We start from the raw sequence: 68,057 nt of genomic DNA, 5'->3' as shown, positions 1-68,057 counted from the left end.
CGGCTGCACTGTAAGCGGTATGCGTATACATGGAGTGCTATGGGAAAATTAAGTCTGAAAAGACCGTACTATATCCGGTCCTGCACTATAAACGGTTACGTTATAAGTGGTGTATACTGTAGCTAGCCTTCTCGCATAGCATTCACCACAAGCGTTTCCCGATAAAGATTACGGTTGCATAAGCTGCAGTTGCAGAGAGGCGGCAAATGTGTGGCCGGTTTATATAGTATAACGCCACACATCGCAGCACTGCCAGTCGGTGCGATGCCTCAATATATGGCAAAATGAAAACATGTATAGAGCTGCGCTCAAATTTCGCATTAAAGAGTATTGTAATCGTCCATGAATTTTTTTTTTTACCTGACAGCTCGCACCCCTGCAGTAGTGGTGCAAAACGGTGCCACATAAGTTCATCAAAATGGTACTGCAAAAATAGACTTCTTTCTTTTACACTAACGACGTCCATGGAGGTGTAACACATATATCTGCCACGTGAGGTCATAAATGGAGGTGCAAGCAAATGCCCTAAAATAATGTTAGAATATGCCATGCTGATTCAATCACGTTTCTTTTTTCAACCCAGGTCGAGCGTGTGCACTGACTTTGTGTCAGGTTCATTCTCTGTGTACATGCTTGGTTCTTGCTTGATGGAAGGTGTAGCACGCCACTTTTTCATATCACATGTGTGATGTGACGCAGTGGAAGAAAATGCGGCTAGAAAACAATGTTTTGAATGCAATCTGCAATCTCCATTCAACACGCTTTACATCACAATGGACGCCATTGTTGCAACTTTTTGTCAGCCACCCTTGTCGACTGGCTGGCCCACGACGAAGTAATCGTGAGTTATGCTTGCTTTTGATGAAATCTCACTTGACATGCCGTAGCAACAATTGTGCTTTGGAGGAAGTGGTAAGGACTGCTTAAATTTAAGCATTAGGACCGCGACCACTCAACATCACATACTGGCATGATGACGAGTGCAAGCAGAAGGGAGCGAACGCTTCATGGTGCCTCTCCCTTTAACGCCTCTAGGAAACTTGAGCTTATGCGACCTCCTAGGTGCAGGAAGACAGCGCACATGAAGCGACCAGCCTTTGCAACCGCCGCAGATTTCTTCCAAGATAGGCGTGTGGGCCACGTATGCGCTCAGCCGCACACAGCCACAGATGGGGAAGGAGACTCGCACTCACCTGCACCAGCACCCTTCTAGCGTGCACTTCATCACGGTACCACATGCTCAACTCCACTTGCGCTCACTTGTTCACCTGACCTTCCACCAGGTGCTTAGCCAGGGGAGGGGGGTGGGGCTGATGGTGCTTCAGCCCCCCCCCCCCCCCCCAAACTTTTTTCGTGCTGGCATGCACCGCTGACCAAAACAACCACCGGCACCGGGAATCATTCTGGATTTTGTCTACAATGTCCTTTTCACGCTCGAAAAGACATTGTGGCAAGAACACTGCGAACTCGGTCTGGATTTCGTGGCAGCGCCCTTGCACCTGGAGTCACATAACACAAGGTGCCTCATCCGAGCACAAACTTTCAAGGGCTTTATGATAGCGAGTGGGCGCGTTGCGGCATCTCGCAGTGGCCGCGGAATCTACGGAGCGCATGGATTTCACTTCCGAAATTTTATGGGTATAAAGTTCTCATAAACTTCTGAAGCGAAAGGTGCACTGACATTTTCAAAGGCGTGCTTTAGATTGGCGTGCTTAGCTGATTGAAGCCTTGATTGTAGGGTTGTAGATAGCGTGTTTAATTTCTAAGGCAGCAATTTAGTTGCCCACTCTTGCAGCATGGTTGACTTCTCGGTGTTGCAGTGCCGGACGATTCAACAGAGCCCTTTCTGAGCTTTCGTGCATACCTCAAAACGAAGTGGCAGCAAGATGCTAGGCCGTTAAAGTCACTGAAAACGGAAATGGCGATCATAAGAGTCGAGCAAGCAATGCACACAGGGCTCGTAGCATGCTGACTTGATATTGCATCGGTCATAATACCCTGGTGCAGAGATATGCAAATCGCATATGCGTACATGGCAGAAGCACCGATTGAGGAGACAAGTATATAAGCAGTTGGAGTTCCACGTATTATAATAGACCAGTGATAAATCATCGTTCTGCGATTGTTCTGCTGAAATTGGCAAGATGCACTCCCTGTGACGAATGCTGTCAACAGTTATTGTGTCTGTTATCGTGGCAAAAGTGCATATGAAAGATCATGCAGACTGAATAACCAATATGAAAGCATCAGGTTGCTCACTCGCTAAAAACCTTTGCTACCCTGCGCACCAGACTGAGATGTACTGTACTTTCTGGTGTATAAGACGCAGTTTTTTTACGAATTTTTTGTCGGTGCATGCTATTAAACGGTGCGACTTATGTACGTTTTTTTTTTTTTTTAGGAAAAACTGCCGTCAAAATCAGATTCGATGTTATGGCCACGCGAAGCGCGCTGATTGACTTAATTGCTACGGGTTCTGTGCGCGCTATCGAGGTACTGGGCATCGAGGTACCAGGCAACGCAAGCGGCGGCAGGCCGACCGCAAGTCGGCCGACCCCGAATTCGTCGCATCTGCAGATCGCTGTCAAGATACGGCATGCGCCGCTGAGCAAGCTACGCAGTTGCTACCAGAGTAGCAACTACCTTCCCGCTTTCCTCCCTTGTGCACGATTCGGCTCACCGTCGGACCCTTTCACTCGCACATACGGCGTGCAGGGACGCTGTTATCGCCCTTGGACTTGATACGGAACATCGCGGCAACCACGACGACAGAAATGCGCCTGGAGTGGAAATATACGGCACCCATACGCTTGCGCGTGACCTGTGTTCACGGAGTGTGTTTTTTTTTAATCGCTTACCGAACAAACAGGTGCGTCTTATGTACCGGTGCAACTTATATACATTTTTTTTTTTTCTGAAAAACTGCCGTTTTGAGGGGGGTGCGTCTTATACAAAGGTGCGACTTATAGGCCGGAAAATACGGTACACAGTTGGTTGTTTTGCAGCGAAGGCGCCACACACACAATGCTTGAGACATGAAAACACTCGGAATTAACCGTGGCTGAACCGCCAGAGATGCCAATCACTTCGTAGCCGCGGTATCACGTGATGTCACTTTCTACGTCACGGACAGATTCCAGCAGATGGCGCCACGGCATGTCCAAAGTATAGCCTCGAGGCCACAGTATGCCTCAAGACTAGCTTCGAAGCATAGCGAGCACGGGTTTCTTCCATCGGCTACGGTATCATGAGAGTAGCAGTGGTGTTCTCTTGTCTTGCACAGTGAAGTGGTATGAACCACGTCATATTGAGATAACTTGTGTTCCAGTAGGACGGGGTGTAGCATACCAATTGCTCAAACCGTACTGAATCGAGCAAAGCCTTTTGCGCTGTGCCATGCACTGTGTCAGTAGTGCGCCGGCGACTGCAATGGCTTCTCCAAATGGGCCGCGACTGGCTGGCACCAAAAGGAGCCAGGCAGTTTTGTCTACGCATAAGCGAATTGTAGAATTCGTTATACATAAAATATGTGTGCATGTAGAAATGTATGCATTCGCATCGCGGGAATCGGACAGCGCAGCTGCTGCTAATGACGGTTAGTGATAGCTGGCGCTCTGTTAACAGTCACAAGCATACCTGCAGGGCACAATTCTTAATTGTCACAATTCTTGGCAACAATTCTTAATTGTCCGATTGCAGCAGCCAAAATTCACGCACGCATTTTCTAGCACAACTTATTCGATCGTGTCGGATATGATGTCACGGAACACGACACAATTGTCCTGACTCCGTGCGTGAAGTTTTTTTTAAAGCTCTTCAAAACAAATATTCTGTGCCTTCCAGCCATGAAAAGCTTTGTGTGCATGCTAGATAAAATATTCCGCCATAGCTACCATTGCAACTTACCACGCAGAGCATGCAAAATTTTGAGCTGTTTGAGCGTATTTTGCCTCACTTTATAAGTGTGCGTTCTAAGGCATCCTGATGTCGCTTCGAAAAGTAATGAGTTTCTGTTTGTTTCATTCCTGATTTCATTTTTTCCTCTTGGGTAGTTGCTCATAGGAGGTTCCTTTTCCATTGCCGCCACCCATGAGATTGTCTCAGCCTCTCTGACTTTTGAGTTTGACATTCTTTGTTGCCATGTCGCTTATTATACTGGTCGCATACTTGCTGATAAGCTTCCAAGTTCTTTTCCTCCACTGTGAGTCAATGTCTGTACAAATATCTGAGCTCTCGCTACCCATTTACTTTCTTTCATATTCCTGAGTGGTTTTTCAAAATTAATTTTACTCTGAGCTTCCCTCACTTCAAAACTTGTCCTGCCCATATCACCCTGCACAGCTTCATTTCTAGTCTTCCCATGAGTGCCCAATGCAAGGTGTCCCACTGACCTTTGGTTGCCATCGAGTCCTGATTGTACCCCTGACTTTAAGATAACAAATGCATTTCCAAATGTAATTGCTGGAACTATTACACCTTTCCACATACCCCGGAGCACCTCATGCCTATTGTATCCCCATAGCACTCTGTTTCATAATGGCCGCATTTCTTTTCCCCGTTGCTATTATTGTTTTTTTCCTGTGTTTCCATTTATCTATTGCCTTACTTTATCCATATACCAAGGTATTTGTATTGTTTTACTCGAGGTATTTCCTGGCCCTGTTGACACTGTCTGTTCACTGTTTTCATTTAATACTATAAAACCTGATTTTTTAACACTAAATTTTAATCCTAAGTTCTAACCTTCCTGTCCACAGATATTAGCCAGACGTGTATCACTTTGCTTCTATAGTGAGCAACACAATGTCATCCGCATAAGGCAAACCTAGAAGCTGCTGCCCTAGTATACAGTGGAATCTCGATGATACGAACCTCACGGGGTTACGAAAAATATTCGTATTAGCCGAAATTCGTATCATCGAAACAATTAAAACTAGCTAAATTAAAGAGTCAGAGGTGAACTCACTCAGGCACACGCACGTAAAGAGCATTTACAGTATAGACCACTTATAACGTAACCGTTTATAGTGCAGAACTGGCTACAACGCGGCCTTTTCCGACTCCCGTTCACCCTCCAATAGAACTCCATGTATACGCATACCTCTTGAGAGTGCAGCCGCATGATGCGAAATACCGGTTATAATCCGGCTTCCACGGGAAAATCTCGCCGACAAGGGCGGTAGCGAGCACGCTTCTCAACGAGGTGCGCCCTACGATGGGAGAGGAGATCAACGAGGGGGATGCGGAGACATGGAGCATGAGTCCAAGGGCGATAAAATCGTCGCCGCGCGCCGTATATGCGAGTGAAAGCGCGCGGGAGACGCGCGCCTCAACGCACAGCCGAGAGCGAATGCGACTTCCGCGCGAAAGGCCGTGGGGGTATGGGAAGGAAGGGGAGGCGACGCTGTGCTGCGGCACCAAATGCATATCTTGCAACCGGGCGCAAGGGTAACTGGCGACGCAATCTCCTACGCGAAAGGAGCAAAGCGGGAAGGCAGCGCGTGAGGGAGGGAGGGAGGGGGGGGGGCGTGGCTTCTAATCTGCCAACAAATGCGTTCTTGTACTTTGCGCCTGTGCCGACTGTCGGTGTTATCGCACGCACCCTATCTTGACAGCGATCTCCACACGGCTCTGACCTTTGTATGCGCTGTCCTACGCCGCTCAGTTTCCTTTAAAGCGATAGACCGCACGAACCTTCGCTCGCTGCGGCGGCCGTGCTTCCCAACGCCTGCGTGGGGAAAAGCACAAAAGGAAAATCAACAAAAGCGCCACCGCTTCAAACTCTTCGCGCCCAGGCGCGGCGTCGGCGCCTCCGTAACAAGAGATTAGCTCCGCGACACCCGACCGAAGCAGACATGTTGCGGATGGGCTCCTGCTCCACCCCGATAAGCTGCGAGTCGTCCTTCTCCGCCAACGCCGGTTGCTATCGCACCTCCGGCTGCCTTGGTCGCCTCATGCCGAACGGCCCGACGGGTTCGCCGCCGCCTGCGTGTAGATACTCCTACGCTTTCTGGCCCGCCGCTCCTGAGCCCAGCCGCTAAACCGGTTTCGAGTCGGACTCTGCCTGCGCGGCCCTGCCGCGCCAGGCTCTCCGACTGTCAACCGCCGCCCCGACTGCTGAAATGGCCGCCGGAGATTCGCCCGATGATGCGGGCCCTTCCAGCGGTCACCAACTCACACCATCGATGGTCAACCTCCCTGACGAAGACTCCGATATGGATTCGCGTGAATATTTCTCCCAAGATCCAAGCCTCCTGACATCGTCGTCCGATCCTGCTGCGAGCTCCCCTTCCCACGGTCCTGCGTGGGAATACTCTCTCAGCAAGCATCGGGCGAAGAAGCTCCGCTGGGCCGCCCGGGAAGCTCAGATCTCCTCATCATTGGGAACAGCCAATTCCGTGAGTGGCACTCCGTCCAATGTCAACGTCCCGTCCCCAGACATAACCCGAAAGCCCGGTCCTCGTCGCCCTAGACTGCCACCCCTTCCAAAAGGAGACAAGAGGCCTAGCCCTCAAGCAATACCCCAACCACGCTATCTCGGCAGCAATTGTCATGTCCTGCCAGACACCCGCCCGTGTGGAGGGGAAATACGTCGTGCGCCACCACAAGGGCTCAAACATCCTGATAGTCAGCACCCCGCACGAGGAAACTGCTGACGAGATCTGCCAACTTACCCACCTGAAGCTGGCCAACCAAGCCCACCCGGTTAGAGCGTACGTGCCGTTCTGACCGCAAACCATCAGAGGTGTCATTCACGGACTCGACCCCAACAACACAAGAGAAACCCTCATGAAAGGACTGTGGGTGCGGGACACCCGCATCAAGATCCTGGACGCCCGCATCTTGGGCACATCTACAACAGCACTACTCACCACAGACGGGCCCCACCTGCCCAGGCTGGTCTATCACGGCGGGTATGAATACCCATGCCACCAGTTTAGGCCGGCCCGGCAGTTCTGCCAGATGTGTATGCAGTCGGGACATCGTCCGGACGTGTGCCCAAACCCCAACACACCGGTTTTCCGCCAGTGCGGCATGCGGAACCCACCCCCCACCCATGTGTGAGCCGAAATGCGGACTCTGCGGTGGTTAGCACGAAACCGGCACCAAGGAATGCCCCAAGAGACTGAAACCAGCAAGGATGCTTCAGCCGCCACCCGCCCGCAACAACGTAGAGAAGAGGCCATCTTGATTGGACGGCCTCCCCAAGATCTACAATAATCGCTGGTTCTACTCCGAGGACAGTGACTCAGCAAGCCGCAGCCAGTCCAGGAGCCGGTCTGGGTCCGGAACCCGAGCCCGGCAGCAACAGACACAACCACCACAAATGCGGACACCGCCCACACCGATGCCGAAGAAGAAGAAGCAGCAGCAACCCGCCCAAGACACAACGAAGCAGGTGAGCTGGGAAGGGAAGGGCAAGGACTCCCCTGCTCCTCAAACAGACCCCCGAATCCCTAAATTACAAGCTATTATAAAAGCGCAAAATGCTAAGATATAGCAGAACAAGACGCGAAGCTCACAGCGCTTATGACCAAACTTGAACAAGTAATTAAACACAACACCGCGCCGCCACCAGCCACACCCCCACAGCAACCCAATGAAGTAGTGACTCACCAAACGCTACAGCGAACACTACAGGACATGGAGAAGACACTAGTCGGCTCTCTCACCGAAAATGTCACCCAACTATCCAGCGTGCTTCAAGCCAAAATCGAGAGCATAGCTGCCAACCTCGCGCAGGTAACTGCTACACAGAACCAACACTCCACCTCCATACAGGCGCTCCAGACTCAACGCCGAAAACGCGCCTCGTCATGCGAACAAGGCCCCTCCCGCAATCGCAGCCGTGCCAGTTCCATCGGGAGCGATTCAAGCCCGCCAGCCCACCTAGTTCCCCAATATGGCCCCAAACCATAAGCCAAACACTACTGAACGCACGAAGTATGGCAGTGGAACTGCAGAGGTTTCAGAAGAAAACAGGTTCTCCTGAAGCAATACCTCTGCACCACCCCCGTAAGACCTGACATTATCTGCCTGCAAGAGATAGGAGCCGACAGAACCCCTACGCTAGCAGGCTACTACACGATCCACCAACCCCACATGGCGAAGGTTGCAATCCTCGTCGCAAAAGACATCACTGTTATCGAGCACTCGTTGTCAGAGCCGGAGGTTGAGCACTTAACCATAGAGATTGTGCCCAACAAACGGGGCCGAAAGAGCACGTTCGTGGTAAACACGTACAAGCCACCAAGGCCGGCGAAGGCCGATTTCACCAACCTCCTTTCCGAAGCCAGTCGACTGGCGCAAGCAAACCAGCTTATTGTAGTCGGGGACTTCAATTCCCCTCACCGGGACTGGGGGTATCAGTCAAACTCAGCAAGAGGAGTGACAGTCGCGCGAGCAATAGAAGCCCTACGACTGGAACTCCTTACCGACCCTCTATATCCGACCAGGGAATGCAACAGTGTCACCCGTGACTCCTGCCCCGACCTCACCCTGATCAAGAACGTCGCCGAGGCCACGTGGACGAACCTATAGGAGAAACCCTGGGCAGCGACCACTGTATACTCAGCACGTCCATATCATCTAGCAAAATTAGAAGACATCTGGGTGCCGCCCATATCACCGACTGGCCCAATTTCCGCAATGCACCCGTCCCGTCAGGTCCAATCCAGTCGATACACGTCTGGAGCGAAGACATCAGACAGGCATACAAGACAGCCACAGAAACAATACACCGCACACCGGAAGCCCCAGAGGTAGACCGCCACCTTCTCAAGCTATGGGAGAAGCGCAGCCGGCTCGTGGGAAGATGGAAAAGGCAACGCCTAAACAGATCCCCCCGCCTGCGGATTGCACAGCTCACAGAGGGCGCTCAGACATACGCCACCAACCTAGCATAGCAAAACTGGCAACAGTTTTTTGAGTCACTGCGGGGAACGCTGGGAACCTCCCGTACGTGGGCAATCCTGCGGAACCTCATCGACCCCTCTAAATCAAAATCTGAATTTACACGCACCCTAAAACGTATTGCTCACCTCTTTCCGGGAGACAACGTAGCCCTACTTCTGGCTCTAAGGGACAAATAGATCGGCACCAGCACCGCGCCACGCTGCTCTGCGACCTACCAGGGTGAGGAAAATCCGGCACTCGACGCTCCCATCTCCGAAGCCGAGGTGTACGCCGCAGTACGATCGTGCACCCGAAATACTACGGCTGGAGCGGACAAAATTAACAACGCCATGATCCGCAACCTGAGCAAGGCACAGATCAGGGACATCACCAAGTACGTGAACGACTCGCTCTGGGAGAAGAATGAAATTCCCTCCGAGTGGAAACACTCGGAGATCATAGTAATCCCGAAACCGGGCAAGAAGCCGGCAGTGGAAGCTCTACGACCTATATCTCTCACATCGTGCCTGGGCAAGCTCTACGAGCGAGTCGTCCAGACGCGCCTTCAACACTACATAGAAGATAACGACCTTTTTCATCCATCCATGATTGGCTTCCGGTCGGGCCTGTCGACACAAGACGCCTTCCTTCTCCTGAAGGAGGAAGTACTCTCTAACATCCCGAGGGGTGGCGAACACCTCATTATGGCGCTGGATCTCAAAAGCGCGTTTGATAACGTGTCTCACGAGGCAATACTCTCCGAGCTCAGCAATCTGAACTGCGGCGAGCGCACCTTCCAATATGTCAAGACTTTTCTGTCCAACCGAACGGCAACAATAGGAATGGGTGACACGAGATCGGACCCTCAAGACATGCCCAACAAGGGCACACCACAGGGATCGATCATCTCCCCTCTCCTATTCAACGTCGCCATGATCGGCGTCGCAAGGGCCCTGCAACAGGTTCCGAACATCGGATACACCCTGTATGCGGACGACATTACGATCTGGACAAACACCGGCTCTCTAGCCGAGAAGGAAGACACACTCCAAGCGGCAGCAATCTGCGTCGAAACAGAGGCCATTCGATGCGGACTCCTTCTCCCCCGACAAATCCGAAGTGATCCGCATACAGGGACACCACTACAAATCGCCAGGCAACCTAAACATCCTCCTACATGGGGTACCAATCCGGGAGGTACCACTCATCCGGATCCTGGGTCTCTGGCTGCAGAGCGACGGAAAGGCCAACCACACACTCCAACTGCTCAAGACTACAACACAGCAGATCTCTAAGATGATCCGCCGGGTGGCCAGAAACAGAAAAGGCATGCGGGAGGAGGACACGATCCGTTTGGTGCAGGCACTGGTCATCAGCCGCCTTTCCTACGCGCTCCCTTACCTCACCCTGCTCCGAGCAGACTTCAACAAAGCCAATGCGATGATACGCGTAGCCTACAAGAACGCCGTCGGTCTCCCACCGTACACATCCAACGTCAGCTTGGAAGCTTTGGGACTAAATAACACGTTCGAGGAAATTCAGGAGGTGGTCCTCCTGACCCAGAGAGAACGCATCCTGTCCACAGCGACAGGCCGACACATTCTAAAGCGCATCGGCTACCCGGCGGACCTTGACGCCATCCAGTCTACCACAAACATTCCGACATCGTACCGGGCCAGAGTACACGTGGCCCCGCTCCCAAAAACATGTCTCAATCCCACAACGAAGACAGAAGAAACGCCCGAGTGGACTACCTCAAACGCACAGTGGGACGGAGCCCGAGGACGGCGTACGTGGACGCCGCCCTATATAAGGATACATCGAACGCAGCAGCAGCCGTGGTGATGGACTCTTCTTACGAAGAAGTCTCCAGCATCTCCATCCCGCACTGCACCGTCACAGAAGCGGAAGCTGCGGCGATCGTGCTGGCCGTTCAGTATACGGGGACGCGACCAACCGAGAACTTCAAGTAATAACCGACTCCCAAGCGGCGTGTCGGCTCCTTCTTGCAGGCAGAATACCTCAAAAATTAGCTAGATTCACGACTAATCCATTGGCTACAAATTCATCGCTCAAACATCAGATCACGTGGGCTCCGGGGCAGTCGGGGCTGGAAGGTAACGAGGCCGCGGACAGGCTAGCTCGAGGTCACACAACCCGAGCGGCCACAATCCTCGTTCCCACTACCACCCTCCCCGTACCCGCGGCTTACGGCGCGCGACTTCAACACCTGCGCAAACAACGTCAGCTTTACCCCCCACCACACAAGGGGCTAAATGCACAGGAAGCACGGGACTGGAGACAGCTCCAGACCAACACCTTTCCCAACTTACACAAATACAGCATTATCTTCTCAGAACACTACAAAGACGCATGCCCATGGTGCAACGAACGACCCACCGTCTACCACGTCACGTGGGGGTGTACAGGCCCCAAACCCCCAGACATACAAACACAACAACCGGAGGAGCAGTGGGAGGCCACTCTGTCCAGCCCTGACCTAGCGACCCAGCGCGGACTGGTAATCCAGGCGAGAGCGGCAGCCAAGGCCACTGGGGTCTTGCAATGAATACTCCACTCGATGTACATTTTCCTCCGTATTTATTTTCTCTCTGTGAATAAACGTTTTCTACTACTACCGTGATGGAGTCCCAGCAGAATATTCAACGTACTGAGGACAACCACATTAATTTTTATGCAACGTACAAATTGTCGCAGCAAGAACGCTCATGACCAGGCCAGAAGATTTTAAAAAGTATGCAGCATAAGGGGCTGCTTTGATACGAGCAATAGGAAAGACACCTTACCTCGTAGACAACACTGTTCTTTGTCGGAACAAAGTTAGGTCGGCCAATGTTGTGCAGCCACTGCTTCTTGCGCAAGCCGTCACGTTTTTCTTGTATCATAAAAAGTGCATAACCATCTTCAGGATTTTTGCTGCAGTTATATGCGCTGCAGCACGGCATAGCGCAAGAAACAGCGTGCAACGTTTGCTGAGCCGAGCCAGCCGAGTTAATGACAAAAATGGCGCCAACGTGAAACAAAAACAAGCTAAACGCAACATCCGCGCGTTTCCAAGGGCAACGGTAAGGAGACCAGTCGCCGTGCAGAGAAACAAGGACGCGAAACCGGTTCCCGGGGAGGGGACGCGCAAGGGGCGAGGAGGTCGCGTGGCGGCGGCAGAGTTCAAAGAGTGGCGATACGATCAAATTATCAAGGGACATTAAGTAGCGGCACGCGGGAGTACGCAGCGTGCTAAAATTCGCCAATGCGTGCGCGCCCAACCTCGTGGCACCGAATGCGGTTGCTTCTCCGTTAGAAATTTTTTTTCTCCAAATTGTGGGCTCCCAAGTTGTGGGTGCGGCCCTTACAAGAGTATATACAGTATTACTGACGTAGTGGTCAACGGTCTGTATGAGTTAATTCTATCTTTTTCCCCTTTACCTTTATACATTAAATTCCTTCTACTTTGTCGCCAACTGTCTGATATTCGCCTATCTTGTAAGCTTTTATTGCGATAGCAATTATATGGACACTCAAAAGCAGATTTCTGCCGTCGGCGTCGCCGTAGCCGTCGCCGTAGCCGTCGCCGTCGCCGTGAGGTTCCGTATGACGTCATTTGGAGAAGAAATCGTCGCCGCGCGCCGAACGCTGTATGTGCGAGTGAAAGGGCGCGAGGGGCGCGTCTTTCACGGGGAGTGAACGCACGGCGTAGAACAAACGCGCGTTCCGCGCCGTGCTCGCTAAAGGGCTGCAGAAGTAGGCGTCTCTTTTCTCCTTTACAATCACCATATATGTAAGCAAACGCACCTTCTTCCGACGCGCGAGAAGCCGTGTGGGAGGGGGAGGGAAGGGAGGCGACGTTTAGCTGCGGCACCAAGTGCCTATTTATATCAAAGGCTCCGGCAACAGTCACCAACGCCGCACGCATTTTGAGCGAACGCGGGCAAAACGCCGATGGCGTCGACAACAGTTCTGCGTGTTGCCGATGCTGCTGCATGTCCAAGTTTATACAGCTGATAAAGCTAATATCATTACTCCGTATAGCTCTCTACAAGTTTGCTATCGCAATTGATGCTTCGCCTTTCAGGTGAAACTGCGACCACTTTTTTGCTACTGCTTTCAACTGAGCTTCCTTATACTTTTTGGTCCTAGTTCATTAATGAGCCTAATGGGAACCTCGTCTAACCCTGTGTCTGTGTGCTTAGGAATTTTCTCTTCGGCTTTCTTCCAGTTGAAATTTCTCAGCACCAGCTCCTTTTCCACCTCGTTCAGGTGTTTCTTTTGTAGCGTTAGCTACACTGGCCTAGCCAAGCCCGTTTCGCGCGGCACATCAAGAGCCGTGCTGCGCTTGCGCAAGGATCAGTGATGTCACACGGCTTGCGCACCGGAGCCACCGAAGCCGGCACCTCTCGCGCATCCGCCGCCGCCGCGCGCGACTCACCGCCGCCGGTCTGCGCATTCCAGAGGAGTGACGTCGTAGCCGTGGTAGACGCACTGGCGCCGGCGCGCGCTCGCTGTGCAGTCACCGCCTGACACTGCGCTGGAGCCGCTGCGCTTCTGACTGGCGTTTGCCAGTGTGGTATAGCCATGGAGAAGGAGAGCGCAAATGCTGCTCAACAGCGCAGAAGAACGGAGAAGCTTGACTCATCGGATCCCGAAGTAGTTGCCTGGCAATTAGCGGTTGAGCGTAGGAGACAACCAGGAAAGCTAAGAATAATCAGCTGAACCTTTGCTAACGCTACGTATATCCTGGCATAGCCGAGCTAAGCCACTGCAACATTTTTTTTTCTTCCTCAAAAACCTCCTCATCATTGCCTTGAAATGATTCGGCTGTTATTGCGGCTAAAACCCCTATATATAAAAAGTAGCGCCAACCACTTCCCTCCTCCTCCGTTCCAATGTCGAGCTCGACGCGGCCAGCGCGATCGAGGCGCGATATCGACAGTGGCGCCGCCTACGTCGGGCCTTCCGCGGCCAGCGCGATCGAGGCGCGATATCGACAGTGGCGCCGCCTACGTCGGGCCTTCCGTGGCAGACGACAGCTAACGCGCACCTGAGGAAATCCGCGGAAAACTTCGATCGCGCCCTGCGGAGAAGCTTTTGAGGCGCGATTTTGCTTCGTCAGTCAGTAACTGGCCTTAATAATGCCGTTTGTAGTAGCAACGCGACGATGCGACGCGGCGCAAATACCAAGTGTGCAACAAGCGTTTGCGCTTGCCGGATGGTAAACAAAAAAAAGCCTTTTGCCCTCGCCTTGTCAGTTGCGGCAGCGTAAGGCGCAGCAGCATGCCATCACAACGAAGTTCTTGTCCCTAACACGTTTGATCGGTTTGTGCGTACAGCACTTTCGTCGCACAGGCCCGAGAATGGCTGTCGGAGCCCGCTGGAAAGAAAAAAATATACAAAAGCGCAACGTGCGCTTCCACGTGACACGGATTGGCCAATGGGGGAGCGGAGGAGGCTGGGGCGACAGGAGGCGGCGTGGAGGAAACGCCGGGGTGAGCGCGGTGGCGGCAAGATCTAAGAATGGCGCTACTTTTTATATATAGGGGTTTTAGTTGCGGCAACTGCGCTTTTTTTTTGCCTGCCTATGCTCTCGTGATGCTTCTGTCGTTCATCGATCGCTTCCCATATCTCCCTGTTCCACCAGCTTCTCGGTTCCCTTTTTTCCTTTCCAATATGTTGCTTGTCTTTTCTTCTCTCTTCATTACACTTATATATATATATATATAAAAAAAACTCCATCTCACAAGCTGTTGTCAGCACTGTGGAAGCTACACGAATTCTTAACCAATAGGAAGGCCGAATGCCCCTCGAGATGTGCTCATCCGCGCCGCGTCGTCTGCTCAGCGTCTGCTTGCCTTCCTGTTACATGCTTCGTGGTTGGTGGATTGATGCAAAAAGTATTTTGACGCCGTAACCATAAGCTGCGTTTACATGCATGCGACAGCAGGGCTTCGCTTTACCTGTACGCTTTCCCTGCAGTTACCTTGCAGCCTCCTTAGCAGGTAATAAGGACGAACGCCCTCATAAATGTTCAGCTGCGGCACAGCGTCTATATATACTTGGCGTTTGCTCGTGAGTCGCTATACCGTCATCCAGTGCCATGCTAGAGCGGGGTAGTAAATTAATTATGCAGTGAGCAATTAGGCCTTTATAGCGTTCCGCATCGCCAAAACATACCTAATGCTTTGGCCTCAGCTTGAGAGGAGACTTAGCGATGACGGATTTTGCCGCTTGTTTCTTGCCGACAGGGCGGAGAGCCAGTGACAAGCGCGAATTCGGATCGAAGCGGGTGGTCGGCGCTGTACGGGTGCTGCCATGTTGCTATAGGTGATCACGGTAAGGGTAGCCATTACGGTTACTGGTGGCAACTACCACAGCAATTCTCGGTATACGACGTGCATGCGCAGAGGTCTTAACATGTCAAGTGTCGCTGTGCCGTATCATGTAGCGAGCAAAAATAAAACTTTCTAATGTAGCCAATAATCAGCCAGGTACGCCCAGAACTATATACCGCTGCGCAAGGATATTGCCTGTGTACGCCTCGTATCTTCGGCAGTGCTGGCAACAGCTTGTGAGATGGAGTATAGAAACTCACTATACTCGTATTACCACGTACTCTTTGCCAAGTTCTCTCTCGACTTTTGTGACTATATTTGTTATTTGTTCAGCGTTCAAATTTGGACTGGCCATTCTTCGATCCTTGCTTTCTTTCATAACTACATATTCCATTTTCAACATGATGCGCTTGTGGTCACTCCCTATGTTGCTATACCCTTTCTCGTCAATGACTATTTCTCTCAACTTATCATAAATTCCTTCTGTCATCAGACAGTAATCAATGGTCGATTACCTATTTCCAACTTCCCACGTGATCTGGCCATCACGCTATAAAGAGGCTGTGTTGCTCACAATTCACATAGATCTAGCATGAACTCCCCGTTGTTGTCGGTGTAACCGTCTAGATTCTGTATGTGGGCATTCATGTCACCTTACAGGATAATTTCGGAATCATTCCAGAAACTCTTAATATCAGCACTTAGGCATTCTACTAACTCTTAATTCTTCTCTTTGCAATTTTTTTCCCGTCCACAAATACGTTACGCCCAGCCAAGTTTTCTTTCCACTCATTATGCCTGATTACCAAAGATGCTCTGGACACTATGAATTTACTGTTTCCCATTTGGCTCCCTGATGTATGGCTCCTTCCCTTTCGTTGATTGCGCGTCTCGTCTGGATCGCAACTCGTCGTAAGCGCCTGCGCAGAGTAGCAACATGGCGGTGCTCTTGCGGTTGCCGATCTCACTGCATGGGCGCTTTTCTTGTAGATCTAGTCGTTTATATGAACTCAACTCCATGTTCTGCTCTTACGCGGTCCGCGCGTAGCAGACAAGAGAAGAACGAAGCCAAGTAGTTGCGCTAAAGCATGCTGTGTTTTGCTCGGTTCTTTGATAAGTGTTGCAAGCTTAAATAGATCGCTTCCATCTGATACCGCCTTGACTTTAGTGCCTGCTACGCTATGCAGTTGTCGTGATGTATGCTGTTGTGTTTCAGTCGTGGTTTGAGACTTCCGCGCAAGCGCATCGGTTTTGCTATATGTTTTGTTGAACTTACACGTAACTTCTTATCACGTATGTGATAGTGGTTATGCTAGTTTGATGGTGGATCAGTGGAGCGGTGAAATGTCTTGTTCTCATATGCGGTCTGGTTATGGCAAAGGGAACAAGAAGTGTTCTATCTTCTTGCCACCTGCGAGCTAAGAATGATTCAACGAATGCAGCGCGAATTAAGAGGGAGAGAGACCTTTATCAAGGAAGGGCAGATTTCTAACCGTTTTTTTTTTTTTTTTTACAGGTGGCCTACCCTTTATTTCAGGTATTTTTAATATTAAGGTCATATTACTATTCCTGTCTGTGCAAGGCTGACTACCTTATTATACACTATTTCACTTGTTATCGGTTCCTTTCTCATCTTCGATTATTCATTTATTTTTTTTTAATGCGTAAACATGTCTATGTCTGCCCAACGAGGAAAAACGTCCGTCCGTCACGTTAGACGAATTGCTGTAAAGAAATAATGTATAAAACAAAATAAATTCCGAAGGAAGAACGTTGGCGATGATGAGTTTTGAACCTATGACCCCAGGCTCAGAGGCCGAGTGTCTTACCCACTGGGCTAAGCACAGATGCTGCTAGAAGGTGAATATATCAGAACCATATGAATGTGTTGTACCGGTGGTAAAAATTTCAGAGAGCAGTGTCTGAGAAGGCTTTGTTGAAAGATTTGGTGAAGGCAGAATAACGGTCATCTCTAGAACCACACGTAGGGTTCGAGCATTTTAGACATCAGGAAAATTCCGATTTGGCGAAAATTTAACGCCAAACGCGCCACATCCCGGATGCGTTTCGGTGGTCGCGGGATTATACGCGAGCTTATACTGGTCGGATCAAGCAACACTGAATGAAACCGGGCTGCGTGGAGATGAGCAAGGGGCACAATGCTTACGCTTACTTAGACAACTCCCCGAGGAGTTTCTGCGTGAATTATAAAATTCTCATATTACCACCTGGTTCGTGGCCTATCCCCCATAGTCGGTTCGTGCCATTAAATAAGGCATCATCGTCATCATCATCACCACTACTAGTGACCCTTTATTACCCCAACACATTCTTCTTCTTTCTGGGGTTTAACGTGTCAAAACCAGTTCTGATTACGAGGCACGCCGTAGTGGAGGGCTCCCAACGCATTCAAGAGACCACGAATTTAGGGAACAGCACACTTTAATTTAAATGCCTTTTTTTTTCAGTACATGGTGATGAAAGCATAAGGAAACACTGGAAATTGCTTGAGAGCGATGATGATGAGCAAGGTCACAAGGGATGGGACCATGAATACTGTGGGAAGAGAGTCAGTTGCTTTCCCTGCAAAAGATAGAAATGGCAAAGAGGGTTTAAGCGCGAAGAAAGTGAAGGACATGTCACATTCATTTTGTATTCATTTACTGTTTCAATGCAATCGCTACCTTCCGTATTTTTTTCTTTCGCTTATTCTGAGGCAGCTGAGCCATATTGAAGTAAGATTGAATTCTCTGAAATTAAATGAACGCTTGCTAGCACAAGCTCGCGGTTCCATCCAAGGCCGCATTTCGATAGGAGCGGAGTGCAAGAACACTCAATCGGCTCTCAAAATTTAGGTGCACCTAAAAGAACTCAAGAAACACTATAGCACGGTAGAGAAGGGCAGGCGCGCGTGCAAGCACGGACAAAGGTGCAACGAAAATGACAACACAAATGCTCTTTTCGTAGTACGTGTTTGCGCGCCTGCACGCCTGCATGTCCTTGCGCATTTAGAATCCCCACCAATTTGCTCAACTTTCAATCGTTCTAAAACCATATCCCTCCACCGGCGGTATCTCTGTAAGTTCCAGCGTTGCTCGGGAACGTTAAACCCAATCAATTTTATACGCATAGGCGTATTTACCGTGCACTTGCAAAAGTGGAGGGGCAAAGTATGTCATTCCCCCCCCCCCCCCCCCCCCCACACACACACACACACATACTTTTCAAAGCGGGCACTGTCGGCTGCACGGGGTGGGAAATTTAGGAAAACAACAGCTGAGGCCAAAGTTTATTTCTGAATATATTGCCAACGCAAGTAATGCTTTTCTTTATTACGTATCTCCTGCTTGGGCAACGAGGATTGTCTTTCGTGCTTCGACGCGCGGGATGCCCCATACCAGAAGTTCTCTTATCAAATTTCAACATGCGCTTCTTGCATGATGCCTAGATTTCCCGGACCGCCTAATCATACTTGAAAGCACAAAAACAGACTGCTACATTTAACCTAAGAGCGAGTGCCCTAATCAGCCCAATCGTGACTTAATCATGACCCAACCTAATCAGCCGCGCCCAACGATTGCGTGAATTGCGGCATGAAATCGCTAAATTATAAAATACCAGAACTATTGAATCTCTGTCCAGAGATTGTCCACATAGCGTTGCAGTCTGTCTCTTTTCACCATCAAACAACAACAAAAAAAAAAGCATATTACAGTTCTGACTGTAGAATTTCATTCTGTAGTCATGAGTTATCCTAGATATGTTAGTAAAAACGACCTGGTCTCATGTGCAGAACCATTGTAATACAATTACAGCATTGACCTGAATTTTTTCTATCGGTATGTGTTCTGAGGTTGTCAGTCCATTTCATTTTCAGGCTGTTTCTACATAAGAGTTACGCTAGTGCATGTTCCCTGGCAGGAGAAACAAGAGCAGATATTTCATATTTTGAGAAAAATGGGGGCCGTTTTCTGGGTGATGCATAGCGAAAGTTAGAATTGTGTAAGTTACTTATGTGCTTTGAAAATAATGACTAAATACTCACTCTCTCCCAGTTTTTGTGCGTTATACAAGTCATTTGGTTGATTTTCTCGGTTTTCTCGGTAAATCATATGCGAAGCATGGTGCTTATAGTTCGTTGAAGTAGAAAGAGTGTTCTGTGTGACGAGTGATAAATGTTTAATCGGTGTAGGTTCATTACAACCTTAGCAGAAAATTGCTTATTCAAGCGTTCCAGGGTGTCATACTACCGTTATTCAAAATGTTTCCCAGACTGCTAAAACGCTTGCACGAGATACAAACTTCAAATTCGTTGCGAAACTTTGAATTTCCTGCTTTAAATGAAACCGGTGCAAATTATTACTGAACCCTCACTTTCCCTAGTTCCGTGCGTCATACGAGGCTCTTAGATTATTTCTCCTGTGCCTTTGGCGAACTATAAACAAGGACCCGCGTTCATATTTGAGACAAATTAGGGGCAGGGTATCGGTAATGTGTGGGCAACGTCTAAATAGGTGGGTTAAACACATTTTTTGCAGTATACGTATGCAAATGGAACGGAGCATGATTAGTATGTTTTACAGAGGCGTAAAACTTAGAACGCTGCCTTGGTATAATTACAACGACAACCGAGGTCAAATGTTTCGAACATAGAGGAAACGCTACGCCAAGTTTCTGTGCGATGTTAAATGTGTTGATCAAATACAGGCTTTTCAAAAAAGTCGCAGTTTCGCCCGAAAGGCGAAGCATCAATTGCGGTAGCAAATTAGTAGAGAGCTATACGGATTAAGGATAGTAGTTTTATCGGCTGTATAAACTTAGACACATTCGCTTACTAACTGAATTAACAAGCATGGTGTCAGCGCGCACAAGCAAACACTCGACGATCCCACTCGACGACCGTAGACAACCGCTGCCAAAAAGCTGGCGTGAGCAAGCGCAGCAGCAGCAGCGAGCGAAGGTTCGTGGGGTCTATCGCTTCAACGAGCGGCGAAAGCAAAGCGCATACAAAGCTATGAGCCGACTGCAGATCGCCTTCAAAATACGGTGCGGGTGACCGCCCGCCCGCAGCCACTCAAAATACAAGTGCGCAGTTGCGGGCAGAGTAGAAGACAGCCCCTCCCTCTCGCGTTGCCTACCCACTTTCCTCCTTTCGCGTGCGAGACTGAGTCGCCAGTTCCCCTTGCGCCGTTGGTGCCGCAGCACGACGTCCCCCACCCTCCCTGCTATTCCACCACGGCCTTTCGCGGGACGGTCGCGTTTACTCTCCGCCGTGCATTCGCTCTCCGTGAAAGCGCGCATCCCTCGCGCGCTTTCATTCCCACATACTGCACACGGCGACGATTTTATCGCCCTTGGACTTCATACGGAACCCCACGGCGACGATGACGACGACGGCAGAAATCCGCTTGGAGTGTCCATATAATTGCTATCGCAATAAAAAAATAAAAGTCTTAAGCAAGTGTTCGAAAGGGTCGCGTTGCCGTTATCAGTTATGTCTCCCAAATTCCTAAGAGATCTCTGCGTTTCAGAAACTTTACAAATAGAAGAAATGTGCGCACCTTAAATGCAATGTGTCATGCCTGATATATTGCGTTCGCCAGGAGTCCTCAATGAACTAAACTATGCAGTATCCTTAGGTTTGGTGACGTGAAAGACCAAGTAATGGGCGATATGTGTATGAAAGTTATAAAATGGATGGGTAATTTGGTCTTTGGCCATTAATTATGCATGCAAGTGCTTTAGAGCGTTATGAGTGTCCGACGAGAGGGGCAGAATTTAGCCCGCTACCCTGGCGGAGCTACAAAGGTCACCGAGATCAAATTTAGCGAAAATTAGTGGAACACTATGAACGCGAAGTAAGAAGTATTGATGTATCACTGGCTTTTTAAAAATTTGTAACAACTGCTCGAAAGCGTTACATGCGGGCAAGGTTTCAAACAAAGCAGTCATACACGGGAAACTTTTTAAACGATGCAATTTAATTACAGGAAACTGAAACTCTTATTGCAACCACCCGTAAGAAACAGCTTCGCTAGAAATTGGGTTGTAATCCTGCAAGATCGCACACATCTGCGGTCGTTTTTTCTTTAGAATATTACAAGTATTTTACGTTGATTGTGCTTTGTTGTGTATAACCTCGTCAGTACTTATGTCTTAACTAGCGATAAATTTGTGCTATAGATATAAGCATCAACTACTGTTTTTTGTTTACCTAATAAAATTGTTTGTCACAAATATGTATCTTTATATGCGCCGTACTGCTACTGTGCGGAGTCAGATGCGCCTATCAGGCACTCATTGCTTTTTGTCCCTTCATAATCTTGAGTTTGTACACAATATCAAGCAATAAATTCAAATAATTGTTTGGTCTCCCAAAGATGACCATGTGTGATTGATAATCAGGTTTGGTAATTATAAAAACTGACAAACTGACAGACGCACTATAATAATATATGTATATACACAGGGTGTCCCAACTATCACGCAGCACGACTTAAAAAAAGAGGAATGACGTCACACGAATCAAACCTAGCGCGTATTGTTTCCAGTACAGTGAAGTAGCCGCCAGTAATTATTTCGTTACTGAGATTTAATTAGGTAATTGTAATTAATTATCTAACTCGATAAGTACTGTGCTAATTATCAAAGTGTCAATGAGAAAAGTGTAGAGCACCATGAAAAACTACCGATACAGCACTCTGTTACTCAATACGTGCTACATAAATGTATTTTTCTGAGTGTGAAAGAAGCCCGCGAATACACGCAGAATGGCCGCTCGAGGCACTTTGCGTGTATTCGCGGGCTTCTTTCACGCTCGGAAAAATATAGGAAGATGGTCACTACTTGTGCCCGAGTTTATAACAGACCATGTGGAGATAGGTCTATCGCTGAAAGTGACTGACTACAAACAAATGTGGGTGTTCTTGGGTTCTAGTGCATGATAAAAAAATGGTTAGCAGCCCAATCTCACAACCGTTTACCATTGGAGTCGGTCTTAAAACTCCACGGTACGATGGGAGTTGAAGCCCACGGCAAAAAATGATATCTTTTCTACAGGACGTAATTACTGAATCAAGAACTCTAGTATTCTGAATACCTGCGGGGAAATAAACATCAACTAACGTTAGTGGGATGCAGCCTGGAATAGAAATGCCTATAGTGTGACCTAGACAACGGTTAGGTCGCAAGTATCTTTATTGTCCCGAGCCAAAGCCCCACAACGATGGTCTCAAGTCGTGATGATGAGTATGAAGCGTAACTATAATGCTCACGATATCTAGAATTTCACTTTCTGAAGTCATCAGGTGGCAAGCCATTTTATCCCGGTGCGTAATTTTTGAAGAAAATAAATATAGCTAGCTAAGCCGACACTGTGAGAGGGATGGTCTCAACAAAATGTACGGCTTACCCTTCGGCAGAAATTTACGGCCAGCTTCTCTTTTCTTTTATGAGCGACGTCATTATATGACTACTCCGATTCTTGTATGTGTGCAAAATTCGCTCTATCATGACGGCTCATTTTGTGACGTCATGGGACACAGGGAATTTTGCACACAACATGTAAGAATTGGAGCTAGTCATATAATAACGTCGCTCGTAAAAGAAAAGAGAAATGAGCCGTAATGTCCAGCATTTCGAAAGCAACTTTAGTATCTTATCCCTTCCAACCTTCATACTATAATATACTGTGCGATAAACGTGTTGTAGAGTTTTTAAAATTTCAAGAAATATATGTCGGAACTGCACCCCGACTGAAATCATGCGTGTTTCAGAACTGCTAATTTGTCGATACAGACTTGCTTTTTAATACAGGAGAAAGCCCTCTGATCCCTGAAAAGCAGTGTTGGTAACTTTCCTGTTTTTTTTTTACAATGTAGCCCAATTAAGTCGCGGCCCAATGTGGTCTATTTTTGAGCAAAAAAAAAAAAAAAAAGTCGCCAAGTACGTGAAGACTTTCTCGGAATCATGTATTATTTATGTTTATTTGACCATATTGTTCCCAGTCTTCTATTATTTTCAGAACTATATGCTTTGAATTACGAGTTAACAGTCGGAATCTGGAAAGGCAACGTCGCGAAAAAAGCGTCGAAAAAAAAAAAAGAAAAAGAGCATCGTCTGTTCAGTGTGCACTAGCTGACAATCTCGCGATTTAGCGGCGTCTACTTATTCGGTGATCTGAGGAGCATGATCTGAGATGATCTGAGATGATCTGACGAAGCGGTCGGAAGCGTTGATTGGCCAGCAGTAAGTGACTAAAAATGTCGGAAAGGCAAAGTTGTCGGTGACTAAGAATCACCGCATTCCACGCATATGTGGAAATCAGTGATAAGCGAAACTTTCTTTGATGTTTACTTAAGTGTCTTCACCTCTTCTGTACAGCTCAACGCTCCTCGCTCAATGTACGCTCTAGTCCTACTTTGTTCCGTTCACTTCTTTTTCCACACTCGGTTGCATTTGTTGCCGGCTTCTTTCACTTAATTATTGCCACTTGTTCTGCTCATCTATTCGGGCACCAACCGAGTGGCACATACCCGTCCGGAGGAATTGGCCAATAATGTTCAGGTATCCAGAGCCACATGCAGTGACCAAAGTTGTCTATACGGGCACATAACCAGCGGCCCAAGTTGTATGCTCGGCAAGACAGCAGCAGCCAGCAGCTAGCACCCGAAACGTGGAAGGGGCAAACATCCCTTTAATAACTCATTGAATTTAAGCCTTTTCGCGAAGTTACCAACACTGCCGTAAAAGGGGTTTCTCCTTAGAGTGACATAGACGAGGCCACTTCTGCTATACTTACTGCGCAAAGCTGAGTTCGGGCTGGAGCCATGGGGTGCGGATGGAGGCGCGTCAGGTGCACCATTAGGTGGTTGAGGTGCTTGAGGTGATTCAGGGTTAGCTGGACCAACTGGTGCAGGTCCGCCAGCTGGTTTTTTGACCGTGAACACCGCAGACATAATCGGCGCCGAACACGGTGTCTTCGCCGGTGTACCCGTGGCCTTCAGGCACACGATTCCACTGAAAGATAACCGTTCATATATAGCAGGCAACGCTAACGAAGGCTGGAGAGACTTCTTCCACTGCTCGCATTCACGACCAAGGAAGTGCGTCACACGTGACTTAAATATATGCATATGCGTCTTGTAATGCGATGTAACGTTAGATCTCACACGTCTGTCACAAAGTATTATTACCTAGAACGTGTCGCACATCACGTACTGTTTGCCGAAATCACCGAAAGAGCGGCCACAGCGCATCGCTTGTGCTCGCTACCGAAACATAGCACATTGGATACTGGTAGCACAAACGTGCACAAGTACTTTATTTCACGAAACTTTACGTCCACAAGTTGTAGTTGTAATACCGACAAGTTGTAGTACATAGGAATTTTTTTTACACAATACAGAATTTTTTTTAATCGCTCATGGCAGAGAGCACAATTCTAATCCTTGAACTGGATTACTAGAACAGGCGAACATTACTTCCACGAGAAATAAAAATGAATAATCGACTAATTAACGAGTTTTTCGCTAACTCAGTCTTTACTAATTACGTTCCGGCACATTACAATTAACGAATTGAAGCCACTCGGTTTGCAAGACATTCCAGTTAAAAAAAAAGAAATTATGAAACTGACACCTGTTTCGAGATGTGCGCCATCAAATTTGCGGTAACCTTGCAGTGTTGTTTCACTTACTTCTTTGTCAATAGGTCATTTTAGGTATCGAAGCACAAAAGTATGGCTGGAATGCCAATATTCGCACATTTAGGAAATTAATATCTCGCAACTGGTGTCATCATGAGAATCTGAGAATGTAATGCGCCTTGCGAACTCACCCAGTTACAATTCGCCAATTTCAATACGTGCCCAAAGATAATCAGTTCAGAACTTAATTAGCGCAATTTCGTTAATTTGTCGATCACGCATTTTGAATTCTCGCGCAAGTAACGTCGACCTAATGGAGTAATCCACTTCAAGGAATAGAATTGTGTTATCTGCCACAGGCGAGTTCTTAAAATTCTCCGGAGTTCAAAAAAATAAACAAAAAAAAACAAATACAAGAATTAACTGGTAGAAAGTAATTACTTCTAAGAAAGCGTCGCCAACTGCAACAAAATTTGAATCTTCCTCCCTGAACTATCCCGTACTCGCAGCTCTCACAGCACAAAACGCTTAACCGTTTGAACTATAGAACCGACATGTACAAATACAGTATTTCTTTCCTAATGCATCGCCTTGAGATGTTCGTTCATTGCCATTCATCGATTTTTTTTTACTGCAATTGAAATGTAATGATATCCCCGCTCCTACAATGCCCTAACTGGGCTGCAGTTATGTGAAATTACGTAAATAACTAAAATAAATAAATTTCGCTTTGGCTACCCCACCCTATCTGCACTGCGAAAAAATCTGCCTCTCTGGGCTACAGAGCTCTCTGTCGTTGCGTTGAACGGCTGGATTCGTCCAAGATCGACTCCGGCCTAGCTAACGGCAAGTCATATACGACAGCTTGCTGCCTATACCAGTTCAGGAGCGAATTAATCGAATATATCCAGGCACATCACCATAAACACCAGTTGTTGCCTTTTATTTATTTTTAATAAACGTTTATCTCTCTCTTAGTTTTGCTAAACTGGCTATAAATGAGTGGCATACACTATTGAATCAATCTTGGCAGGCTGCAGGGCTGGCAACCGTCTAATGTCGTTTATTAACAGCCTTTAAATAGCACCTTAGCAATCGGCGCATGCACCTGGTGGTTAACGGATATCGCCTCCGAGATCTTCAGCCTGCTTAGGGCGCCGCCGAATCCCGGAGGTCTTGCCGAGGAGCCATGCTGGTTCTCAACATGTCCAGTGTTGCGTTATTTCTGACGAGCGGTATAGTGCTGGCGGGCCTTTCTTCAGTTTAGGTATCAAAGACGACGTTCTTCGCGAGCTTTTAGTAATGCACTATGGTATGTAAAACGTACGAATTTGCGTGGACGTTGCTATATATACAGGGTGTCCCAACTATCATGCACCAAGATTTAAAAATATCACGTGGCTGGACAGAACCAAGGCAATGTTGTTTGCCGTCGCTTGGAGATACTCAGATTATTTTAGGGGCGAAGCAGCTTAGAGCCGAGCCTTGTCCCCCCCCCCCCCCCTCGTCGTCCGTAGCTCTGGTTTGCATGGAGTCCACTAGGGGCGCTGCGGTGCACAAGGGCTGCGTTTCACAAAGAAATGAAATGGTGGGAATTCACCAAGGATTGAAACAAGGATGCCCTCTGACACCATTGTTGTTCAGGCTTTACGTCAAGGGTATAGAAAAACGACTGGAAAACAGCGAATTAGGTTTTGATTTATCCTACATGCGTAATGGACAAATGGTACAACAGAAGGTCCCTGGACTGATGTATGCAGACGACATTGTGCTACTAGCGGACAATAAAAAAGATTTACAGATACTTGCGAATATTTGTGGGAATGCAGCGACAAATCTAGGCCTTAGGTTTAGCACAGAGAAATCAGGAATTATGATCTTTAATGAAGAGACGAGTAATTTCGTGATGTGAATTCAACAGCAAGTAATACCCATAGTGAAGCAATATAAGTACCTCGGCGTACACATAAACGAAGAAAAGAATTACTCAAGCAACCACCAAGATAATCTGAAAATAAAGGGGAAGCGGAATGCAGCAATAATGAAACAGAGCACTGTGGGGCTACAATAAGTATAAGGTGGTGCGTGTAATCTGGAAAGGAGTAATGGTACCAGCGCTAACATTCGCAAATACCATTATATGCTTAAAATCGGATATCTTGTCGGGTTTGGAAGTTAACCAAAGATCAGTAGGCCGGTTGGCTTTGGGAGCCCACGGTAATACCACAAATGAGGCAGTGCAGGGTGACAAGGGTTGGGCCTCTTTTGAAGTCAGAGAAGCACAGAGCAAAATTAGTTTTGAAGAAAGGCTCAGGAACATAGATGAATATAATTGGGCGGCTAAAGTGCACAAGTATCTCTACATGAAGAGCGTGGACACAGAATGGAGGAAGAGGTCAAGGAAGTTGGCAACCAAGTATAGGATAATCGAAACTGTAAATAGACAACCAGGAGTCATCAGAAAGAAAGTGAGAGAAATAGAGACCGTGAATTGGATGCAAAGAATGGAAACAAAAAGGACGATGGAGATTTACAAGAATGAGAAGAAAGAAATTAGAAGGGAAAATCTGTACGATAACACAAAGGGCAGTGCCTTGCTATTTGAGCCTCGAGCCGGTTGCCTAAGGACCATAACATACGGGAACAAATATTTGGAACTAGATGAGGCATGTGTATGCTGCAGTAAAGATCCAGAGACCACTCAGCACACCCTAATGGAATGCGACGGGATCCACCCAGCGAGAACCGTAGGTAACGTGCAACTCCCAGAAGCACCTGGGTTTAAAGTGGAAGGAAACATCAACAAATCAGCCGTAGAGATCAGCAAGAGACGATTAGAGTACTGGTGGAAAAAAAGCAGGGAAAAGATGGATACGACCTGATTTCTTAAAATCATAGGTAGCGGTACAAGGTAAATTTTTGAAAAATAAAAATAATGAGAGGTATACAAAAATGCTAGATAAAGAACAAGTATAGTATACCTGATTAAATCAAGCAGGCTAGGTGACCATTTGTCACCGCCCCGTTTCAAAGGGGATGCCAATAAATCATCATCATCATCAGCTATGTGTGTGTGTGTGCGTGTGTGTGTGTGTGTGTGTGTGTGTGTGTGTGCGTGTGTGCGTGCGTGTGTGTGTGTGTGTGTGTGTGTGTGTGTGTGTGTGTGTGTGTGTGTGTGTGTGTGTGTGTGTGTGTGTGTGTGTGTGTGTGTGTGTGTGTGTGTGTGTGTGTGTGTGTGTGTGTGTGTGTGTGCGCGCGTGCGCGTGTGCGTGTGCGTGTCTGAAAGAAGCCCGCGAATACACGCAAAGTGCCTCGAGCGGCCAGTCACGGACAGAGAGGGCCAAATAAATGGCCAGCTCTGCCACTAACTGCTATGGAGCTTGCTTGAAGAGGCCGCTCTTAGATGCGGGCGGACAGTTGGTCACGTGATATTTTTCATTCTCGCGGGCTTTCTTTATTAGCAGGAAAAAATAAACGGGCAAAAAGTACCTGCCTGAAAACATACCAGCTTTAAGTTTCTTTCAATTTCCTACAAATTCTTCATTGACAGCACGGCATTCAGAGCAGCAATAAAAAAAAAGTAGCAAACTGGAATTCATTATTAAGTTGAATGGTATCAATGAAAAAATTACTGGCGGCTACTCTACTCGACGGTGAACAACATGCACTTGGTTGTCTTCGCGTAGAATGGCCAGTCTTTAAAAATTTGGGATGATCTCTTGCCGATACGTTATAGGTGAGTAAGCACGGGTCCGTCTTCGAAATTCTTTTGGGACACCTTGATCTCCGAAGCTCCTTTGTGTTCGGCTGAGACACCTTCGTTTGCTTTGGAGGAGTAACGCTTCCGCTCCAACGCGCCAACCACTACGCTGGTTGTTTACGATATGCGAATCACCGCGTATGAGGACTCACGACGCCACCTACAAGAAGAACAATGTGGCGTAGTAGCCGAGAGCGCGAGCCAGCGTATTTTGCTTCATGTTTTGTTTCCCACGGGACGTCATCCTTTCACAAAATGTGATAGTTTCGCCCTAAGGGCGAAGCAATGAATGCGATAGCAACACAGCAATGTCATACGAAGTAAGGTGAGCGGCTTTGATAGCAATATGAATTGTAGTAAACATGAGCTGATTAAGTAAGCAGGTGTGCTGCGGCGTAAGTAGACCGACATGAAGAGAGACTCGATGACCACGAGAAGGCGCGTGTGAAACGGTGGTGTTGATGAGAAGCGCTTCCCGTGGGCAGCGCGTGCGAAGGGACACACCTGTAGCGCTGCACTGCCGATCCGGGCAGCATTACATGTGTAGCGTGCGTTCGGAAAATGTGGCCCGACTATTACTAACTGAATGAACAAGCGTGGTGTGAGCGCGCACTAAACAAACATGAATAGATCACACTGAATGACTGCAGACAACGACTGTCAAAACGCTGGCAGCAAGCAGCGGGCGAAGGTACGTGCGGTCTATCGCTTCAACAGAAACTGAGCGGCGAATGCACAGCGCATATAAAGGTCAGAGCCGTGTGGAGATAAGAGAAGGTGTGGGCGAGCGACGAGCGCGGTTGTTGGCAGAGTCAGAAGTGCCCCCCCCCCCCGCTCCCTCCGGCGCTGGCTTCCCGCTTCCTTGCTTGCGCGTGGGAGATTGAGTGCGTTCGCTCTCGTGATAGCGTGCGTCCCCGCACGCTTCCGCTCGGGCATACGGCGCGCGGCGAAGATTTTATCTATACGGAACCTCACGGCGACGGCGACGACGACGCCGACGGCAGAAATCCGGTTGAAGTGTCCATATAATTGCTATCGCAATAAAATGCCATGCATGATAGCTGGAACAGCCTCGTTGGCTCGTTAGCCAAGCTGTACAACGCAAAAAAAATTATTTAAAAATGCGGTGCAAGATACGATTTTAAGAACTACGGTGTTCCGTTATCAGCGTTCTGACAACCGAACACCATAGCTCTTAAAATCGTATCTTGCATCGTTTTTCTTAATTTTTTTTCTTTGAACAGCTTGGCTAACATGCATATACGAGTATATACAGGGTGTTCATTTTTAAATTTTACGAATTTTTAGAAATCGCCTGTGGCAGGTAGCATAATTCTTATAATTGAGCTGTGTTATTCGATGAGGCGGGCATTAGTAGCACGAGAAATCTAAACACATATTCAACTAATAAACAAAAAATCACTAATTAACTTCTTATTTAATTACTTTACGACACATTTTCCAATTTACGAATTGTAGCCGGTGAGCTTGTCAGGCGTATCCACTTGGAATGAATTTCCAGAATTAGACCAGTTTCGAGATATGCGCCATCAAACTCGCCGTAAAAAAGCACTGTTGTTCCACTTACTTTTTTATCAAAATGGTGTTTTATACATTGCAGCACAAAAGTAACCTGGAACGAACATGTATTTCGTCCCACACTTTGGGAAATAATATCTCGAAACTGCTGTCATCCTGGAAATTCATTTCAAGTGGATGCATCTTGCAAACTCGCCGGCTACAATTCGTAAATTGCAATATGTGTCGTAAAATAATTAACCAAGATTAATTAGCAAATTTTTGTTAATTATTTAAATATGTGTTTCGATTTCTCGTGCTACTAATGTCCGCCTCTTCGAATAACCCAGCTCACCGATAATAATTACTAGAGGCCGGATCTTTAGGCATTAAAAAAGCGCGTTTTAGGCGCCAAAAATAGGCAGGCAAAACAACGTTTTAGGCCTCCAATGTCGTAAATATAGGCACAATAATGTTTTACATAAATGCAAGTAATTTCAAACGAAGACGTGCGCGGCGGCCTATATCTACGATAGGAAAACAAGAAATATTATTGTCTATGATGGCACAAAGGCGCCAACAGTTGAACATAGCCGTGCAATTGTCCCATAATACTGCTGGAATAATGACGATCAATTGGCTTCATTGAATAAGCACACTGTTCATATTCATGTTCACTATTTATTAAGAAATTAGCATGTTCTTACATGAGGACTGTTAGGCACAACTCTTCGCAATTTTCTCTTATACACTGACATTATCCGAATTGTACAGGCCAGACGTCCCAACACTGCCAAATACACTTCCGCCCATTTGAAGTGCACGTGTTTGAAGAAATACGTTTTCAGAGCACGCGGAACATTAGTCGAAGAATCATTGTGAAGATTGTGGAAACAACAGCAAACTACCACCATCTCCAGATTTTCGGATTCAAAATTGTGCCTCTTGTCACTGAGAATGATCTCGTACGCTGAGAAGGAACGCCTGACGGCGGTGAACACCTTAAAAAGTAAATTACAAGCAAAACAAAAGCCGCGTGCACATCACATTTTTCCTTCTTCTTTCGCTCTTAACTCTCCTTTCCCCTGACGGCTCTCCGCGGTTTCGCATTCACGAACCGCTCGCGCAATGTCAGCGCGTCGGCGTATGCTGGCTGGCGCGTCTCATTTCAATGCTGCTAGCAGTTGTTTTCCGGGAGTTGGTTGAACTAAATCAAGGACTAGGTTGAACCCCATAGAGTTCCGAACAGTCAATGTTGCCCGGTAACATGAATAACGGTCTCTAACTGCGCTGGAAAGCGAAACTTGAGGCTAAATAGTGTTCATATAGGCGCCGATATTGAAAATAGGCATTTATAGGCATTTAGGCACAAACGCCAAAATAGGCATTAATAGGCACTATAAAAAACACTATAGAAGCCCTTCTTAACCTCTAATTCATGCTCATATATCAAAGTGGGGCGATAGGAGCGCAAGGAACAAAAAAGGCATTTGCCTAAAATCCGGTCTCTAATAATTACGCTACCTGCCACAGGCGATGTTTAAAAATTACGTAAAGCTTAATTTTGAACACCCGGCATCTATATATCCTCTTGAGATCCGAATACTGCTATGGTACATAATCGCTCTTCAAGGTGGTTTTTATTGTGGACTGTTATTGTGTATCGTTAATGTTATGAACGTGAAAAACAATTTCTGAACTTTAAATACCACGGTTAATGCCAAAAGCTGTGTCTCCATGTACGTGAAAAAAATAACGATCTCTATAATGTCCTCATGCTTGCTGTGGCAAAAATTTCATTTCATTGCCTAAACGCGGAGATGAATATAGAACTACGTGAAGTGTATTACCATGATGCTGCAGCGCCCGGTATTTTCACGCAATCTCAGTGATTTCGAAGCACACCTCAAGGTTTCTTTCGGCTGTCTGGGACGACACAGAGGTCTAGATCTATTTAGTGTCAAAATTCTCGAAAGCGGATGGCAAGAATATGAGTAAACCACTTCTTTACGGTTACACATCGTACTTCATACCAAGAATGAATATTTTGCGTAATCACTTCCGAGTGAACTTCGAAAAAAAAAAAAAAAGAGGCGAGGGCAATGTGCAATGTATTGTACAAGGGGTCTTAGGAGGATATATACACAATCGCCCTTCCGTCACAAACTTAGTGCTAAATAAATAGAAGCAATTAAAACGATATTCAGGATTCAAATCACACCATGACCGGGAAATGCGCTAATCTTTCAACATACATACATTTAACACTGTACTGTCTGGTATTAACGAGAACGCAGGGAAGGTGTGTGTTTCAGTGTTATAACGATGACTGTGTGTTGCTCATGACATTTTTCTTTAAATGCGAATCATTTCTTGCCGGCGGCTCTGTCTGTTGTCCCGCGTCCCACACTCCCACAGCGCATGCGCGTCCCCTCCCCCTCTCTCTCCTCTCCTACGCTCCCCCCTTTCTCTCCTCTAGGAATACGGAGCGGCGCACTCGACAGGTGGTGCGAGAGCTGCTTACTCCGTTGGGGGCGCCACGGTAGTTCCGCGGTATGAAAGCGCGCACGCCTCATTCTCTCTCCTGTGCAGCGCCGCGATGAGCGCTCAGGCCGCTGCCGCGAAACCATCTCCCGCTCAAGCTAACCATCTCCCCGCTGCTTCGCATCCACACATGGTTCCCTCTAGCGGGAGATGGAGTAATTTTTAGGGGCGAAGCTCCTTAGGGTGTGGGTCTGTCCCTTCTCTGTAGTATGTAGTAGTAGTAGGTAGCCACGTCTACTTTTATGAAAAAAAAATTCCGAAAGTTGTGTCCGTAGCGCGGAATCGAACCAGGGACCCCTCGCTTCCGAACGCGCGGCGCTAACCGCTATACGCCACGAAGCGCACATGGACACACGCACCACGATGACAAATACTCAACATTAACGAAAGACTGCGCGTTTCTAACGCGTTTGTGCTAGCGCGTTACGGCCCGTGTAAGAAGCTGGTGTAAGACGCTGTGGCCTCTCCGCCTTACCCCCGTATTCATAAACGCTCCTCAACTTGAACTTGACTTGCCACCGCCTTGGGCAGCGCGTTCGAAACGCGTTGAAGGCGGTGGCAAGTCAAGTTCAAGTCGAGGAGCGTTTATGAATACGGGGGTTATACTCTCTCAGCAGTCATGTGATGGCGTCGGCAAACGCGGTGCACGTTCGGCATGTGTAAACGGCTGCGTAAGACGCTGTGGCCTCTCCCCCTTACTAGAGAGTACTGCACGTTTCTAACGCGTTTGTGCTAGCGTCCCCTTAAGCGGGAGATGGTGCAATTATAATGAAGGGCGCTGTTATAAAATAGGAATGACGTCACATATGGCGCGTGTCATTGGTGGAAGTCAATCGTTCGATTTAGTGCGGCGAGACTGGGCGAATTACACGGAAGATTCACGGTTTACCGATGATTCCCTCCGGAGCTTCGCCCACTCATCATCATTCACCCCGTGGAGATGCGGTGATTTTTTTTTTTTTTTTGCTGCCAACGTGCTATCGCACTTATGTACTTACGAAATTCTTGTTACGCAACGTTTGCTATCTCATTGCTGTTAATTCATCTGCGAGCAAGTTTGCCGCATGACTAGTAACTGCTTTTCTCATGTGCGTAGTCCAAGCTTCTTTATCACACTAAGATATACATATTTCACTCTATTGTTATATACTCTCGCATTTGCACCCTCTCGTATGCATGATGTTGCCCACGTGTGGAAGCACATAAAAGCTACGGCGCGCTTGTATCTCGGTGTACTCTGACGAAGGCGGTGTTTACTAATAAACCTTTTAAAGTCAATTACTTTACAGTACATATTGCAATTGATTAATTGTAGCTGGTGAGTTCGCAAGGCGTATTCACTTTATTAAATTAATTTTCAGTATGACCCCAGATTCGAGATACTCAATTCCAAAGTGTGTGAGGAGTTAAGGCGTCCCAGATACTTTTTTTTTTGTGCGTTAATGCATAAAACGGCGGTTTGTTAAAATGTAGGTGGAACTGTATGTACTGCGTTTTTACCGTAAGTTTCATGGCGCATATCTAGAAATCCGTGCGACACTTAGAAGTGTTTTCAAGTGGATGTCCCTTAGAAACTGGCGCTACAAATCGTAAATTGCAATATGTGCTGTAGAAAAGTATTTTTAATAATAATTAATATTTTTTCATTAGTCAATTCGATTTCTCCTGTGAGTAATGACCGATTTGAGTAATCCAGATCAAGGACTATAATTACGCTATCCGCCACAGGCAAGTTCTAAATATTCTGTACGGTCTAAAGAAAAAGAAAAACACCCCGTATATATACATGCACATGCCCGAGAAGTGGAACACGGCATAGGTAATTCTAATAAGACATCTGTCCGTCGTATGTCTCAACATTATAGGTACGAGCGGCCCTGCTCTCGTGATCGTCTTGTAGCATTCCGGTATGCCAGTATGTTGTTTTTTGCTTCATTATAGCATTCCGTGAACGATGTCTTAGGACGCCTGCTGAACTAGTAACAAGATTTTTTTCATCGAATAGTCTTACAAGCCCTAGTTCTGTGCAAAGGCAGGCACACAGGCGTAATCAGCGACAATTTCACAAATGACACTTTATTCTATGACGTTGCTTTATAGAGTGTCGGGCCGCAATCTTATACGCGCGTTCGAAAAGGCGACGTTCGGTTTCGTCTCACGCGATTGTGCAGGCCGGGCAAATATCACGGTCTAGCCCAATCTAGGCCAATCGCGTGAGGCGAAACCGAACGTCGGCTTTTCAAACGCGTATAAGATAGCGGCCCTGGTCGCGTTGACATAACCGTTTACCGTACAGCACTGCTTAGTGGCACGAAAGTCGCGTTCTGTTTTTGTGGCCACATCATTCCCATGTTGTCCCTTGTTCCGCAGTGCTGCAAAATCCGTACTCAAAAGGGTCGCGCGCCCTCGGGGGCCGATCAGTGAGCACATACCTTGCGACGACTTTCTTGTCTGCATCTTTTGCAAGATCCGCGGAGGGTGTAAACTTGAATTTCATTTCTGACAGATCTGTTGTCGAAACGACATATGCAAACTGCGAAGGAAAGGAAGTAGAACAAGCACAATTGTATTAGGTCTCTTTAAGTACAGTTAAACCTTATTCATGAGAGGCTGTATTCACAAAACTTTTCTAAGTACGGTTTGACATTGGCCGGCCGGCTCCGATAATCATAAGTACGCAATCACGAATGACATCGCATATGCTTTCACGAACATGTTCTACCGTACGATCTCTGTGTGTGTGTTTGAATAAGGGCCCAGGCGAGCAGAAACCACATGGTTGATTAAAAAGCAGAGTTGTTCTTTTGGCAATGCTTCTTCCTATGTGCGACGTCATGTCCGGGACATAAGCATCGTTTTAGGAAAGAGAAGCCCACAAATACAAATAGAAGAGTTGCAGCTTCAGCGCCGAGTGCTCCTATGAGCAGAGCAATAAGCGAGCACTAAAGAAAAAAGAGAGAGAGAGAGAAAAAAAAGGAATCAGTGGCCGTATTAAAAAAAGTTCCTACTCTATATATAGCAAAATGGGTCGCCCAATGACATAGAGCCCTCACGAAAAGCTTTGTGGAGTCAGCCTGCGGCGACGTCACTTGAAGGGACACTCATCGCAAATAATTCAAGCTAAAGTGATAAATTAGGGCTCGAGGACGTCTAAGGTATCAATATTATCGCGAACAGAGCTTTAGTAATCGAGAAATTTAGGTAAACGAAGCCCACGATTAGAGTCTCCCCCGGGACATTCGAGTACTAGCCCGATGACGAAGGCACTCCTCACTATAATTCTATCACTAGTACTCAACCACTCGTAATAAAGAGATAATTGTAGCGCAATATGAGACGTAAGAAAGTGTTACTTGTCCAGTTCTATTTTATTTTTAGGAAAATGAAGTAATTGACGTTATCCCTGACAACGACGCGGACGGTCGAACGGATTCGCTTTCTTCACTGTGCGCTGCCCGTGCTTTCGCGTTTCAGTAGTTTCGTTATCGCTTAGTGCTGCGCTCAATTTGCTGGCTAGAGAAACTCTCAAAAACTGCAAGTAGCAGCGAATGCCACGTCCATGTGATTTCGCGGGATTCCTGAACGGTCCACGCCACTTGACCAAGAGCAGCGGCAGTGGCTAATCTAACGCCCTGTCTTGGCTCGGTTTCTCCATGGCCGCGCATTTGCGCTTTGCGCAAAAAAAAAAAAAAAAAAAAAAACCGTAGCGCCGTCTGTCGGGCTCCGTTTTACTCACCGACGGCAGTAAATGGGGGTGGCGTAAGCTACGTCACCAGTTCCCGCTAAGGGGCGGGCGATTTGAATTGCGCTAAAGGTATGCGGACCCTTCAGACGCAATTTTCTCGTAGAGTAAGTACTTTCTTGGCACGAAACAAGCGCTGCGATGCTTCTGGAATGGTATTTTAACAGTCCACGTCGACTTAATAATTGCCTTTAGTGTCAAATTAAGAAACCTGATTTTGCTGCAACAGAAAGATGGCGCCATCTGTCGGTGCTACATTGAAACGGGCCTTTCATCGCATGCCCCCCCGAGTTCGGGCGGCGCGCGGTAAAAGAAAGCGCGCCCCCGTTGTGATGATATTAGACAGTTTTGGATTAGGGGACGCAAGCCACACCCAAGCGTCGGGGGATGCAAACTTCACTGTGCGCCCTTCGCGCTCTTTTGTGCTCGTTCTGGGTTCTTTTGTGCGCCCGGCTGTTTGCGTCCTCCAACGCTTGGTTGCGGCTTGCGTCCGATCTAAAATTATCTATTTATTGGCATCCCCTTCGAAATGGGGCGGCGACAAATAGTCACACAGCCTGGTTGAGCTAATCAGGTGTTATATACATGAGTAGCACTCTAGAATTTTGACTATATCTGCTTGATCTTTCCTCTCTCCATTAAAACGTCTTCTATATCCTACGGTTACCTGTGTCTATAACGACTCCGGTTCTATCAATCTCTTCTCTGCATTTTCTAGCACCAATAATGTAAACGTCTCTTGCAATTATCTCGACTGCTGACCAGTTAATGCTTCCATATATCCGTTTAATCCCTGCAGCGCTTTTGAATGGTGGACGTTCCTTACTATCTAGCTGTCTGAATATCTTGGTATATCATTACGATGTCCTGAGTCGTTTCCGGACTTTTGCTGCAGCAGACACACGATTCATCCTGCTGCGAATATTATTTACCCCGGTATGTGTTTTTCTTCAGGAAGCCAGATCGCGGGCTTCAAATAGCAAGTATCTCCTTTTTTGTGCTATCGTACAAGTTTTCTTCCTTGATTTCATGCTTGCCGTTAAGAGGTGTGCGTAACGAATTACGCGTAATTAATTCATTGTAATCAATTACTTTTTTGGAAGATTTTGAGTTGATCAGCTACTTAATTTATTCAGTAACGCACACTGTAATTCAATAACTTTTTTTTCAGTAACCCATCGCACTGAATCAGTTACGATACTGACAAGTCAAGCTATACCAGACGACACAGCTTTGAGAACTCTAATTTGACAGGGACTACAGTAATAACGCCCGTGATCGTGTCAGGCAGCAGCCTCGCGAGCGCGTCTGTTCAGAAAGGCAAACTCGGGTGCTTAGTATTTGTTTCCTCGTCTTAACACACGACTAGATGTCGACCTACAAATTAAAACAGCGCTGCTATGACCCAATAGGGATAGCGGCTTCGGGCGATGATGCAAGGAAATCATCCGCGGATTTTCCCAACCTTTCACTGGTCCTGCCGGGAGCGCGTTCTCCGAGCCCTTGTCCGAGCCCCAGCAACAATGAAGCGCTGCGGCTCGTAGGGGACACAGACAAGAGCAGCACGTCATTGCATGACAACAATATTGTGGGTAAGGTGTCCGTACGTTACGACACAACCCTCGTCTCCAGCGTCCAGATCGAACGGGTGTTCACTTTCGCTGCAGATGTATTTACAGGAAAACGATGACCGAAGGAAATTTTGAAAAGCAATTGTTAGTATAAGCTTAACAATGTAGGAAGCACTGAATAGGATGAATTGAAAGAGCCAGGCCAGGTCGTTCCATTTACTGTATTCCGTGCAATGTTATTGAAAGTTGGGAGGAAACTAACCCAAATGTAATCGATTACTTTATGGTAATTGCTCACTTACTTTCGTGGGGTAATAATTGGTCACTGTAATCAATTATATTTTTTAAAGGTTTTATAATTGTAATCGGTTACTTTTTTACTGTAACGTGTACAAGTCTGTTCCCGTCTGTCTCAACCTCCATATACCTTTCCACCCCTTGCATCCAAGTTACTGTCTGTTTCTCTGAATTTCTTTTGACGACTCCCGCCTATATACACATTCAATACACTGTACCTGGTAGCCAGCTTTCTTGACATCTTCCTTCATCCCGTGTCGACGCTTTTGAAGTACAAATAGTGGCGCACTTTTGCTGCCCATTTCTTTTCATCCAAGTTCCTGGGTCTTCCAAACTATTCTTGCTTTGCGCTTTTCTGACTTCAAGAGGCCCCGCCCATGTCACCTTGCACTGCCTCCTTTGTGGTTGTACCGTGCGCCCTCAGTACCAAACGGCCCACTGATCTTTGGGTAACTTTGGGCGGACTGCACCTGGTGCAGCCCGTTGAGTGGCTGCTGTGCTGCGGTCGCCATTAGGTAACTGTTTTCGGTTATACGAAATAAAAATTATATTTTGCTACAAGCATTATTTGTGCCGTGCAGGGCATTGATTACTTTATGTCATTTCAGTGCATAATATTTTAGCTGCTAACTGTGGGCTCAGAGTCTGGAGTGTCTAGCGTCACAAATTCTACACGCTTACAAAATGTGACATGTCAAACCTACCATTCTGTCTTTTTTTTATTTTTACAGAAATAAATGCCGAATTACAGGCAGAAATAGGAGCGTTTTCATTTCAATTTATTCAAATGTGCGGTATGAGATAGGAGGAAGTGCAAGAGAAAGTGAACGTGGGAGGAGGAGGAGGGGGGGGGGGGGCGGGGGTGACACGCTGAGCAGCAGTGCCGGGAAGTCGGCTGGCACCATCGTCCTCGTGCTTAAGAATACCGCATAGCGATTCCCTGTCTACATTGGCGTAATATCCTTTAATAACCAGAAATGTCATCCATAAATGTATATTATGAGCTATTGAAACCTCTGTGCACTGTGTTAGTGCAAATGCAGGGTGTCCCAACTATCATGCACCAAGATTTAAAGGCATGCAAATGCGACGTAGCTGGGTAAAACCAAGGCAATACAGCCTTCTGTTGTTCAATACGTGCTATATAAAAGTGCTTTCCCGAGCGTGAAAGATGTCCGCGAATCCACGCAAGGTGCCTTGAGCGGCCAGTCGCGCGGAAATTTTGCTACAGCTGTGCGACAGTACATTGCTCACGCATATAAATATAAACATGCGTGCACACACAAGACCACACACACATGCTTATGCCCGTACGTCCTGACTGTACGCACTTAAACACTGTCGTACGTGACGCCATTGCGACTGCAGAACGACATATGTGTTCTACGTACGTTGGACTCCTTCGCTGCGCTGGTGCACTTCCCTGACATTACGGGAGCAGTTGCAGCTACAGTTGTCCCAGGAATGAACATCTTCCCTTCCAAGTAAACTCCCACGTACGCCTCGACAAACTTGACGGTGGCAGTTTTACCAGTAAGCGTAACTGAAAGGAAGAGAGAGATAGAGAGAACGAGACGTGCAAGAATATAGGGCACTCGTAAAACGGCTCACGATCATGGAAAAAAAAAAAAAAAAAGCGACGAGCTCCGTTTTCCGGCCCGTCCGCGTTCCACCCCCTTCCGGTTTTCATGACAATCTATTTTACTGACCTATCAGGGCTGGGCAAATATACTTTGCAGATGTGTCATGATACAAATACTAGATAACGAAGAAGGTAAGTATTTGAGACACAGGTACAATATACTAGCAAACTAATCGTAACCGATAGGATACTAGCCATTTGTAACTTAAGGTACTTCGATACATTAGTTGATTCCTCATTGCAGCTCCTCTATAGCGACCGCTGCAAGTATGCAGGTGTTTACTAGTAAAGTTCTTATCTTCCGCTCACAGATATCGAATTCCCTTCAAATTTCATTTACAAACATTTTTGGGAGGCATTCTGACCAAGTATTATATCGCTATTCCGCAACACTCTATGGGTTCTGCATCAGATCAACGCAGGTACACTGCGCCATCAGTGATTTTCCCATGCCGCCTTTACATTTAGTACGACGCACTGCTTTGCGGCACATTCAGAAAGCGGGTGAGCGTGTTATTTTGCTAACTGTTCGTTTGTACATGTTCGTAATTGTCGCACACCAAGATTCAGTGCGTAGTCTGCGTATTACGCGCTGGATAGGTTGTGTGTATTCTACAGACGTAACAATGCCTATAAACAATACATCGCGCTATGTAGTTTTCGTTTCTATGCGTCAGTAAACGACAGCAAATGTAGTATTATGGTACCCAAGGTACTTAAAGAGACGAAAACACCAGAAAGTTGAAAGAATGAACTTGGTATGCTACCACCCCGTTTCGAGTGAGACACCCATACTTCATTATCATCATCAGGACAACGGCACAGTGAGCTTGTTCAATGTGCGCATAATTTTGAATTGATATTAAAGTTCGATGTGGAGCGCAGTACGCACCACTGATGACGGCCTCGCAAGACGTGCATCTCGATTTGACTTTCTGCCCGTCGGACTAAAAAAAGTTAGATAATAAAATAGCAGATAATGTTTCATTTAGGAGAACATGCCGACGCCGACTGTCATTAGCCATGCTCAGCTCTTCGGTAGAAACTTCCAGAAAATATGCTTGCAAATCACTGCGGCAGATTTCGGCGGTCGGTCGCACTTGACAACAAACTCGTCTTGCGCATTCTCTTGAGAGGGCGTTGGAAAAACATAATAAAATGTTGGCAACTTTTGAAAAACGTAGACTCACAGTAAAGAAAATGTGCAGGGGTGTCACGTAACTAATTAGTAAATATTACGTTCACGGACGTGTGGACAGATGCAAAGGAAAGGGAGTTAAACCGAGTTAAACCGGAGTTAAACCGAGGTGAGGGAACAACATAGTATACATAGGGGTGATGGAGAGGTAACCAGCTATGGAACTATATATATTGAACAGCAAATAATGAAATCAATGAGAGAAGTCATGATACTTCAATGCGCTGAGCCCTACTGTCGGAACCCATATAAGGGCATCCTATTCTCTGAACGCAGCATCAGAGCAGCAAATTTGCGGATGACAGTCTGTATAGCGTCCGGAAATAGCGCAGGAACTATTCACCGTGCTTTGTTATCTCTTAGTACCCATGTAAGGAGGTATAGTTACACTGTCGAAGGCCGTGAGCTAAATATAGTATGAGAAAGGTAAATGAGCATGCGTTTGGAATAGTAAAATACGGCTGGAGTGACAGAGTAGAGCGAAAGTAGGCTCCGCGTTCCCTTGTATACATGTTCTCACACTGCTCGCTAATAGCGATAACAGCCATGTTGTTCAGTCTCGTGTTATTCAAATCCTTCCTATAGTGGTCAAGTGCTGATCAAATGTCATGTATAGCTGCATAATCTGGCAAATAGTCTTTTAGGTTGACTGAATTGCAGCGTGCCAGCGCGAAGGCAGATGCGCGACAGAGGCTATCAAAATAATTACAATAAAATGGTGCGCTGTTTAGCCCCCGCTTTTGCCACTGCGAATTCTATTACGGAACGTACGTGCGGGTATACGTATAATAGTGACTGGGTCAGCACTCGTAAAGTGTAATCAAAGAGCTCAAAATCACAAGCGACGTGCATTGCTGTTCCAGATGATACCTTTCTGCATTGAGCAAAATGCGTGTAGAACTGTCAGCTGGAAAAGCAATGCATTTTACCGCACGTACGTGTTGACACTGTGTTACTCGAAAATGGTTCTAAGCAGAAAGTTTCTAGCAAAAGGATATGCTATGAGCATTGGTTTGCAGTTGCAACATTCCACCTATTAATTAAAATTAAAAATGTGCACAGCAAGTGCCACGCTGCATAATACCGGTGCCACACTGCTTCCAATGTTCTTAATAGCGTTCGGTTATTTAAGAAAATAAGTTAGCATCAAAGTGTCGTTTCTTAGAATACACTTAACTGCCGTCGATTGCTTGCCTCATTGATTCTGTGTGTCGTCGTGGATATTGCTATAAGTGTATCTTGTGTATTAAAACACATGATACTTCGTATGATGTATCGAAAATACAGACACTGATAACGTCTTCATGAATTTGTATCATGATACAGATATCAGATACGCAAAAAGTATATCGTAAGTACTAAGATACATGTACATTCGATACTGGCCAGACCTGTTCTCTACAAATTCCTACTTGTTCCTACGTGCGCCATAATAAGAGGTCTCTACGCCCACGCCGACAAAAAAAAAAAAAAAAAAAACGAAATGGGAACCTGTCGAAGATTTATGGCGCTCGGCACACTACAGGGTGACCAATTTGTTTCACTCGCATTTAAGAAAGAGAGGCTGGCTAAAGGCGTACAAAGAAGTCAAAAGAAGGCACATTGTGCCCCACGAATATTTTCTACAACTCGAACAGCGTTGTACTCTAGCTAGCTGTTTGGCTAAGAACCAAGCGTGCGTTAAAAAAAATTTAGCTCGAGGGTATTACGTGCCAAAACCACGACATGACAATGAGGCATGTCGTAGTGGGGAACTCCGGATTCTTTTTTGACACCCTGGGGTTATTTAACGTGCACCCAATGCACGGTACACGGGTGTTCTCGCATTTCACCCCCATCGAAATGCGACCGCCGCGGCAAAAAAAAAAAAAAAAAAAAAAAAAAACGCGCCCTCGGGCCTAGCAGAGCAACACCACAGACGCTACGCCACCACAGCAGGTCCAAACGTCCACTGAGCCATGGCACGTGACAAAAAGTCGCAGTTTCGCCCGAAAGGCGAAGCATCGATTGCGATAGCAAATTAGTAGAGAGCTATTCGGAGTAGGGATAGTAAGTAGTTTTATCGGCTGCATAAACTTGGACCAATTCGCTTACTAACTGAATTAACAATCGTGGTGTCAGCGCGCACAAGCAAACATGAATAGATCACACTGAATGACCGCAAACAACGACTGTCAAAACGCTGGCAGCAAGCGCAGCCACCGCAGCGGGCAGGGCGAAGGTTCGCGCGGTTTATCGCTCCAACGGAAACTGAGCGGCGAATGCACAGCGCATACAAAGGTCAGAGCCGTGTGGAGATAAGAGACGGTGCGGGCGACCGCCACCGCCGGGCAAAGTGCAGAGGAGTTGTGCAGAGGAGAAGTTGTTGGCAGAGGGGAAGCTGCCCCCCTCCCCCCTCCTTCCAGCGCTGCCGTCCCGCTTTCTTGCTTTCGCGTGGGAGATTGAGTGGCAAGTTCCCCTTACGCCCGGTTGCAAGATACGCCTTTGGTGCCGGAGCACAGCGTCGCCCCGCCTCCCTCCCTCCCATACCCCCACGGCCTTTCGCGCGACGGTCGCGTTAGCTTTCCGCCGTGCGTTCGGTCTCCGTGATAGCGCGCGGCGACGATTTTATCGCCCTTGGAATCTATACGGAACCTCACGGCGACGGCGTCATGCATGGAGCCGAACTCGTTCATATCCCTCCGCTCTCCATGGTTGTCTAGACTTACCTAGTTTTAGTAACAAGATGACCTAACGGCCGAATCGGGACCGTCACCAGAAATGTTGATTCCGCGGAGCCCCTGAAACAGCTTCTTGGCCGCGGAACACATACAACTGGCATGGTCGATTGCAGAAGTACATGCGTCTCTAACGAGATGGCCATAGTTACCAGCACATACAACATTCTCGCACACAACGCAACTCAAGGGTCAACAATCTGCATGTACGTCGATTGAAGAAGGGGTTATCCGAAGAATCGTGCAAACTGTTGAGCACCCCCTTGTCGCATTATATGATTGAACCGACTCGTGACGAACCGGTAATCATTAGTTTTTTTCAGTTGATTTACAATTAGGATTAAGGCCGGTTCGAAAATTATCGGTTGCAAAAATCTGTAAGTTGGCAGTTAGACTCATTGGTCTGTATACCCCCTTGAAAAGTGAATAAGGGTGTGAATTACTTTACAGTGAATAACGTTTTTTTTTTTTTTTTATGCGATTCAAGTCGGATTAACACCTTTGCTGTAAAACAGCGCAACTGCACCGCGAAACGCGCGGAGTGAGAATTCTATGACTGCACTCATTGCATATGGCTTTCTCACCGTCGCCTGCTAAGCGCATGTGAAATGGAGTACAGCGGCTGTGTCAGTCCATGCCGCTGGTGCGACGCGCCTCTCCCTCCCGTCCTCGTTCCACGGCTGTTTGCGGCCATCAGACAGTTTCTGCCGCGCGCTATCGTAGTGTTTAGCACTTACCGTCGTAGGGCGCGGCCGCGCCTGTGATTGTGATGGTGAACGTAGCTGCATCCGGTGCACCAGTGCCCAACGAATGAGTTGTGCTGGTGCTTAACAGTTCCCCTTTGGCGCAGTCAAACGCAAGGTTGGGGTCCTTGCCTTGGCTCTGTGCTCCTCTGAGGCACATTAGAAGCAGTAGTTTCGGAAAGATGGCTGCCTGCGCCGTTAAGAAAAAAAATAGTAATAATTAAATATCATTGGCACGCGACTCCACCGCCGCGCCCGTTGCGTGCCGATGAACCCGCAAGCGAAATGTCTAGATGATCATTAACTTGCGTTTTTCCCACCTTGGAAAACTGCGGGAACATTGAAAACTTTTTCGTTTCCCACGGCAACAAGCCAGGATATTTAGACGGCCTTCGGGCACACAAACACAGACTCTTGTGGGCGTTCTTTTCTAAATCCCGCGTGGCGTGTGGCAGCTTCACTGCAGACTTCGATGACAGGCTTGTACAATAAAAAAAAAAAAAAAAAAAAAAAAAAATTGGAGACCGCTTAAGCTTCGCCTTTAAGAGTGGAACGCGATAGCACTATCGGACCCCGTTCGCATCACATTTTTCTTTCATTGGAAGCGCTTCACGGCAACAGAGAATGTGGGAAAGCCAGCTACAAAGACCAAGCTTACACCGATCCCCTTCAAGTCGGCATCACCTTTAAACAGAAATGCACTGCTGGGAAGACGTATTTCCAGGGACAATATAAGCATTCTTAAATTAAAATGTGAAGGCCCGAGCGCCTTTTTGGATTATTTTATTAGTTGTTTGCTATTGCCCCGACGCGCGCGCCTGTCCAAAACAGGCAGGCGAAGTCCCAATTAGACCGATGGATGGATGGATGGATTAGGCTGAACCCTTTAAATCGGGCGGTGGAATACGCTACCTAGCCATGACTCTTAACATATTTTGTACTTTGTAGTGGATGAAGTTTCACCCCTGCCTTGATTTTAGCCACCAATCAGATAACCTCCGTTTGGTTATTTCTACCCGCCTAAAGTCTATTTTGCCTCCACCGTCCCTAAACCCCAATGCTTTGAAAAAAAAAAAAAAAAACAGCCCTGTTGCTTTGCACTGTAGGGTTAAGCCCTTTACAGAAAAGTATGAGTTGTTCAGCCGTTTCCTCTTACTCTCCACACGCACCGCACAGCGTGTCTATATCTTGGTACTTAACTCGGTACATCTTGTCCGCAATACTCCCGTCCTGGCTTCAAACAACAACGAGCTTCCCCTAGAATTATCATACATATTTTCTTTGGCAATTTCTTGCTTGAAAGTTCTGTATAATCCCAGTGATGATTTCGTCTGCATCTCTGCTTTCCATAGACTCCTCTCTGTTTCTTTAACCTTTTTCTTAACCGCTGTTTCCTGGTTTGCACCCCTCCTGCAGTCCAAATATTTGATTGACAATTTTCTGGTGAGCTTCCTCCATTTTGTGTCAACATTCATCATGTACAGATAACTGAAAACTCTCCTTGCCCACCGCTTTTCAGCCATTTCTCTCAATCGCTCCTCAAATTCTATCTCGCTGCTAGCTTCCCTGCCCTCGAATGACGTCCATCCCATGTCACCCTGTACCCCCTGATTTGGTGTATTTCCGTGTGCTCCCATGCAAAGCAAGCCTACCTACCCATGGCTGCTTAACTTCCAACCTTGCTCGAAGCTCTGACCTCATGCACAGGACCGCATTGCCGAAAGTCGAACTAGGGACCATCACCCCTTTCCAAATCCCTCTCACCACTTCGTACCTATTGTAATTCCACAGTGCCTTATTTTTCATCACAGCTGCATTCCTGCTACCTTTAGCCGTTAGATGTTTTTCATGTTCCGTTAGGTACTCAGCCCCATTGTTTATCCACACTCCAAGATATTTGTACTTATCCACTACCTCCAGCCCTCCTGTATCCTATGCTCGCTGCCCTAATTATCATTAAAATCATGACTGCCGATTTTTCTTTACTAAACTTCAAACCTAAGCTATCTCCCCTCTTTACCACAGATGTCCATTATTCCCTGCAATTTTTCCTTGCTGTCAGCCATAAGTACAATGTCACCCGCATACATCAGTCCTGGTAATGACTGTTCAATCCATTTTCCTTGCTTGAAAAAGGATAGGTTGAAGCCAAGTCCGCTCCTCTCCAATTTTTTCTCTAAGCCTTGTAAATTCAGCATGAACAACAAAGGTGACAGAGGGCACCCCTGCCTAAGCCCCTGCTGTATCTCGATAGGCTCAGATACCTTGTTTTCCCATTTTATAAGCACCTTGTTACTTTTATAGATATCTTTTAAAAGATTACTTACTCTATCTTCCACATCTAGAGTGCCCAGTATGTCCCACAAGTCCTTTTGGATTACACTGTCATAGGCTCCCTTGATATACAGCCGAGGATGCGAGCGCCATCTGGATATCATTTTCGCAAATAAAGTACCCGAGCGCGTGGCTGTAGGTCTGGTAGAAATGCTGGAAAAGGGGTTTGTGTTTCAGTTTCCTCTTAACAGAATTATGTTTTTTCGTACATTCAAATTACAATCCGACGCCGAATCCGACGTAGAATGGTAAAGTCATACTTTACCATTTTTCTGACGGATTTCACTGTGAGAAATTAAATTTTTGTTCACCAAAACCTTGCACCACGTGGAGGGCCTGCGCGGTCGGGGTGGCTGGTGATGATTTTCTCCGCCGTGGACACCGACATCGCACGCCGACATCGCACGCCGACATCGCACGCCGACGCCGGACGCCGGATTTTATGCGACACGGGGCCGTTAACGCTATCCCGTTAAAACAAAGCTCTTCGAGGATTGAACAAGGACAGGAAATGTCCTTTCGATTTCAGTACAAACGCGAAGGCTCTCTTTATTCCTGTGAAGAGGCGCGTGTACAAAAAAAGGCGGCAGATCCCACGCCCTGTGGGAATCGACGTTATGGAAAGCAGTATGCAGCGAGCCTACCAAGTTAACGAAACGACCATGAGAGCACCAAGACGTAGGTGGCTCTTTCATGACCTATATGACACGCATGTCATGACGTTCAGGTCCACAGGAGTCCCTTTAGCTACACCTAAGAGACCTTAAGGCGAAAGCCATAGTCATGCTCATGACTATGACTTCGACCATCAACCTTTAGCCTTTTGCTTCACTTAGTACCACATCCGAACCCATTCCATTGTTTTTTTAGTGTTAATCTTTTTTCGCTGAGTCATTCTCATTTTTGCTGAGTCATGGTCAGGACTATGACTTCTACCACAATCCTTTAGTGTTTCCTTTACTTATTGCCCACTTCCGAACCCATTGCAATGGTTATTAATTGTTAATCTTTTTTTCGCTGAGTCATTGTAATTTTTTCTCAATCGTGATCATGACTATGACTTCTACCGCCATCCTTTAGTGTTTCCGTCACTTAGTACCCACGTCCGAACCCATTCCAGTGCTTTTTAAGTGTTAATCTTTTTTTCGCTGAGTCATTGTCATTTTTGCTAAATCATGCTCATGACTATGACTTCTACCACCATCCTTAAGTGTTTCCTTCACTTAGTACCCACGTCAGAACCCATTTCAGCGGTTTTTGAGTGTTCAGCTTTTTTCGCGGGGTCATTGTCATGGCCTACATGACAGGCATATCATAACATTTAGGTGATGACCTATTATATATGTTCTTCATACACTCTTGTCATACTATGCCAATTTTGGTACCCACCAAGTTAACGAATCGACCGTGAGAGCACCAAGACGTTGGTGGCTGTTTCATGACCTACGTGACACGCATGTCATGACATACATGTCATGACCTATCATTTATGTTCGTCAAACACTCTTGTCCTCCTATGCCAATTTTGGTACATACCAAGTTAGCGAAACGACCATGAGAGCACCAAGACGTATGCGGCTAGATAGATAGATAGATAGATAGATAGATAGATAGATAGATAGATAGATAGATAGATAGATAGATAGATAGATAGATAGATAGATAGATAGATAGATAGATAGATAGATAGATAGATATGTCATGACCTATATGTCATGTCATGACAATATACATAGATTGATAGATACTGTCAAAGTGGCAAATGTTCACCAAGAAATGCTTCGCATTTAAAAATAACATACACACACACAAAAAGTGAACGAGTGTTTCACGTCCGTCCGCATCACTCTCGCACACCGCACGTGTAAGCGCGACTGTGAAGAGATTGTGGCGCAGGGTTGTTAAAAGCGCGGTCGTGGAGTCGTCGGCGCAGAGTTTGGGTGTCAAATGTCCGAGCAGGGGCACTGGATAAAAAATTTATCCAGCAGCCATGGTCCGTGTATATCCGCTCACTGTTGCATTTCGTTGACCTCCGAGATCGGTGGCCTGATCTAGGAGGCCGAGACGTTGCTTACGGTTGCTTGCTTGAAGTCAGAGGTACAACCAGGACTCGATAGCAACCAAAGGTCAGTGGGACTCCTCGCATTGGGCGCTCACGGGAAGACTACAAATGAAGTTGTACAAGGGGATATATGCGCTGGACAAGTTTTGAAGTGAGGGAATCTCAGAGTAAAATTGATTTCAAAAAACGACTGAGGAATATGAAAGAAAGTAAATGGGTTGCGAGAGTGTTCGAGTATTTGTACATGAAAGATATTGACTCACAGTGGAGGAAAAGAACTAGGAAGCCTATACCAGCAAGTATGCGACAGGTATACTTAGAAACATGATAACAAAGAACGTTAAACACGAAGTCAGAGAGACTGAGACAATTTTCTGGGTGGCGGCAATGCAAAAGAAACCGGCTATGAGTTAACTACCTAAGAGGGAAAAAAAACAAAATTAGGAAAGAAACAATTTATGATATCTCAAAGGGAAGATATCTCAAAGGGCCCACAACATGCGCACCGTCGGGCAGCATTTGCTGCTCGTCACGCGCAGAGTCTGGCAGACGCACCACCAAGCCAAGAACATGTGTACACTGACGCAGGTTTCGACCCACGCACCAGTGAGGGAGCAATCGCATACCACGTAGTCGGTTCTTGTGCGAAACATTCTGCTTTCATAACTGCTGATGCCGACGACCCAACGGAACTTGAAATCCGGGCGAGCACGCAGGCAAAACACGTCGATATGTACACTTACTCCCAATATGCGCCGCATGCTTGCAAGTCTCGCCACACAGCCTCAGCAGAAGTAAGCCTAGTCAAGCAGGCCTTCAGGCTTTCAGGGCCCGCGGGGTCACTGCAACACTTCATTGGATCCCTGGTCACCAGGGCATCGAGGGAAATGAGAGAGCCCATGAGGCGGCGGGCGCACTTCCTTACCGCGTCGTCTCCCGGGATCCTTCAGAAACTCTCAGCACCAGCACAAGTAGCACGACAAAAGGACCACTGTATATGACCCAGACAGAGCTCTGAGAGCAGCAGCCAACGGACGCAAGAGGGAACTCCGTGCGAGTGTCCCGCCAGAACCAAACCCATTTCCCGCGGGTCTTCCCAGGTCGGGGCAGGTGCTGCTGCATAGGCTCCGTTCCGGCTTCGTCCTCACACCGGACGTACGGAGCGGTGGCGACAGTACCGGCCACGCCGTGGGAGGCGCCCTCCTTTCCCTTCTCCCGACTCTCTTCCGTCGCAGGAACCTGGCCCCTCGACAGCCTCTGAGAACCAAGAAGCACCCCAGGAGGCGCACAGGTGCCCTGACTGCGGCGTGGCCACGCGACCATCCGCAGCCCATTTGTTTTGGGAGTGCCAGCGCTACGCTAAGCAGCGGGACCGACACCTGAGGGCGGTGCAAGTGTCGTCCTACGAGGAGTGGATGAGGCCGGCAACTGGATTAGAGGATTCCGACAGGGCCATTCTTGACTCGCTTTTGGGTTTCGCCAAGGACGCGCAGCTTCTAGGACGGCTCTCAATACTCCTCCCCTCTCCCCTTCCTATTCCACATAATAGGCCTTCAAGCCATCCTTCAATGAATACATTTTGTCATCATCATCACTTTCCAAGCGAGATCGGGATGCCTTAGAAGACGTAGTTATGAAGCGAGGTACAAGGAAGAAGGAAGAAGCGTGTGCTTGCTGCGGTAAAGCTGGGGAAACGACGGAACGTGTTTTATTAGAATTTGGAGATATCTATCCAGTTGTCGGTTTAGGCTCCGCTGGCCTTGAAGCCTATAGGTTAAGGGATAGCAGGGGGAAGTAAACACGTATGCAACAGAGATTAGTAAAAGGCGATTGGAGGTTTGGTGGCAGAAAAGTTGGGAGATCACAAACAACGGAGGCGTAAAAAAACAAAGTTCCCAATAATGGTTCAAAATGTTTGATGCTGACAATTCGTTGTCTGATATAAAAAAAAGAAAAAAAAGAAGGATAGGCAAGACATTAGTTAAAATAACAAAAAGAATATCCATCTCACAGTATCCACCCATCCATCGACTGGGGTGTCTCGGTAGTACCCCTTAACTGCTATCGAGCCCCCCTAAGGCACAGCCAGCGACGCTTCACGAATGGAGAAGACATATATACAAGTTTGATTTGAAGTGTCGTACACTGGCCGCGAGATCGACCAGTAAGAAGTGGCCAACAATTCACGAAATTAACCATTTCGGACACAACATGCACGCTGAAAATTTAGCTCTATCAATATGTTCAATCGATATGACCAATATGATTGATCCTGGAACTTCATTTCAAGTGGATGCGTTTGCAAACTCACCGGCTACAATTCGTAAATTGCAATATGTGTCATCAACTAAGAAGTTAATTGGACAATTTTTGTTAATCAGTTGAATATGTGTTGCGATTTCTCGGGCTACTAATGTCCGCCTCTTCGAACAAAACCAGCTCAACGATAAGAATTATGCTACCTGCCACAGGCGATTTTTAGAAATTCCGTAAAGCGTAATCTTGAACACCCTGTGTATATACCTGCGTATATATATCCGCTTTTCCCTCTCTCCTCCCTCTGAAGAACACGTCACAACCCGCCAGGCAGCCCCACACGACCTGCGGACCCACGTGAGTTCGAGGCTGTTGGGACGACATTTTCAATTGATAGCTTTCGTAGGATGTCATGGAGACAGCGGCGAGGGACACCAATGAATGACTTCTGAGGGCAGAAAACACATTCCGCCGGCATTATTTTTCACGTCTTCCGCGGAAACGGCACGGTCTGCAACGAGTTCCAAGTCACCGCGGAGCACGCCAGTATCCCGCTGGAAGTTTTTTGTGACGTGAAACGTGAAAAGTTTTTCACCTACAGACTGACAAGACGGTGCCACTCGCGCACGTCGCGAAGCAGGGCATGCTGTGCACTGTGATGCGCGGCCCCTACAATTCCCTATAGGACGGCCATGACGTGCCGTCCCAGTTAGCACAGCACTCGCAGGGGTGGCGAAAAAGACGTTGTTGCCTCTTACCTTCATTGCGATCGAACGAGAAGCGGGTATCACCTTCGGAAGGAACCATAGGCAAGGTACGGCTCTCCGCGCGGTCCGCCAGTCACGCGAGGTGTCTGCACGACTTCCTCTTTCTTTACACCTACACCGCGCAAATGGCGCCGCGCTCCTTTGCTTGCTTCCTATACCATGGCGCATACCCACTACGGAGGGGGGGGGGGGGGGGGGTTATACGGGTGGGCTGGGGGGAGAGAACTTGAGGGAATATATGGGAGGGAACTCTTGAAATTATACGATGGAACAACCTGATGTTAAATACATTTTTAAATCAATTTATTTGTAATTTTGAAAATTAATAAATAATAAACCAGTAAATTAACGTAACTCGGAATTTTGAAAAATAATAGGTAAGTAAATTAACTAAGTATTCTCCTTGTGTCACCAAGGGACTCGCATACGCCTCTGCATACGTTCCTGTCGCTAAAACCCAATGTAGATGCCCCAGCTAGAGGATATACTGTTTTCAGTGTTCATAGCAATGCCTAATTTTGAAGTATTTTTTTTTCTGGGTTGCGAATCGGCGGCAGGTTAATACAAAAATGATCAATGGTTTCAAGTTCTTTGCAGAAATGACATAGAGGGGGAATCGCCAGACCAGACCTGTGTAGATAGAAATTTTGCGGTGGAATACGACATCGTAATTTTGTGAGGGAGATTTCCAATTTACGTGTGGGACACCATTGATCGTCCCAAGGGTAAAACAAATGGTTTAAGTGTGTTATCTGGAATGTCTGTCTTGCAGAGTATTTTAAAAGAGATAGTTTTCTAAACCTACCCGCGGTGATATAATCAGAAGTCGGCAGAATATACATGACTGGTCCATCTAGGGACGTACGTGCAAGTGTGTCGGCCATTTCATTTAAAAATAAACCACGGTGACCTGGTACCCATATCAAGCGTACCAGACGTAAGGTCGAATGGACGAATGTTTCTAGTTCATTCAAAACTGTACTGTCTGAGGATGAGGTGTGCGCTGTGCACACTGTCAACCAATCGGTTACTATAACAGCTGTCGAAGAATGTACAGGAAGTTTTCGAAGAGCTAAAGTAATTGATAATAATTCCGCTTGAAATATAGGTGTAAATTCAGGAAGTCGCATTGAATACGGCCAGGATAGCGCCTCAGAAAAAATGCCTACACACGTTTTCTCTTCAAACATTGATGCATCCGTCGCTATTACATTATTCATTTTCAATTGCGCTAAATGATCTTGCAATAATTCGCTTAGATATCTAGTTGGCAGGAGTTTAGCATTGGGAGCAAATATGTCGTCATATTCAATTCCAATAGCATTTACGGATTTTTTGAGGGGCATGATCTAGAGCACTGCACGGGCCGACTTTTTCAGCCCGGGCCCGGCCCGGGCCCGTTTTTACGTTGGGCTGCCCGCCCGAGCCCGATCAAAACTTTTATGGCGAGACCCGGGCCCGGCCCGGGCCCGGAAATAATCTACGTTACCCGCCCGGCCCGGCCCGCCACCCCTTTACCTTAGGCCCGAGCCCGGCCCGAGCCCGACTCGAAACCGGCCCGAACCCCCCGACCGGCCCGAACCGGCCCGAGACCGAAAAATAATGTTTTTCAGAGTTGAGACGCCCGAGAATAACTCGCTGCACGTTACATGCACACCACCAGAAAGCCCGAGCCCGGCCCGGGCCCGGGTCAAAAAGCACACGCCGTGCCTGAGCCCGGCCCGAGCCCGGCCCGAGCCCGTGAAAAAACTGTTCTACCCGGCCCGGCCCGGCCCACGGGCCGGGCCGCGCACGGGCTTTCGGGTAAGCCCGATCCCGTTCAGTGCTCTACCATGATCTCGCGTATCTGAATATTTAATGGTTCTAGTTGTGCTTGCACAAAAAGAACCTGCGGATTGTGTAGACGGGACCATGTTTCTTCAAAGAACGCAGCTCGTTCCTTAATAAATACATACTGCGAGCGTCTCAGTGAAAATGCGTAAAAGTTAAGTAGGTTTTTACAGTAAGGATGCGGAATCTGCAAACGAGTGTGGATAATCGAGCCTCTTGACGTATAATACATTATTAGCAACAAATTTTGGCAATCCAAGACAAATCCGGGGAGCCTCTCGCTCTATAGAACAGCGAGGGAGTTAATCTTGTATGCTGGCTCACCAGAGAATAAAATGCACCCAAATTCCAATACGGGTCGAACATACATACGATAAATCATAATGAGAGTGTCCCTGCGTAACCCAGACGGTGACCAAGATTGTGAATCATGCCATCAGCGCGCGCTGCCTTAGACGCAACATGTTCGATGTGGTTGCGCCATCTAAGTTTTGGATAGTATATAACGCCTAGATACTTAATAAAGTCACGCTGAGGGATTATTTCTTGACAGTATTGGAGGTAGACATTAACAGGTATATTTAAGGGAAATACAATCAAGGCACTCTTTTTAACATTTAATGTCATACGAAGATCCTCAAGCCAATTTTCAATTATTGTTAAATATGATTGTAATATTCTCTACAGTGAGTGAATATCACTCGCTGACGCAAAGAATGCAACGTCATCTACGTAAACACGCACTTGTACATAATCACACAGTGGAATTGAACTCATTAGAATATTAAACAAAATACGAGTAATATTTTAATAATATTAATAATATTAATTCGTAATATATTGGGGAAACTTCACGGTCTTTAGGATATTCAGGAGGATGACATGCTTTACACTGTCGTATGCCTTAGCTATATCAAGAGCCACCAGCGCTGCATACTGCCGCCTGTGTCGAGCAAGCTTTATGCGTCCCTCCAAATCAACGTGCGCGCACCAAATCAAGCCTCCCGGTATAAATCCGATCTGACATGAGCTCAGTAATGCATTATTAGTTAAAAACCTCATTATACGGACATATAACACTATTTTTATTGGTTTCATATTACAGCTAGGTTAATGCAATGGGCCTTGTTGTCCATATGCAATCCCGCTACTTGTTTCTTAAGCAGTGGAAGAATCTTAGCAGCCTCCAATCTGGAGGAATCCAACTGTTCTTAAGGGAGTAGTTGAGGATATTAAGTAGGTCCTGTGGAGACACGTCAAATAATATTTTTAGCATGCTCGTTGTGATACCATCTGGACCTGGAGCTGAGGCAGGTAGCAGTCTCACAACGTGCGCCAGCTCATCAATCGTTACATTTATAAAATTGTCCTCGGATGCAAGCCTGACAAAGTTCAATTGTAACTGAGATGTAAAACGCTTTTCTAATACTCTGGCAATTTTTTCCAATGATTCTGATAACTCTTTAGGCGATAGGATTACTGAATCAATACTAACGGACGTTGGTATAGCCTTGTGAAAACGAAGAAATCTAAAAAGCGCCTTTTTATTGTCACTCTTCGACAGAAAATTGTAACCTTTTTCATCGCCATTATTATTTGCTAATTGCACTGTTCGTTTAAACATAGCTGCAGCATATGTATAGTTGCTACAATTTGTAAGGTATTGGCATAGTCCCTTAAAAGTATTGAGGGACAACGGTATTGGTTAAGAAGTTTCTTCCACGCCTTTCGGCGTCTATAATCACGTGCACAGTCAGGGTTCCACCAGGGACAGCCAGAACTACGTTTTGCTGTCAATACTACAAACTCCGATTTCTTTAAGGTACCCTTCAAAACCGAGCAAATGCTCATAGCTTTAGTGTCTCTCTCCATACATATCAAAGAAGACAACGTGAACTGTAACGTTTTCTTCAATTTTGAATAACCCACGAAAATGTGTACTTCCTTACCTAAATGAATTAAGGGCCACATATACAGTATCCATCAATATAGGACGGTGATCACTACTTGTGGCGTCATCAACGACAGCCCAAGATGCGACTGATAAACCTGAGCTGGAAAATGATAAGTCTAAGACAGAGCGCGACTGAAATCGACAGACTTTTGCAACTTCGAATTTGCAGCTTTAGAATTTATGCAAGTAAAATTGTTCGAAGCAGCCCAATCCCATAAACGCCTCCCGGATGCATCAGTGCGAAAACCCCATGCCACATAATGTGAATTGAAATCACCCGCGAACAACGTGTTATTTTTGCAGTATAGTCCACGGTGACCTCAAGTGTAGGGACATCTTGTATCCCAGCAGGGAAGTAGGTATTAACTACAGAGAGCGGTGCGCAGCTTGGAAGTGTTATTTCAAATACTAAAATTTCACTTTCAGGATATATATTCTGATATGAAATTTTTGCTCTATGACAAATTTTAGATGAAATGAACGAAGCCAATCCTCCACCTCGGGAAGGCCTATTCAATCGAAAACAACGATAGCTTTTTAATGAAAATGTTGACCAGCTGTCAACCAAGTCTCGTGCAATAGTATATTATCTGGAGTATGTTGGGATATGAGATATAATAAATCTGTAGTAGCAGAAAGTATTGACCGGCAATTCCATTGGAGTACCCTAAGGCACCCTATGTTGACGAAAGCCGAGCAGCAGCAACTGCGTGCTGCAAAATACTTTCTTTTAAAAAGTATGTCCTATTAAGATAATATTTCGCACACTTTTTAGTATTGGAGTCGGTAGGAGAACTAGGCAATTTGTTATTAGGAGATCTGGTGCGTTTATGAGTCCGAGGGTCCATGTCTATACATCCTGATTGCCTAGCACTCGGAATCAGAGTTCACTCTGATTCCGAGTGAACTTCTTGATGAAATTGTTGTGAAGTTTAGGGAGCCTTCATGCAACAGCGTTGCATGCAGGTTCCCTAGTGAAGTTGAAGCTTGCGCTCCATCTCTACTCGCGGAGGGGGGTGATTTCGGCTCCACTGCGAGCGTGTGATTGCCCCTGACGCTCTCTTTTCGCGCTTTTGTGATTAGTGATGCATATATAGTCAATAAAAGTACGTCGTCCGCTCCTCTCGTTTACGGACTAACGCCAACAGGTGCATTATATACTTGACGCAATGCGCGCTAACCAACGTTGAAAGACTAGGTTCTAGACTATAGTAACGTTGGCCGTAGCTGCGCCACCATTAATCGGGAATACTACCACCGAGAGGCTTCAGGCTCATTCCATTTTCTTAGATAAGCACGCATTCTGTGCGACCAGTTATTTCTTTTGCTCTTGTTTACTTGATTTTCTTGATATCAGGTTTGCCTACTCCCTCGATGATGCATACCGTCATATAACGAAGAAGTTGCGCAACTGCTGCCGGCTGCCCCCACACGTGAAGACCGTATTCCTCGGCCAACTCGGATATACATGTATATATTCTGCACGACGGTATCTTTATTTGCACCTACGCCACGCAAGTCGCGCCAACACTGGCTGTAGATATGGCATTAAGCGACTCGATGGTTCGTATAGTTAATTTGGAGGTCGTGGATCACTTGTAAAGCACTTCGAGGTATACTTTTTCTTCTTCTTCTTTCTCTTCTTTTTTTTTTTTTTTAATCTGACAGGGTAGCTGGGAAGTTTGGGCAGAGCGGCAGTTCATGTTGCTAAGCAACTGAGACACGGCGAGTAAGGAATTTTTCAGCGATGTGTGGCGTGTATACCGAAGTGCGGCGCGAGAAGAAGACGATGACGCCGGCGGCGGGGCCGGGCGCGGCCGCTGCTGCACAGGCCATAGCAGCAGCCCGCGAGAAAGAGAAACAATGCCGGGGATTCCGCGGCCGTGTTCACCGCGTCGCAAGTCACGATCGGCGTCGGCGGAGCGAGAAAAAGCGCCTGTACTCGCGCAGGCCGCTGCCAAGCCCCAGCATGCCGCCACCACAGGTCCCGTGCTCGTATACCAGGTTGCGAAGCCGGCTCGCAGCGAGTCGTCGAGCCACGACCCCGTGATCGTGTACCAGTACCCGAGAGTCCTCGACAGCCCGTCCAAGTCGCCGACGCGAGCTACCAGCAGGTATAGTAAACGGCACCTATCCGGCGCATTGACTAGAGAGGAAATAACAGAAGACAGGAAAAAAAAAAAAAAAAGCTGTCCATTTGAGCGGACCTAATTTAAGCCTTCACACATCAAATACAGCTCCGTAAGTCCCGCGCTATCTTCTCCGCGGTGAATGTTTCCTTTACCTTGTATTCTCTATTGTGCGCTGCTTCGGTGGCTCGATGCACTTCCCCTACACTGCTTGTATGTACTTACCACATGCTACGACCCGCCGCGGTGGCTTAGCGGCTGTGGTGCTGCGCTGCTAAGCACGATGTTCACGGGATCAAATTCCGGCCGCGGCGGCCGCATTTCGATGGGGGCGAAATGCAAGAACGTCTGTGTCCCCTGCATTGGGGGCACGTTTAAGATCCCCTGGTGATCAACATTAATCCGGAGTCCCCCCACTACGGCGTTTCCTCATAATAAAGTGGTGATTTTGGCACGTAATACCCAACAATTCATGACCACATGCTATACGGCTACTGCACGTTGCCTCCGGGCTGACTCAAAGGCGAACTGTCCTTCCAGTTTTTTCGCCAATGCCTTGTGCACACTTCTTATCGCTTCGCCTATACATTTGTTCGTCGTGTGACTACGTCGTCGTGCCACAACAGGCGTGGCGGCTCAGCCCGCTTCCGAGTGTTCGAAGCTGCCCCTATAGCGGCGTTCCTGTAGAACGCGCGATGGAACCGCAGGATATGACACGCGAGCGTGCCTCGTCGTTGCGCAGCGCTATTTTTCAAGGACGCGCAGCGTTCAAAGAAAGTTGCTTTTCTGTCCAGCAGGTCTTCGAGGAGCGGCCGAGCGACGCCTTCCCCTCAGACTTCACCTTCGCGAAGGGCAACCGTCTCTCCGGCCGAGGAGCAGCCGGAGCCGCAGTCGTGCTGCATCATGGACCGCATCGAGAAGAAGTACCAGGAGTCGTCGAGCCAGCTGGACGGACAGCACCTGTACATCGTTCTCTGCTTCCAGTCGGCCATAGCCACGCTGCTCTTCCTGCTGTTCCTGTGCGTGCCGGTCGCCATGATCACGGTGGGCGCGCTCAACCTGTCCAACTGCCGGCTGAGCTATGCGATACCGCTCTGCCTGACCGTCGCCGGCTGTGCCTACCTGCTCATACCGCTGCTGAGCGCCGCGCTTGACTGGAACGCCAGCAACAGCTACTGCCCAATCATGATATCGGTGCTGGTGGTGGTGGCCATGGGAGCCTCAACCACGGGCTCCGTGTTCGTGTTCTCTGGCATGTGGCCCTCCGGGAAGCCAGACGACCCCCGGTACTGCCATCCAGCCGTCTACTACTTCTCGTTCATCATGTGGTCCACTTTCATCGTGTTCATACCCGTCATGCTCGTCGTGTCCGTAGTGGTGTTCAGGAAGTACGGCAGGCACAATGTCCACGCGGCCACGATGCCGTCGCCTAGGTAGTGACATTCCTGCCCTACCCGCTTCATATAAAGTGGAGCTTTGATTTTATTCACTGACTGATCCAGAGCACTCACCGGGTGCGTTTTGTACAATTGAGATGGCATTTACAGAGCGTAACGTGCGATATACGCAGAAAAAAAAAAACTTAAACTACCAGGTTTAACGCCCCAAGGCAAAACGCAGACTATAACCAAAGTGACACTTTGTGCACGTTGGTAATCCACAAGAACGTTAAAAAGCGCGAACTGGACACGGGCAAAAAAGGCACTTGTGTGTGTTTGTGTTCATATGCGACTTTTTGGTCTCCGTCCAGTTCCCGCTTTTTAACGTTTTTACAGACTATGACAGACGCCGTACTATGGGGTCTCAGAATAAGTTAGACTACCTGGGATTCTGTAATGCGCACACAAATTCTGCACTCTGCCTAAGCTTTTCTTTTTTTTTTTTGCATTTTGCACATTGCGCTCATCGAAATGCAGCCGCCGCTGTCGGGCATTTGAACCGCGACCACAGAGCTTCCTACAAAAATTACTAGGGAGAAATCTGGCGCGAGCGTCTACGGGAGCTGCACAATGGCGGTTCAGTAAACATGGGGAATGAACACGGAGGAACGACAATATTTCTGGTAGAAACCCATCTCCCGATGAATGTCGACGTTAATGAGATTAGCATTGAAGCAATGTAGCGACACACCGTATTGCCAGCACCCAGTGCACACGATGATGATGATCATGACCTTATCTTTGGCGCATACCCACTCACGGGGATCGGCCACGAGTCGGGCTTATTTTATACATGTGCGAAGTGAATAAATTTAGCAAATGTCTAATTTTGGTATATATAATAAAGCGAATAAATTCTAAGACGATTCAGTGGACAATAAATATATAAAAAGATCTTAGTGACGTCCTCGTCACCGATCGGCCCTCGCCACCCGATCTTGTGCACCACACGCGCTTGGCAGCTGGAAATTCCCGCTTGCCTGTCACGTGGTGAGAGGCTACTTCCCGTGAGCTTTATCTTTATATTTGTCATAAGGCTATCCTTCCTAGTCTTTCTTCTTTCTCCATAGGAATAATGGGTAGTCACGATTTTGCCTGAACTTTGTCCTTGTCGTTGCTATATTTTAGTCTTTATGGACTTGTCCATCTTTTTTTCTTTCTTTCCTCTTCTTTTCTGACTACCTTCTCTTCTTATTCCGTCCTTCCTAAAGAATAGGCAGGCGTTGTGTCCTTCTCGGTGGCAGCTGCCAGCCTCCTCCCTCCAGCTGCCAGCCTGCTCCCGACTTGGCGTACCGCCGTGCGCTCGAGCAGTTCCGTACATATGACGTCTGCTTATCGCTGCTGTGAATTCATTTATTGGAAGTATTTCCTCGTGTTTGTGTGCCTGAACCTACCAGCGTGCAAACCTTACCTGAATTTCAACTGCGTACGCGACTCGCTTCACTTGCGATTGACACAGCGCTGAAACTTCGCCGCTTATTTCTTGAAAAGGACCGCCTATTGGGCTGGTTGGTCTAACATAGTTACTTTCAGATATAGCGCAAATAAGTACACACACACACGAAGAAGACACGACAGATGCGGACGAGCGCTGCTACCAACTGTTTATTACATTCGACAAATTTACCCTCCGATTTATAAGGTGAACCACGTACACCAGTGTCACGCCCCCTTTCCCATACAAATCCCAACAAATCTAAAAAAAGTTAACAACACTGCTATCTGTCTCAGACAACAGAGTTCCATTAGTTCAGTTCGGCACTGTGCAAAAGAATTGACGCTTCGCTTATACAAATAGCTGAATTCTTGTGGAGCCTCTAGAGCCACTCGAGTCGTGTAGTTTTTAGATTTGCCTAAGATAGTGGTCTCACAAAAGGAAAAAAAAAAAAAAAAAAGACGTCCGCGTCTGTCGTTTCTTTTGCGTCGCGCGCGCGCGTGTGCGTGTACTTATTTGCGCTATATCTGAAAGTAACTATTTCTTGAACGGCGTACACGTACTTGGCGTTGCATAATTTCTTGCCTTCCCGCAGCGCGCCACCCCTGAAAACTTCGACGCCCGATATTCGCTGCAGGACGTGACACAACACAAGCGAAAGTGGCGGGTCCATATTGTAAACGTCCTTTCCGAAGCAGACGCCCGAGCTTGGTACTACCCAGCCAGTGTTGTACGGAACGGCGTTCCCGGAACTAGTTGGTTTTCGGAGGAACGGAGGAACACCACCGTTCCGTTAATATCCGTGGAACTGCAACGGTAACTCGTTAGCTTTACGAAGAAACGTCAGAGGGAACGGCCTTCCTACTGTAAACGTTCCACGGCATTGAATAGACGCGCGCACGTACGCAGTACATCATGCCGGGCGGATGGGCGACCGCGTAACGCGCAAAGAACTACCGCTTGCCTGTCACTTGACTATGGGGCATTTTTTATTGCGATAGCAATTATATGGACACTTCCACCGGATTTCTGCCGTCGTTGTCGCCGTGAGGTTCCGTATAGATTCAATCTTCGCGGCGCGCCGTATGCCCGAGCGGAAGCGTGCGGGGACGCACGCTGTCACGGAGAGCGAACGCACTCAATCTTCCACGCGCAAGCAAGGAAGCGGGAAGCGAGCGCCCGAGGGAGCGGGGGGGGGGGGGGGGGGCGCATTTCTACTCTGCCAGCAACCGTGCTCGTCGCTCGCTCGCACCGTCGCTTATCTCCACACGGCTCTGACCTTTATGCGCTGTGCATTCGCCGCTCAGTTTCCGTTGAAGCGATAGACCGCACGTACCCTCGCCCGCTGCGGCGTATATGCGCTTGCTGCCAGCGTTTTGACAGTCGTTGTCTGCAGTCATTCAGTGTGATCTATTCAAGTTTGTTTGTGCGCGCTCACACCACAGTTAGTAATAATCGGGCCACATTTTCCAACGCGCGCTACACATGCAATGCTGCCCGGATCGGCAGTGCAGCGCTACAAGTGTGTCCCTTCGCACGCGCTGCCCACGGGCAGCGCTTCTCATCAACACCACCGTTTCACACACGCCTTCTCGTGGTCATCGAGTCTCTCTTCATGTCGGTCTACTTACGCCGCAGCACACCTGCTTAGTTAACCAGCTCATGTGTACTACAATTCATATTGCTACCAAAGCCGCTCACCTTACTTCGTATGACATTGCTGTGTTGCTATCGCATTCATTGCTTCACCCTTAGGGCGAAACTGTGACATTTTTTCGTGAGTTCTCTGTTATTTTCTTTATGACTATAGGCTTCAAGATTGTCACGTGACGCTCCCTCTTGTAGTTTCTTTCATCCATGCCGGCAGGCCGGCCTGCCGCAAAGGAACCATGATGTCAGGGCCGGTATTTTGTAGCGATGCCTTTAATGTCATAATGCCTTTTCGCGCTTATCGCGCTTTGTCAGTATCGCTACAAAATAGCGGCCCTAAAATCCCTATATAAGAAAAGTACCGCCATCCTTTGATAAACGCCGCTTCTCTCTCTCCTGTATCTCCGATTGGACGATGATAGCGCGCGCTTTTCACTTCTTTATATTTTCTTTTTTTTTTTCCGCCTCAGAGCCATGTTGAAAGTCCTCTGCGCAGCCGCAGTCGCCGGCGGCGGCGGCGGCGCGCGCCCGGCCTGAAAGCTTCAACGTGGACTTTCTAGGTGCGCCACCGTCGACATGGCTTTCGCAAGCAAAAAGTAAAGAAAAAAGCAAGCGCTTTAGGAGAGGAGGCGGCGGAGGAAAGAGTAGATGGCGGTACTTTTCTTATATAGGGATTTTAAGCGGCCCAGGATAGCAGCGCCACTCGAGGGACTTGACGGCGGATGGAAAATTTCCACTCCTCACGGGCACCAGAGCCTTCCAGCAGAGACACAGGATGAGCTGTCGCGGTACAATTGTTGGTACCATTTGACTACCCGCTGTCGCAGACGAAGAACTTCCATGAATTGAACCAACTTTTCCTCAAGTACAACACGGCAGCACCCCCGAGCTCTTCGGTGGAACGGCTCTTCAACATTGCCAACGAAGTGCTGACGAAAAAAAATGGGTTCGTCTGTCGGACACCAACATCGAGATGCAACTCTTGCTGAGTTCAAACAAGGAACTTTACTAATACCCCTGTCAAGCGGGCAAGTGCACTTACGGAGAGTGTCACTCGGTTTAAGTGCACTTTGCCAAATCTAAACGTCGTAAGTGGAGTGTCACTCACTGCAGAGTGTACTCCGGTCGAAGTGCGTTCACGGAACGCACTTTGGTGGCCCAGTGCGTAGCCTCGTCGCCAGCGGTTTCAATGGTACAAAATGTAATGCATAAAAAAGGACACAGAAGTTCATTTTAGTGGTTGAACAGCTCTTGCGCAAAAATAATAGCCTAAAACACGTTCATATTCTGTTCGAGCAGGATCAAATGCCGCCTCGTCGCACGCCACTATGTCGTTCTGGATTGGCTAGGCATTTTTCTTGGCCGGCATTGACTTGCCACACTCTTATAATACAAAATATTTTCGTTTTTTTGTTGAAAAAACAGTTTAAGTTTGTTTTATTAATAGTACAATGTAAGACAATCACTCTTTAGAACTACTTTTATTTTTAATCTACATCTTCACAAAACGCGCTCGTAGTCTGTTGGCATTTCTTTTTACTGCGAGTGCACTCTGTTTTCCCGTTTAGAACCGCGTAGCCTAAAGTGCCACTAAAGATCCCAAAGAGCACTCCCCGTAAGTGCACTTAACTTTTTTTCCACTCCTACTGCAATATTGAATCAGCATTCATTAAACGCCTATGTATTGTTCTTTTTGATGCGGTTTCTTGCGCAAGAAATGTAATTATATTGGTGTATGTGAGTAACTCTATTTGCACATCTGCAGTATCCCGACTGCGCAATTGAAGACCGAAGTGGAACATGTGTTACACTTGTAATAGACGAGCACCAATGTTGAAGCTAGACATGTCTGGAGTGTGTCCCGGTGCTCTCTGAAAAAAAAAATGTCTTGGAGCGTGAGTGACTGAGTGAAATAACTTTATTGAGGTCTTGGAGCTATCACGCAGCACGATTTTAAAAAAGAGTAAGTGTTGTCCCAGATATCACACAGCACGATTTTAAAAACGAGGACCGGCATTACGCGAAGCAAACCTAGTGCGTATTGTTTCCAGTACAGTGGAGTAGCCGCCATTAATTGTTTCGTTACTGATATTTAATTAGGTAATTGTAATTACTTATCTAACTCGAGAGGCACTGTCCTAATTATCAAAGTGTCAATGAGAAAATTGTACAGCAACATGAAAAGCTGCCAGCTTTCTGTTGCTTAACACGTGCTACATAAATGTGTTTTTCCGAGCGTGAAAGATGCCCGCGAATACACGCAAAGTGCCTCAAGCGGCCAGTCGCGCGGCAATTCTGCGTGTATTCGCGAGCTTCTTTCACACTCTGATAAACACATTTATGTAGAAGGCATTGAGCAACAGAAAGCTGTATCGGCAGTTTTTCATGTTGCTCTACAATTTTCTCATTGACACTTTGATAATTAGGACAATACTTCTCGAGTTAGATAATTAATTACAATGACTTAAATCTCCGTAACGAAAAAATTACGGGCGGCTACTCCACTGTACTGGAAACAATACGAGCTAGGTTTGCTTCGCGTAACGTCTTTCCTCTTTCTTTAAATCGTGCTGCGAGATAGCTGGGACACCCTGTACACACACACACACACACACACACACACACACACACACACACACACACACACACACACACACACACACACACACACACACACACACACACACGCGCGCGCGCGCGCGCACGCACGCACGCACGGGACAAGCTCGTAGACTGTGAGAACTTTATTTCGAAAGCGTGCACTTTGACAACTTTATTTAGAAAACGTGCACACTGCAAAACTACACCGCTCATTTCCAGCGCACAAAGAGCCGAGCACTGTAATGGTTATTCACCCGCTTTCCGTATGGTCGACAGAACAGGGTCCATGCGTCCACGAAGAAGCACCGAGACAGCAGCAGACTGATGAGCGTCTTTGTTTTCGGCATCTTTCGCACACTTCATGCATCGGTGAACAAGGATTAGCGAGAGGAAACAATGTAATTAATACAGCGAGAAAGCAACTACAGTGACTTAAAGGGATACGGACACAAAAGTTGGCGGGTGGTTTTTGCGTCGGAACAAAAGTTGAACTGTTGAAAATGACGAATACAACAAGCTGCTTTGAAAAAAAAAAAAAAAAAAAAGAAGAACGAGAAACGCCTTTCTTTCTTTCTTTCTTTCTTTTTTTTTGCGATTTTCTGTTGCACCTTGCCTTCAAGCGGCCGCCGGCAGAAGCTTAAATTTCACGTCATGACCCCCACCGGCGCGCGCGCGCGTGGCCAAGGTCGGCCACAGCCGTCGCAGTGTTTCCGGGGGTGTCGGGCCCTTGCAGCGTTTGTTTAACCCCTTTCGGCGATCTTCGCACGTGGTCCGTCCGAAACATTATCCCCTTCGGCGCTCCACGCAGGTGGTGCACACGGGCACTCTCAACTGCCATTGAGCTGATGGCAGTTGATGTCAATGGCAGTTTACTGAATTTACACAGCAACTCCAACTGCCATCGACATCTCAACGATCGTTGGCCTCAACGGAGGTCGAGGGTCTCAGTTGACAGCCCTGAACGGAGACTGGAAGATGGCAGCCTCCGTGGATGAAAACGTGCCACCCGCAACTGCCGATGCTGCGAAGCGTTTTGAGTGCACAAAGTCCATGACGGACATATTGATAAATATTTGGGATTATTATTTGCCACAGCTGCGCGCTCATAAGCATATTGCTACACGTGTCTCGCCAACTGAAAAATCTAACGGCTCCGACTGGACCGTCTTGGATTCACGTTTAAATTTTTTCCCCACTAGGTATGTTTTGCAGTCAAAGAAAGAGAAATGTTACAGCGCAATAATAAATAAAACAGATTTTAAAGATAACCATGCAAAAGCAGCGAGGAAATATGCAATAATTTATCGCATATTACTCTCGATTCAGCGCGCTCACGTGATAGCAAAATTTAACCCGAAAGTCCGTGTAAGCGCAGTTAACAGTCATTCACTTCAATTCCAGTTTGAAAGTTCAACTGTCGTTGAATTCGATGGTCATTAAGAGTGACCGTGTAAAGAGGGTATTATTACATGTGCCTTCCCGCGGTCGTCGCTCGGTATTGACGCGTTCGTCGCGGCGGAAATAAATGACCAGACATTGCTCGCCGTCGCACACGTTTCCCAAAGACGAGAGGGTGCGTAAACTTTGGATACATGCCTGTTAGTCATCACGCACAGCCTGGAGACCTCTAAAAAATGTTGCAGTGGCTTAGCTCGGCTATGCCAGGATATACGTAGCGTTAGCAAAGGTTCAGCTGATTATTCTTAGCTTATTCTAAAGATTATTCTTAAGATAAGATTATTCTTATGAGTCAAGCTTCTCCGTTCTTCTGCGCTGTTGAGCAGCATTTGCGCTCTCCTTCTCCATGGCTATACCACACTGGCAAACGCCAGTCAGAAGCGCAGCGGCTCCAGCGCAGTGTCAGACGGCGACTGCACAGCGAGCGCGCGCCGGCGCCAGTGCGTCTACCACGGCTACGACGTCACTCCTCTGGAATGCGCAGACCGGCGGCGGTGAGTCGCGCGCGGCGGCGGCGGAGTACGCGAGAGGTGCCGGCTCCGGTGCGCAAACCGTGTGACATCACTGATCCTTGCGCATGCGCAGCACGGCTCTTGATGTGCCGCGCGAAACGGGCTTGGCTAGGCCAGTGTAGCTAACGCTACAAAAACACCGCATATCCACGGGGTGAATGATGATGAGTGGGCGAAGCTCCGGAGGAAATCATCGGTAAACCGCGAATCTTCCGTGTAATTCGCCCAGTCTCGCCGCACTAAATCGAACGATTGACTTCCACCAATGACACGCGCCATATGTGACGTCATTCCTATTTTATAACAGCGCCCTTCATTATAATTGCACCATCTCCCGCTTAAGGGGACGCTAGCACAAACGCATTAGAAACGTGCAGTACTCTCTAGCAAGGGGGAGAGGCCACAGCGTCTTACGCAGCCGTTTACACATGCCGGAACGTGCACCGCGTTTGCCGACGCCACCACATGACTGCTGAGAGGGTATAACCCCCGTATTCATAAACGCTCCTCGACTTGAACTTGACTTGCCACCGCCTTCAACGCGTTTCGAACGCGCTGCCCAAGGCGGTGGCAAGTCAAGTTCAAGTCGAGGAGCGTTTATGAATACGGGGGTAAGGCGGCGAGGCCACAGCGTCTTACACCAGCTTCCTACACGGGCCGTAACGCGCTAGCACAAACGCGTTAGAAACGCGCAGTCTTTCGTTAATGTTGGGTATTTGTCATCGTGGTGCGTGTGTCCATGTGCGCTTCGTGGCGTATAGTGGTTAGCGCCGCGCGTTCGGAAGCGAGGGGTCCCTGGTTCGATTCCGCGCTACGGACACAACTTTCGGAATTTTTCTTTTCCATAAAAGTAGACGTGGCTACCTACTACGACGACGACGACGACTACTACTACTACTACATGCTACAGAGGAGGGACAGACCCACACCCTAAGAAGCTTCGCCCCTAAAATGACTTCATTTGCGCGGACCACTTCGTCGACGATGATTATGTGGCCAGCCCGGCTGTGCTG

The 68,057-nt window shown here is 47.4% G+C and overlaps 2 protein-coding genes across 2 annotated transcripts; one reads left to right on the top strand and one right to left on the bottom strand.

Moving 5' to 3' along the window:
* Positions 1-17,673: 17,673 nt before the first annotated feature.
* Positions 17,674-52,140, bottom strand: LOC119448598 (uncharacterized). The gene is made up of 6 exons (XM_037711831.2): positions 52,028-52,140; positions 44,612-44,807; positions 39,709-39,860; positions 35,140-35,240; positions 24,040-24,257; positions 17,674-17,822 (listed from the first exon to the last, which is right to left on the bottom strand). The coding sequence occupies exons 1-6, from the start codon at positions 52,031-52,033 to the stop codon at positions 17,704-17,706; spliced, it is 792 nt and encodes a 263-aa protein (XP_037567759.1). The 5' UTR covers positions 52,034-52,140; the 3' UTR covers positions 17,674-17,703.
* A 5,463-nt stretch (positions 52,141-57,603) lies between these two features.
* LOC119448098 (uncharacterized) lies at positions 57,604-59,422 on the top strand. The gene is made up of 2 exons (XM_037711577.2): positions 57,604-57,934; positions 58,747-59,422. Exons 1-2 carry the CDS (start codon positions 57,684-57,686, stop codon positions 59,384-59,386), a joined length of 891 nt encoding a protein of 296 aa, XP_037567505.1. The 5' UTR covers positions 57,604-57,683; the 3' UTR covers positions 59,387-59,422.
* The last annotated feature ends 8,635 nt before the right edge of the window (positions 59,423-68,057 follow it).

This window comes from Dermacentor silvarum, chromosome 4 (assembly GCF_013339745.2).
Source record: "Dermacentor silvarum isolate Dsil-2018 chromosome 4, BIME_Dsil_1.4, whole genome shotgun sequence".
Lineage (NCBI taxonomy): Eukaryota > Metazoa > Arthropoda > Arachnida > Ixodida > Ixodidae > Dermacentor > Dermacentor silvarum.
This window is presented reverse-complemented; position numbering and strand designations above follow the sequence as displayed.

Coding starts and splice junctions, on each gene's coding strand:
- LOC119448098 (XM_037711577.2), top strand. CDS start 57,684: ATGCCGGGGATTCCGCGGCCGTGTTCACCGCGTCGCAAGTCACGATCG. Junction 57,935..58,746: donor CCGACGCGAGCTACCAGCAG/GTATAGTAAACG, acceptor TCTGTCCAGCAG/GTCTTCGAGGAGCGGCCGAG.
- LOC119448598 (XM_037711831.2), bottom strand. Junction 35,241..39,708: donor GCGCAGCGAAGGAGTCCAAC/GTACGTAGAACA, acceptor TTTCCTTCGCAG/TTTGCATATGTCGTTTCGAC. Junction 24,258..35,139: donor GACAAGAAAGTCGTCGCAAG/GTATGTGCTCAC, acceptor GTTATCTTTCAG/TGGAATCGTGTGCCTGAAGG.